The sequence below is a fragment of the Hemitrygon akajei genome, unplaced genomic scaffold (genome assembly GCF_048418815.1).
Source record: "Hemitrygon akajei unplaced genomic scaffold, sHemAka1.3 Scf000038, whole genome shotgun sequence".
In the NCBI taxonomy this organism is placed as follows: domain Eukaryota; kingdom Metazoa; phylum Chordata; class Chondrichthyes; order Myliobatiformes; family Dasyatidae; genus Hemitrygon; species Hemitrygon akajei.
The window spans coordinates 6225977-6298065 of NW_027331924.1; the positions used below are offsets into that span (position 1 = coordinate 6225977).

The 72089-nt window shown below is 44.9% G+C and overlaps 1 protein-coding gene across 1 annotated transcript; it reads right to left on the minus strand.

Annotated features, from left to right (window-relative positions):
* Positions 1–17426: 17426 nt before the first annotated feature.
* On the minus strand, positions 17427–34457 carry LOC140720206 (zinc-binding protein A33-like). The gene is made up of 6 exons (XM_073035093.1): positions 34047–34457; positions 33087–33182; positions 32443–32676; positions 30634–30656; positions 30428–30546; positions 17427–18589 (listed from the first exon to the last, which is right to left on the minus strand). The coding sequence occupies exons 1-6, from the start codon at positions 34455–34457 to the stop codon at positions 18036–18038; spliced, it is 1437 nt and encodes a 478-aa protein (XP_072891194.1). The 3' UTR covers positions 17427–18035.
* Between the last annotated feature and the right edge of the window lie 37632 nt (positions 34458–72089).

Consider the following 72089-nt stretch of genomic DNA (forward strand, 5'->3'; position numbering starts at 1 on the left):
AATAAACTTTCTGTCCAGAATTGCATAATTTCTTTGGGGATCCAGTGCTCATAACAGTGGGAACGTAAGTGTTTCAACCACGTGTTTGACTACCCTGCCATTAGGCGGCGCTGTTGAGCTCGGTGGCAGCTCATCCTGATCAGCACCCCGTCTCCCTTCATTCTGCCACTGCAAACCTTGTTCTGTGATAGGGTCGTTTTAGAACCCCTTTTCCCCTTACCCTCCTCAGTACCTTTCTCCCTCACTCCCTTTTCCCTTGTTCACATCATCCTTCAGAGAGCCCATGCTTCAGCATGTGAGGGATGTGAATGGATCAATCATTTCACACACCCTTCTGCTCTCCTCGGTACTGTGCGATACCAAGTTCCTCGGCCAGTTCCTACCCTGTCACGGAGTCAAATTCTGCGTATCCAAAGTAGGACCCAAAACACTCGAGAAAACCGGCCACAACCTCGTCACAGATATAGAAGGTTCCTTCCTTTCCACTCTCTGCAGTCATGCAAAACCTCCACTGTCACCTCTATTAGTCCAGCAGCTTCTAATGGTGCCTTCTGTAAATCACCCCGTGTCCCCTGGGCGGGTGCCTGTTCCTCCGGCAGGGCTGAAGGGAAAACTGAAGTTAGACAGAGAAGGGTTAGCTTCCCTTCCTCCGTTTCATATAAACCGTGAGTAATCCTGTCTGCTGAATGCACCGGGAAAGTTTCCGAGAATCATCTCTCATTCACCACTCCAGCACTCAATTGGGCCACGTCAAAGGGACAGAATACCGTGTCACACCCGCCCCACACCCCCGGCTCTGGTGTCTCCTGCAGTCCCTCCATTACTACAGGCGCCATTGGGGCACTGAGTGTTGAAGGTTCCACCCACTCTCGGAAAAACCTGCTGGGAGGCGGGCCACTTCCCCAATAATCCTGGTATTTGTACTGTTAGTCCCGAAGTGCAGGGACAAAGGATGGCAGACGTGGTTGTTCCTCATGGAGATCGACTGTAGTGGGTTCCCGGCACGGCCAGCATGGAGGTTGCTGTCTGTGCTGGGCCTTGATGAAAAGAGCAAGAAGCAAGCAGCTGGCAGGATGGGGGAGGAAGCAGAAAGAGCCCCTGACTGGGTATGGAGCTGGAGAGAGGGGTTGAGCTGGACAGAGGGGTTGAGCTGGAGGTCACGAACAGATGGGCAGTGACTTCAGATCCACCAGCTGGACAGTGTAGTGGTTAAGGGTTGAAACACTCTATGAAGGTTGGGCATTACCTGACCATATCTGCCCCTGGACAAAGGCTACGATTACCTCATCAGGTGACTGAAGAGAGCAACCCGGTGTGTGATACAAGCGTCTCTTCATACGCTAAATCACTCCATTCTGCATCACCATCATCGTCCGTCCTCGCACATATCACTCCTCTCCGAGCTGAGAGTTCACTTTGCAGATTTTCCATCTGTTTTAAACACTTGCGATCAGCGCAGCCTTTCCTCTCAGCTGCCGGTTTCTTCATGACATTCACAACAGCCGTAAATCCCGACCCTGACTTTTCCTTTCTCTAATTCTGTATCCGCCTGTTTATACTCCTCTTCAGTTTTCTCATTTTCTCTTGTTAACGCTTCACACTGAGCCGGAAGCTGACTCATGTGGATCAAATTCACCTGAACCTGCTCCCTCAGAATTTCTAAATCTTCCCTACACTTACACAATTCCTGTCAGTTTCAGTTTTTTCTCTCTTCACTTCAATTAGATCATCCAACAAACATCACATTACAACATTTTTAATCCCTTATAATTTCTTTAATTTATTTTCACTGACTATTTTTCACAATTCTTCCTCCACAGTCCCGGACCCTTGGCTGTCAAACTTTCCTAACCACGTATCATAATCTGACCATTTCCTTAATAATTAACCATGAAAGTAATCTCTGAAATCCTCGGATTTCCTGGGTTCTTCCTGTCCTTTCCCTTTCACACCTACTGTGTGGTTCAACTCGACACCAGGGTCCCAGACCACTTTTCTTTCTTTTCGAGTGCACCGCAGGGCACTAAAATATGTTCACCATTCATCAACTGAGATCAGTTTGGAAACTCACCAGGCAACTCGTAATTAATCACAGCTCGCACTTTATTTTTCCTGCACAAACAACAAAGTAACTATGTTGACCCCAGGCTAACAACTTAAAACATGAATTCCACTGCTCCCTCTGTACTAATACACACCCTGACCACTTCTCAAATTCACAACACTGAAACAGGGGATCCCACTGTATCCAAATGATCGATCATTTCTTCTCTCAGTCCCTTCCATGGGGGTTCTTCCTTGTGAGGGTTAGTCTCAGGAGTTATCACACCTTTGCATTTGAAACTCTTTACTTGTTTTGAAGCAAGTCTTGGTTGAAACATTTGAAACAACTCTTATCAGTTCAGAGGACGCATCTCATTCTTGTTGGCTGAAGTCCATCAGGCTGATGACTAACAGATTTCCATTGGATGCAGTCCAAGGGCTACACAACTTCATGCAAAAGGTAATTTCTTTTGTTCTCCTCTACAATGGTTCCAAACAGACAAATTGTGTCGCTCAGACTCTCAGCAGAAATATCGAGATTCCTTCTGCAGACCTGCCACGGTACATAATACACACCTTATCTCAGAGTGACTTCAGGTTCAGAGATAACGAGATTCCTTCTGCAGACCTGCCACTGTACATACTACACACCTTATGTCAGAGTGACTTCAGGTTCAGAGATAACGTGATTCCTTCTGCAGACCTGACAGTGTACATAATACACACCTTATCTCAGAGTGACTTCAGGTTCAGAGATAACGAGATTCCTTTTGCAAACCTGACAGTGTACATAATACACAGTTTATGTGAGAGTGATTTCAGGCTTACAATGGGAATCCCAGTAACTTCTTGTGTTCCGTTGATCTGATTAGGATATCCCATAGCAATCAGTTCACAAAATTGGGGTTACAAAGCAGCTTCACAAAATGGCAACCTCTATTCCTTCGACCTCATGGCAAAAACGCAGACAATTGAACACTCTACTTCCACTGTCATTGACCCATTCAAGTTCGATATTTTCTTGCATTCGTTAATTAATTCCTGACCCACAGTGGTGTATTTTGGTGCAGAGCAGTCAGGATGGGATGCTCCTCCTGTCAGATGTGGGAACTCTGGAAATCTGACAGTTTTCCAATGACTATTTGCAGGGAGTGCACCCAATCACAGCGCCTGACTGACTGGTTCAGGGAGTTGGATGTACTCAGGATCATTCGGGAGCCTAAAGATACTATCAATGAAACATCTGAAGAGATGGCCACACCCAGAGTACAAGCTTCGGATAGGAGAAGCGTGACCACCAGCAGAGGTAAGGGTCATTAGGAAGACAGTGCAGGGCTGTCCTGTGGGCGTTCTCCTCAGCAGAACACCTTGTTGGATAGTTCTGGGTGGGTGGGGAGTTGACCCATTGGGGCATGGAGGCAACAGAAAGGCCGGCAACACTGTCCACTCTGACGCTTAACAGGGAAGTGTTACTTTAGGCCTTGTGGCAGTTATCGGAGATGATAGTTAGGGGAGAGATAGGAGATTCATTTGATGTGGACAGGATTTAAATTAGAACTGACATCTGCGTCACAGATCCAAACCGTTAAACTCCAGTCCCATTAAACGTGAACATTAGCTGAGGAATACCTCCCATGTCCAGTGACCAGAGTGCAGAACTGGGTTTGATAAACAGCAGCAATGATTGCCGAGTTCGGCACCAACAGTCACTTTTGAACTTGATTCAGTAACTGTGATGGTGAAATATCCAGCCTGTAGCCTGTCGCCTGTTTAAACAGTTTCCCCAGAGTGAACTCGGTAGTGCGTCACAAGGTGGGATGACTGAGAGAATCTCTTCCCACATTGGGAGCAGGAGAATGGCCTTTCCCCAGTGTGGACTCGTCGGTGTGTCTGTAAGTCAGATGACTGACTGAATCTCTTTCCACATTCAGAACAGGCGAACAGTCTGTCCCCAGTGTGAACTCGTTGAAGCACCTTCAGTTGATATGACCGAATAAACCCTTTCCCACAGTCTGAGCAGGTGAACGGCCTCTCTCCAGTGTGACTTCGCTGATGTACCATCACTTGAGATGACCGCGTAAATGCCTTCCCACAGTCTGAACAGGTGAACGGCCTCTCTCCAGTATGAACTCGTCGGTGGGCCTGTAGCCTGGATGAGTCAGTGAATTTCTTCCCACAGTCTGAGCAGGTGAACGGCCTCTCCCCAGTATGAACTCGCCGGTGGGCCTGTAGCCTGGATGAGTCAGTGAATTTCTTCCCACAGTCTGAGCAGGTGAACGGCCTCTCCCCAGTATGAACTCGCCGGTGGGCCTGTAGCCTGGATGAGTCAGTGAATTTCTTCCCATAGTCTTAGCAGGTGAACGGCCTCTCCCCAGTGTGAACTCGCTGATGTACCTTCAGTACAGAAGACTGAGTGAATCCTTTCCCACAGACTGAGCAGGTGAACGGCCTCTCCCCAGTGTGAATTATCTGATGTACCTTCAGCACAGATGAATGAGTGAATCCTGTCCCAGACTGAGCAGGTGAACGGCCTCTCCCCAGTGTGAATTCGCTGATGATCCTTCAGTTGAGATGACCGAATAAACCCTTTCCCACAGTCTGAGCAGGTGAATGGATTCTCCCCAGTGTGAACTCGCTGATGTACCTTCAGTACAGATGAATGAGTGAATCCTGTCCCACAGACTGAGCAGGTGAACGGCCTCTCCCCAGTGTGAATTCGCTGATGATCCTTCAGTTGAGATGACCGAATAAACCCTTTCCCACAGTCTGAGCAGGTGAATGGCTTCTCCCCAGTGTGAACTGACTGGTGTCTCTGCAGTTGCGATGACTGAGTGAATCCCTTCCCACAGTCTGAGCAGGTGAATGGCTTCTCACCAGTGTGAACTCGCTGGTGTGTCAGTAGGCTGAATGACCGAGTGAATCCCATCCCACAATCAGCACAGGTGAATGACATCTTATCAGTGTGAACTCGCTGGTGAGCATGCAGGTCAGATGAGTGAGTGAAGAGTGAATCCCTTCCCACAGTTCTTTGTCAAGTCATAAGTCAAATGTCAGATGTAGTAAACCCCTTGCACAATCAATGTAGTTGAAGAACTGATCTCCAGTGAATAAATGCTGGCGTGTTCTCAGCTCCCCGGTTCCAGTGGATTTCAGTGAGTTACAACAGAAAACTTCATTTCAGACACAAAGCACTTTTCCAGCTGTGATGACATAATTCTTCATCTCCAAGGATCAACAGTGACACATTGTTAAATATCTAGTAACTCCTTAAATATCTGGGCAGAGACAGCAAACTGACAGGTTGTTCCGTTTAAAATTCCCGTACACAATTTTTGCCATTTCTAACCTGTAAAAAAGATTTACAAAAGACATCAATGAATGAAAGTCCTCATTCAGAGAAGTGTATGGTCATCCACTTTGTTAGAAGCAATGAGAGTGCAGACTGTTTTTTTCAATAGAGAGGAAATAATGTTGAAGAGTACGAGAATATAAAAGCAAGGATGTGTTGTTGAGTATTTATAAAGTGTGGCCTCACTTGGACTGTTGAGAGCAGATTCAGGCCCCTTAAGTAGAACAGATGTGCTTACATTGCAGAGCGTTCAAAGGAAGTTTACAAAAATATTTCTGTAATTATAAGGTTTGTCAGATGAAGAACATTTGATGGCTCGGGGCCTCTACTCACAGGAGTTCAGAATAATGAAGGGGCCCTCATTGAAATTATCGAACATTGAAAAGTCTCGATAGAGTGGATGTGGAGAGTATGTTTACTTGAGTGGGGGAGTCTGAGACCAGAGGACACAGCCTCAAAATCGAGCTTTGTTCTTTCAGAATGGAGATGAGGAGGAATTTCTTTAACTGGAGTGTGGTGAATCTGTGGGATTTGTTGCTATGAGTTGCTCTGGAGGCCAAGTAATTGGGTATATTTTAGGGAAGAGGGTGATGGATTCTTGATTAGTCAGTAATGAAGGGATATGGGGAGAAGGTAGGCGAGTGGGGCTGAGAGGGAAATGGATCAGCTGTAATGAAATGGTGGAGCAGACTCGATGGGCCAAACGACCTCATCCTGCTCCTGTATCTGATGAATGTTCAGAGCCAATATATTATGAGATAATTTTAGTCTCCTTTCTGAGCTCTGACAGCACACTGTTACAGCGAGGATCAACCCAAGTTGGGGGAAGAACTCACCTTCTAACTGTTCATGGTGCCGGCAACTGGTCTGTCCATCTAATTCCCCAACAGTCTTCCTTTCTGTGTGAGAATGGGACATTCAATCTGTGACTTGGCCCAGTCTGATTCCTTCCATTAGTATTATTCTCTGTCCCATATTATTCTGAGCTGCGCAGTAACTGAAATGCTCCCACACAGAGAGCCTTTGTTGCTGCACAGCTGGTATTTTGTTTGTGCCGTGCTGTTTTCAGGCTGTGTTAACATTTAACCTTCAGACAAATGGTCGGTCCATACGATGTGAGAACAATAAATTGGAGAAAACATTGGTATTATTTCAAGTTCTGGTCATGTACGACAGCACTACAAAGAGCATGTGCTGTTACACGGCAAACCCTGGAGAGTTTCAAATTACTCTGCCCCTCCGTACAGGTGATTGACGGTGGAGAGCCCATCAGAGGCAATGCCAGTGAACATGATGGGGAGGGCTGTCCTCGTTCACATTGGAGTGTGGCATATTTGTGATGAGAACGCTACAGGTCACTTGTTACCCAGGCCAAAGGTAATTGGTATCATTATGTACTCAAAGCGAATGGTACTAAACATGTTCTCACAGGTGGAAAGGTCCAGATCAAGATGGAACAAAGGTGATTTCCACAAGGACTAAAACTGATGTAAGGATTTCGTTTCCTTCTTTTTATACAGTAAACATTGACATTTTCATTGACTGGAAGGTCAGCTCCTCAGTGTTCAGTCTGAGTGATCCATCTACTCTGGACCTGAGTGAATTCAATGTCATACTTGCCTTTACAAGACGTACAAGTAGAAACAATCAGAAAAAAATGTACAATAGCCCTCTCAATTGCATTTCCAAAAATTACTCAAAAGTCCATCCTTCGATAAATATTTGCCTTTTCAATATGAAAAATATTGCTATTAAAACATCTTTATTTAACTGTACTTTCCTAATATAATCTTCCAAACCCAAACTGATTCCAGTGTTATTTGAGGCAGGGATTGCTAGGTATCTGAGTAGCCAGGGTATCAAAGGTTATGGTGAGAAGGCGGGGGGTTGGGACTGAATTGGAGAATGGATCAGCTCATGATAAAATGGCAGAGCAGACTCGATTGGCCGAATGACCGACTTCTGCTCCTTTGTCTTCTGCTCTTATTCAACCGTTCCAAATTCCCCTCTGATAAAAAGTGAAATTACCTCTTTTATCGAAAATATAATTCAAACACTCGATTACCATACATTCCACAAGTTTGCATAAATGAGACTTTAATGATATTGGTCTACAAGAAGGAGGATCAGACGGGGAGATCCAGGTTTTACAATGGGAACTAGTACAACCATTTTCCATGAGAAAAGTAGATGGCCAAACCTCCAAATACGATTCAGAAAATTAATATTTTCACAAAAGAAAATTACACACATCCCTGTTGAATCAAGAATTTCTACAAGTTCATGAAACATTTTATTCCCATTCACAACACTATACTCTGCCCCTTTCCTTATAAAACTGACAACACCACCCCCCTACCAACTAACCTGTCAAGCCAAACGACAATATAATCCTGCATAGGAATAAAATATTAAAATGTGCAGGTTTCCTGAACGGATATAACATTGGAAAGATCTGACAAATCAGACATAAACTGCTTAAAGTGTTGACCATGTAAAATCAGGCTTCTTGCATTTCACTTCAATATTTCAATCCCATTACATATCTTCACAAGTAGACTCGGATGCAGAAACTCCCACAAATCAGAGCTTCATTCACAGCTTCCCACATAACACTAGTTACACCAAGATACCTTTCTGCAGTTTTCACAATAATTTTAATTTCCTCAGCAGGATGAGATGTCTGATCAGTACAATTCACCACATTGGTTATAAACATCACAAACTTCATTTTATCCAGCAGTGAAGTATCTTTGGTGAGAGAACTGTGATGCCGGCATATATCCACTGACGTCACAGTCTGTTCTCTGAGTGGGATCACTTTATCCAGTTTACCTGCTCTGCTTGCTGTACTTGTCCTTGAACAGGCCCTTCTGCTCACTGTGTTGTTCTGAACCAATTGAACTGGTCACTTCATGCCTTACTAAACCAATCCCTTCTGCCTACACAAGGAACACATCCCTCCATCCTCCTCACATTCACGTGGTATCTAATAGCCTCTTTCACATCTGCCTCCACCACCACCCGATATTCACTCCAGATACCCACCACTATGGGAATGAAAAACAAAACTTGAATCGCAAATCTCCTTTAAACATCCTGAGTCAGGTTTTTAACGTCATTGTCTTTTCTAGTTGTTTTGTTTTTCAACAGCAGCTGTGCAGAGAAAAGATACAAAATGCACTAATTACAAAATACCTCAATAGTGCAAAAAGGACAAATGAGAATGTGTTCCCCCTTTCTCCTGAAGTGCATTCCCTCTGGCATTGGACATTTCCTCCTTAGAGAAAAAATCCCGGCTGTCCACTCTGCCTGTGCCTCTCACATTCCTGCAAACGTCTGTCAGACCTCCCTCAGCCTCTGCCACTCCAAAGAAAATTACCCGAGATTGTCCAGTCTCACTTTATCCAGGCAGCATCCTTTTAAGTCTCTTCCACTCACCATCCGAAACCTCCGCATTATTCCTGTATTCGAATACAATTCTCCAGATGTGGTTAAAGTAGAGATTTATACAACTGCAACATAACTGCCTGACAATGGATCCACTATCCGGGAGTTATGAACTCGGATTCCAAGATCTCCCTGTAGATCAACACAGTCCAATCTCGCCCCATGAATATAACAGCAACGAGATAATGCTGAGGCTTTATAAGACACGAGTCAGGCCGCACTTGGAGTATTGTCAACAGCGTTGGGCCCCACATCTCAGACAGGATGTGTTGTCATTGGAGAGAGTCCAGAGGAGGTTCAGAAAGACGATTTTGGGAATGAAGGGGTTAAAATATGAGGAGCACTTGGCAGCTTTGACCCTGTGCTCACTGGAACTCAGAAAAATGCGGGGTTATCTCATTGAAACCTACCGAATGTTGAAAGGACTGGATAAGGTGGATGTGGAGAAGGTATTTCCTGTGGTGGGGCACAGCCACAAAGTCGAGGGGCCACCTTTTGAAACAGAGTTAAGCAGCTTATTTTCTTTATTAGCCAAGGTGCATTGGATCTGTGGAATGCTCTGCCACAGACTGCGGTGGAGACCGAGTGTGTCGGTATATTCAAGGCAGAAGTTGATCGTTTCCTGATCGGTCAGGGCATCAAAGGATATGGCGGGAGGTCAGATATCTGGAATTGAGTGTGATCTGGGATCAGCCATGATGAAAAGGTTGCTGACTCAATGGGCTGAATGGCCTCATTCTGTTCCTATGCCTTATGGGCTTATGAACAGAAGCCCCCTCAATCATGATGAATCTGCTCTGCACTCTTCCAGCACAAAACATCCTTTGTACAGAATGCTAAGCGGAACTGAATGTAACTTTTCAAGAACGTTGTCAAGTCAGGCAGCATCTGTTGAGGGGAATAGAGTCGATGGTTGGGACAGAACCCCTCCCTTACGGCACTAACACAGGCCCTTCGGCCCAACCTTTCCATGCTGTCCTCCTGTCCATTTAATCTAATTTCTCTGCCTGTCTTTGACACAGAACACAGAAATCTACAGCACATTACAGGCTCTTCAGCCCACAATGTGGTACCGACCATGTAACCTACTCTAGAGACTGCCTAGGATTTCCTGATCGTATATCCCTCTATGTTTCTAAGCTCCATGAACCTATCTAAGAATCTCTTAAAATATCCTATTGTATCCACCTCCACCATCGCTGCAGGCAGTGCATTCCATGCACCCACCACTCTCTGTGTAAGAAACTTACCCCTGACATTCCCTCAGTCCCGACTTCCAAGCAGCTTAAAACTACGTCCCCTCGTGTTAGTCACTTCAAGCCTGGGAAAATGCCTCTGGCTATCCACATGGTCAAAGCCTCTCATCATCTTATACACCTCTATCAGGTCACCTCTCATCCTCCGTCACTCCAAGAAGGAAAGGCCAAGTTCACTCAATCTATTCTCATAAGACATGCTCTCCAATCCAAGAGCAACATCCTTGTAAATCTACTCTACACTCTCTATAGTATCCACATCCTTCCTGTAGTGAGGCCATCAGAACTGAACACAGGACTCCCAAGTGGGGTCCAACTAAGCCCACAGCCCTGCCGTGTTGGGGTACAATTACTTATGTACAGGTTAGGAGAAATATAGCTCCAACATTTCCTCACAGCTCTTGAACTCAATCCCACGGTTGATGAAGGTCATCACACCAGACACCTTCCTAACAATACTACCAACTTCCACACAGTGTTCAAATTTGATCTGCAGAAATGAATCTCTTCTTCTGTGTTGAACTCCATCTGCCACTTCCCAATTCTGCATCCGAGAGCATCTGCTCAGAAATAGATTGCTGAGCCTCTGGCTAGGATCATTATGTCCTCATTGTCCACGGGAATGGTACCAGAGGACTGGAGGGAGGCGAAAGTTGTCCTCTTGTTCAAAAAAGGTAGTAGGGATTGTCCGGATAATTATAGACCATTGGTGGGAAAGCTGTTGGAAAAGATTCACAAAGATAGGATATATTGGCATTTAGAGAATCATGGTCTGATCAGTGACAGTCAGCATGGCTTTCTGAAGGGCAGATCGTGTCTAACAAACCTGATGGAGTTCTTTGAGGAGGTGACCAGGTATATACATGAGGGTAGTGCAGTGGATGTGATCTACATGCATTTTAGTAAAGCATTTGATAAGGTTCCACACTGTAGGCTTATTCAGAAAGTCAGAAGGCATGGGATCCAGGGATGTTTGACCAGGTGAATTCAGAATTGGCTTGCCTGCAGAAAGCAGAGAGTTGTGGTGGACGGAGTACATTCGGATTGGAGGGTCGTGACAACTAGACAGATATATGGAGGAATTTAAGCTTAGGGAGGCAGAGTTTAAGGGCCGGCTCAACATTTGGGGCCGAAGGGTCTGAACTGAGCTGTATTGTTCTATGTTCTATCTATTTCTTGCTGGAATCTCTCTTTTAATTTATTTTTTTATTGAAGGCACGACACAGTACAGAAAACGTAATGCATTACATTTTCCTCCATTTTGCTTTTATACCTTACCCCTAAACAACACCACTACGTCATCAGTGGGGCCTTCTGGGAGTTGTAGTCATTCTCCTCGCTCGCTCCCTGTCAAAGCATGTTTCGTCAGCCACCACAGACGTCACCGAAACAGACCCACCGAGGCGCGAAGGGGAATCACACCCGTCCTTGTGGGCGCCGAGGCCGGCGACAGCGACAGAAGCGATGCGCTGATCTCCGCCATGGCGATGGAGCGGAAGAGGGGCTGATCATCGGCCGATTTTCTCCAGCCTATCGTAGCACAGACGTAACACTGACCCCTGCTGTCACTGGCTGCAGTGCCTGTCGCTCAAATGGGAACTCAGAGGGTGATTAGTTTATGTGAACGTCAGTCAGCCTTCCTGTCTTTATGAGTTTGGATTTGGATTTCTAACGGGACAGGAAGCAAATTGGGAGAAATGTGAGTTTTTATGTGATGGTGCATCAGTCTCCGAGTGACATTATTAACAGTAAAAGGGAAAAGGCCGTGGTGAGGAAGGAGGCGAATTACTGGAGGCTATATGGAGATAGTATTGGAACGGATATCAAACTTGGAATTGTTTGGGATATGATTTAGAAAATGGGGGGGGGGGGGGGGGATTTGTAGGGATCATAATATTTCCAGTGTTGATTAATGACGGCAAGATTGCTACTAAAACAGGGAAGGTTGTGTTACTGGCTGGGTCATTTGCTGAGATTCACAATCAGGACAATTTAAGTGAAGAAATTAAACAATGTAGGGATATATTTTCCGGTGAATACCCTGATGTGCTGGTTTTCAGCAGTAGCAATGATAGTATCAATGATGGAGAGATTTCTTTTTATGAATTTAAGATGTCTATTAATAATGCAGGTCAGGTGTCCCCAGGAAAGAGTGATATTTGAAATTGTAATTGTTTATGATTCTCTTTTATGAAAATATTAAATGTTTGAATTGTGCATCTACTTCCCTCATGGAAAATGGAAATAGTAATGCCTATTCTAAAACCTGGCAGATCCCTATTTGATCCTTCTAGTTAAGGGCCTATATCGTGAATGTCTCATTTATGTAAACTTATGGAATATATATAACTCAAGTGCTTGAGTTATATTTTGGAAAGAGTGGTGATAAAGTGTTTTATTGAGTGGATTTTGGAAGGGCGAAATGACATTAGATTCAGTTTTAGGTTTGGAAGATGATATTCGGAAAGCACAATTAAATAAAGATGTTGTAATAGCAGTATTTCTTGATACTGAAAAGGGAAATGATGTGGAAGAAAGGACTTTTGATTAAATTAGGAGTGAGGGGGACATTGTATAATTTTTCTGAGTTTTTTATCTGGACGGACTGTCCAAGTACCGGTCGGCATGTTATGTTTGTGTTTCTATGAGATAGAGAATGGGATCCCACAAGGCAGTATTTGTAGCCCTTCATTATTTAATATTATGATTAATGATATTTTCTCTGAGATGGGAAAATGGGATACCCTGGATAAATCACAATATACAGATGATGTAGCTTCATAGATTAGAGGTATTGATAGTAATTTACAATTAATAGGTCAAACAGTGGGCAGATTGATGAGGATTTTAAGCTTTCAGTCGTTAAAACACATTACGTGGTTTACAAACAGCATTAATAGACTTGCAGTTGATTTTAAATTATATGATCAATGTCTTGAGGAAGTGTCAGTGGTAAGATTTCTCAGTATGTGGATGGATAATAAGCTGACGTGGAAGCACCTATCAGTAAAATAATTGATATATGTAAAGGAGCTTGAAATCTCCTCAGACATCTATGTGGGTATTCTTGGGTGCAACATGAAAATCTTTGTTGACCAATTATATTTGTTTAATTTGATCTGTTCTTGATTATGTCTGTGTGGCTTATGGATCAGCTTCATCTTCAAATTAAAAATGTTTGTATGTGATACAATTACAGACTTTAAGATAGTGTTCTGGTGCGGTAATGTTGTCTCCTGTTTTGGCTTTACTGATTGCAATGGGACAAATGCCCTCAAAGTAACAAAGGTTCAAGTTGATGTCAACATACTGGATTAATTTGCGGGGGCAAGGAAATGATCATCCTGTTAAAGGTGTGCTGGAGGATGGTTGGGGACATCACAAGAAGAGTGTTTTTTGTTTTGGGTGGCTGGGTTATCACGCTGGGAATATGGGTGTATTTGATGATACAATATGTCCCACTGTAGCTTTCTCTGTAACCCCACCTTGTTTTTTCCAATGACTTCAGTTGATTTTAGGTTACACGATCGGATTCGGTTCTGCCTGAGAGTCTGTTGGTTCATCGGTATATTAATGAAAGTTATTATCATACAGTAACCATTTTCACAGAGGAATCAAAAGATAAGTTAACTGGGGATGTTGGTGTGGCTGTTTTTTGTGTGCCTGAATTGCAGGTAATGATAAAGAAATGACTTATAGTCATTTATCAGCATAAAAAGCAGAATTCTTTCCCAACAGTATAGGCTTACAGTGGGTGGAGGAAATTGGTCCTTATAATATGCTCAGAATACATTTCGGTTTTGATGATTCTTAAACAGGTCATTCTGGCAGTAGGTCAGATTGACTGTTGGAAACTTGTCAAACGGTATTTCATATATAAAGTTTGATTTATATGTCTGCACATTATGGGCCCTGAACATCACACTGTTGAGGGAAATGATGATGTTGACTGTTTAGCAACAAAAGCTGTTACATGTTAAGCTGTGGATATAGACATTACAATTAGCAAATTAGAAGCTAAAGGGTTGGTAGTGTTAAGAATTAGGGGCTTATGGCAAGACGTAGGATAATGGACATAAGGACAGACACCTTTACAGAATACATAAACCTATTGGGTTTATAGAAGAAGGGCTTAAAACAAGGGAAGGAATGATATTCACATGACTTAGAAATGTCCACACTATGCTTAATTATGCCTTGTAACTAATCGGAAAACTTCATTCTGTGTCGTGTGCATTTTGTCATTATGAAACTGTCGAAACACATACTATTTCAATGTGAAGCATACAAGGCTGAAGAAAAATCAAATGCAGTCTTCAGTACAATCTTTGCGAGGGTAGATATTTTTCAGATAAAAACTATTATATTATGGGACTGACTTTAAATCAATTCACAGTTTGAGCTGGAAAAGGCATGTAATAATTGTGTTAAACCTAAGGAAAAGACATATAGGGTAGCAAAGGTGAGTGGGATGTTGGATTATTGGGATGTTCTTAAAATCCAACAAAAGGCAACGAAAAAAGGCATAAGAATGGTCAAGACGAAATATGAGGGCAAACTGGCCAATAATATAAATCAGGATACTAAAAGTTTAGTTTTCAGTTACATGAAGAGTGAAAGGGAGATGAGAGTTGATACTGGACCACTGGAAAATGATGCTGGTGAAGTAGTAATGGGGGACAAAAAATTGGCAGATGAACTTAATGAACAATCTTCACTGTCTTTTCCGGTCAGCACCTTGTCCCACTTAACCTGTCTCATTACGGGTAGACTTTAGGACCCGGGGGAGCTCAGGACCCGCCGCCCGCAGCTGCTGCTGAATCCCCGGTGTTTCTGTTCAGTTGACGGATGCGGTGAACGAGTTAAATTAATCGATCGACAATTCTCATGTCGTGTTTATTTCACTCCATAGAACACTACAGCACAGAAAACAGGCCATTTGGCGCTTTTAGTCTGTGCGGAAACTTTATTCCGCTCGTCCCATTGACCTGAACCCAGTCCGTGTCCCATCCTTGTACCTATCCAATTTAATCTTAGAACTTAAGAGTGATCCCGCATTTAGCACGTCAGATGGCAGCTCGTTCCACACTCCCACCACTCTCTGAGTGAAGAAGTTCCTCCTAATGTTCCCCCTAAAGCTTTCCCCTTTCACCCTAAAACCATGTCCTCTCATATTTATCGTTCCTAATCTAAATGGAAAGAACCTACTCGCATTTACTGTCTTTACCCCTCATAATTTTGTAAACCTCTATCAAATCTCCCCTCATTCTTCTACGCTTCAAGGAATAAAGTCCTAACCTGTTCAATCTTTCCCTGTAACTCAACTCCTGAAGACCTGGTAACATCCTAGTAAATCTCTGCACTCTTCAAACTCTCCAACCTCTCCATGGATACCTCATGTCTGAACTTTCTGAACTAACCTCCCATGTGGGACCTAGTCAAAGGCCTTACTAAAGTTCATGTAGACAACATCCACAGCCTTTCCTTCATCTACTTTCTTGGTCACCTCCTCGAAAAACTCTACAACATTCATTAAACACGACCTACCATGCACAAAGCCATACTGACTATCCTTAATCAGCCCTTGGATGTCCAAATATTTGTAAATCCGATCTCTCTGAACGTCTTACAATAATTTACATACTACTGATGTCAGGCTCACTGGCCTGTAGTTACCTGGTTTACTACTGGAGCCTTTTTTAAACAACGGAATAACATGAGCTACCCTCCAATCCTCCGGCACTGCACCCGTGGCTGAGGACATTTTAAATATTTCTGTCAGGGCCCCTGCAATTTCTACACTAGTCTCTCTCACGTTCCGAGGAAATATCAAGTCAGGCCCGGGGAATTTATCTACCTTTATGCGCTGTAAGGCAACAAGCACCTCCTCCTCTTTATCTACAAATGTTCCCTGACACTACTGCTTGTTTCCCTTCCTTCCATATACACTATGCCAGTTTCCTGAGTAAATACTGATGCAAAAAAACTGTTTAAGATCTCCCCCATCTCGTGAGGCTCCACACATAGACGACCACTCTGATCTTCTAGGGGACCAATTTTGTCCCTTACTATCCTTTCACTCTTAATATTCTTGTAGAAACCCTTCAGGTTTTCCTTCACATTATCTGCCAAAGCCACCTCATGTCTTTTTTTTTCTTCATGATTTCCTTCTTTAGAATTTTCTTACATTTTCTATACACTTCAAGTAACTCATTTGCTCTTTGTTGCCTCTACCTGCTATACACTTCTCTCTTTTTCTTAACCAGATCGCCAATATCCGTTGAAAACCAAGGTTCCCTATGCCTGTTAACTTTGTCTTTAATCCTCGCAGGAAAATGCAAACTCTGCACCCTCAAAATTTCACATTTGGAGGCCTTCCACTTACTGAACACATCCTTGTCAGGAAAAAAAAACAAATTATCCCAATCCACTCTTCCTAGATCTTTTGTCATTTCCACAAAATTAGCCCTTCTGCTATTTAGAACCTCAACTCGAGGACCAGGCCTATCCTTATCCATAATTAACTTGAAACTGATGACATTATGGTCACTGGACCCAAAATGTTCGCCTACACATACTTCTGTCACCTGACTGTCTGGTTCCCTAATAGGAGATCAAGTATTGCATCCTCTCTCGTAGGTACCTCTATATATTGATTTAGAAAACTTTCCTGAAACCATTTGACAAACTCCAAGCCATCGAGCCCTATTACAGTTTGGGTGTCCCAGTCAAGTTAAAATCCCCTACTTCCTGTTTATAACATCGGTCTACTATCTTTATACAGATTTGCTCCTCCAATTCTCTCTGACTATTGGGCGTTCTATAATACACCCCTATTAGTGTGGTCACACCTTTCCCGTTCCTCAGCTCCACTCATATGACCTCTGTAGACAAGCCCTCCGGGCTGTCCTGTCTATGCACAGCTGTGATATTTTCCCTGACTAGTAATGTCACTCCTCCCCCTTTAATCCCTCCCCCTCTATCACGTCTGAAACAACGAATATTTCTATCATGTATAAACCTTAGGTGAGAGGTTATCTTTTTGTATTAATGTATTAAAAATAAATTATAAATTCTACCAATGGAACCTCTTACTAAAGGATTCATATTCAAAATAGTATCCAACAAATCAGATTCTTGCATATATGGAAAGTTAGCTAAACATTTTTGTAAAAATGTCTAACCTGAAGATATTGCAGTAAGTGTGTATGAGAGAATATTTGCTAATTAACTCTACAAAGTCATCAATCGACCATCACAAAATAAAAATAAATAAATCTGCAAAAAAACAGATCCCCTTAATCACTAAAGATTAAACAAGTTTGGGAGAGAGAACTTAATATGATCTTTATTAATGAAGATTGTCAGTTCTTCTTTGATATGTGCCAATGAGTGTTTAATTCAATTTAAAATTGTTCACTGTTACTATTTAACAAAGGAGAGACTATCCAAAATATTTCCTAACATAAACAATTATTGCGATAGGTGTAAAACTGAAGTAGCCACTTTTTCACATATGTTCTGGTCATGTTCTTCATTATTTTCTTTTGGAAATCTTTGTTTTCTACAATTTCAAAAGTTCTGAAAATTAATTTACAACCTCATGTATAAACCTTTTATTTCTGTCTACACACGCAGTCCTCCTCCACCTCACTGTCTGCTCTAACACTCTGGTTCCCCTCCCTCTGCAAATCTAGGTTAAGTTCCCTGGAGCAGCACTAGCAAATCTACCCGCAAGAATGTTAGTTCCCTCCAGTTCAGGGGCAAACCGTCCCGTCGGAACAGGCCCCACCTTCCCGGGAACAAAGCCCAATTGTCCAGAAACATGAAGCCCTCCCTCCTGCACCATCTCCTTAGCCACGTATTTAGCTGCACTCTCCGCACATTTATATTTACAGGGACTTTACTCCTGACGCCGGTCCCGGGATCCGACCCGTTTACAGACCCGGAGCGGAACCGGAGCAGATTCTCAGCCACTGGTTTCGATTCCCAGTCCGGAAGAAAGGATAACGTTTCCCCGTGAATTTATTCCCAGTGAAGGTGTGGAGATGGGACTTGGTCTTCGCGTTGTAAAATGAAACTGTCCCGGACTCGTAACTGAGATAAACTCCCACCCTCCCGGGGATGGGACCGGCAGGGAGACGGGACTCGGGGGAAGGGAGACCACGGTCCACGTCACAATCCCGATGTAACACGTCATAATACCGCCCGATGATCCAGAATCCAGTCTCCGGACTCAGTCTGAACCGTCCCTTCCTCTCCACAGACTCTGCGGCGACTCCCAGCCACCAGAGCCGAATCCCCGTCACCTCCACCTCCCAGTAATGACTCCCCGATGTAAATCCCTCCGATCCCAGCACACAAGCCCGGTTTGTGAATCTCTTCCCGGTGTCAGGGAGATCCCTCCGGGTCCCGGACCGTCTCACACTCTTCCGATCCTCAGACACCTCGAGCCGCGGACTCGCCGTTTCCACATCCAGGGTGACAGAGACTGGGGGGAGAAGCAGAGAATTAGAGAGTCCCCGGGGATCGGGGGGAGACTCGGGCAGCGCGGCCCCGGGGATCAGGGGGAGACTCGAGCAGCGCGCCCCCGGGGATCAGGGGGAGACTCGAGCAGCACGGCCCCGGGGATCGGGGTGAGACTCGGGCAGCGCGGCCCCGGGGATCGGGGGGCGACTCGGGCAGCGCGGCCCCGGGGATCGGTGGGAGACTCGGGATGCGCGACCCCGGGAATCGGGGGGAGACTCGAGCAGCGCGGCCCTGGGGATGGGGGGGGGGGGGAGACACGGGTAGCGCGGCCCCCAGGAATCGGGGGAAAGGCCTCTGTGGCCTTTGATTTGACCTGACAAAAGCGGGTGGACAACTGCCTCCCCAAGGGTTTTCCGCTGGACAGGGGAAACATCCTCCCACACTCCTGCCTGTCGACCCCTGAAAGAATTTTGTATTTCCATGAGATGTCCTCTCATTCTTCGAAACTGGGAACAGAGAACATAGAGCAGTACAGCACAGGAACAGGCCCTTCATAGAATGTTCACATTCATTTGTGAGTGTGAAGTGGGGCAGTGTGATGGTTTGAGACAGTAAAGGAGGTGATAATGGGAACCAGTAGGGGAGAGATGAATGGCAGATTGAACCAGGAGGGGGAGGGGTGGAAAGCCCCTGGGTGAACTGTGTGTGTAGACGTAATGAGAAGCTAGAGGGGGCAAAGATGGCAGATGAGGATGACTTTGTCCCCTTTCCCACAACCCCATCCGCAGCAGCCCCTCATTAGGACAGGGGATGAATTTGCAGGAACCCTTAAGCAACACAGGTCTTGATGAAGTGTTTCAGTCTGAACTGTCGACTGTTTACTCTTTTCCATAGAAACTTCCCGGCCTGCTGTTCCCCCAACAATTTGTGTGTGTTACTCTGCTTTAAATATACTCAATTATTTGGCCTCCACAGCTGCCTGTGGCAGATTCACTATCCTGTGGATAAAGGAATTCTCGACCCACCCACATCCTCCCAACATCAACTCTCTCCAGACAGGTGTCAGAGAGATCTGGCGAGACCCTTCATCAGGACCTGTGTAGCTTGGATTACCAGCATCTGCAGATTTTCTCCTGTTTAATTTTTAAAGCAGAAGTTAATAAGCAAACTTCTTGATCAGTCAGAGTCTCAAAAGTTACGGGGAGGAGGCAGGAGAATAGGGTTGAGTGGAATAATAAATCAGCTATTCTTCTAAACTCCCATGAGTACAGGCCCAGAACCATCAAACACTACTGATATGTTAACTCTTTCATTCCCGGAATCATTCTTGTGAATCTTCTGGACCCCCTCCAATGCCAGCACATGTTTTCCAATAGAAGGGACCCAAAACTGCTCACAATACTCCAAGTGTGGTCTGACCAATGCCTTATAAAACCTCGGAATTACATCCTTGCTCTTGTACTCTAATCCTCTCGAAGTGAAAGCAAACATTGAGTTTGCCAATCTTACCACTGACACAAACTGCAAGTTAACCTTCGGGAAATCCTGCACAAGGACACCCATGTCCCTTTGCACCTCTGATTTTTTGAATTTTCGCCCTGTTTACAGAATTGTCTATGCTTTATTCCTTCAACCAAAGTCATACCTCCCTAAGTTTGTACCTGCCAAACTCTACCTGTGCTACAAGATCCTTATTCCATATACTGGTGGATTCAAATAAGACCATAAGACAAAGCAGCAGAAGCCAGCCATTCGGCCCTTCGAATCTGCTCCGCCATTTTACCATGAGCTGATCCATTCTCCCATTTATTCCCACTCCCCCACCTTCTCACCATGACCTTTGATGCCCTGGCTACTCACATACCTATCAATCTCTGTCTTAAATACACCCAATGACTTGGCTTCCACTGCCGCAAGAAATTCACAGATTCACCACCCTCTGGCTAAAAAAATTTCTTCGCATCTCCGTTCTGAATGGGCACCCTTTAATCCTTAAGTCCTGCTCTCTCGTACTAGACTCCCCCACCATGGGCAACAACTTTGCCACATCCACTCTGTCCATGCCTTTTAACATTCAAAATGTTTCTGTGAACTTCCCCCTCATTCTTCTAACCTCCAAGGAGTACAATCCAAGAGCAGTCAAATGTTCCTCATATGTTAACCCTCGCAATCCCGGAATCATTCTAGTGAATCTTCTCTGAACCGTCTCCAATGTCCGAACCTCCTTTTTTAAATAAGGAGCCGAAAACTGCACACAGTATTCCAAGTGAAGTCTTACCATTGCCTTATCGAGCCTCAACACCACATCCCTGCTCCTATACTCTATTCCTCTAGAAATGAATGCCAACATTGCATTCGCCTTCTTCACCACCGACTCAACCTGGAGGTTAACCTTAAGGGTATCCTGCACGAGCACTCCCAAGTCCCATTGCATTTCAGAACGTTGAATTCTCTCTCCATTTAAATAATAGTCTGCCCATTTATTTCTTCTGCCAAAGTGCATGACTATATACTTTTCAACATTGTATTTCATTTGCCACTTCTTTGACCATTCTTCTAATCTATCCAAGACTCTCTGCAGACTCTCTGTTTCCTCAGCACTACCGGCCCCTCCAACTATCTTTGTATCATCGGCAAACTTAGCCACAAAGCCATCTATTCCATAATCCAAATTGTTGATATACAACGTAAAAATAAGCAGCCCCAACACGGACCACTGTGGAACACCACTGGTAACTGGCAGACAACCAGAATGGGATCCTTTATTCCCACTCTCTGTTTCCTGCCAATCAACCAACGCTCTATCCACATATATAACTTTCCCGTAATTCCATGGGCTCTTATCTTGTTTAGCAGCCTCATGTGTGGCACTTTGTCAAAGGCCTTCTGAAAATCCAAATACACAACATCCACAGCATCTCCCTTGTCTAGCCTACTTGTAATTACCTCAAAAAATATCAATGGGTTTGTCAGGCAGGATTTTCCTTTAAGGAAACCATGCTGAGTTTGGCCTATCTTGTCATATGCCTCCAGGTACTCGGTAACCTCATCCTTGACAATTGACTCCAGAAACTTCCCAACCACCGATGTCAAGCTAACAGGTCTATAATTCACGTTTTGCTTCATTGCCCCTTTCTTAAATACCAGAGTGGCATTTGCAATCTTCCACTCCTCCGGAACCATGCCAGAATCTATTGACTTTTGAATGATCATTGCTAATGCCTCCGCGATCTCCACAGCTACTTCCTTCAAAACACAAGGGTGCATTACATCTGGTCCTGGAGATTTATCTACCCTTAGACTATTCAGCTTCCTGAGTACTTTCTCTGTCGTAATTGTGACTGCACACACTTCTCTTCCCTGACACCCTTGAGTGTCCGGTATACTGCTGATATCTTCCTCAGTGAGGACTGATGCAAATACTCGTTCAGTTCCTCTGCCATCTCCTTATCTCCCATTACAATTTCTCCAGCATCATTTTCTATTGGTCCAATATCCACTCTCACCTGTTTTTTTACTCTTTATATACTTGAAAAAGCTTTTAGTATCTTCTTTGATATTATTTGCCAGCTTCTTTTTATAGTTCATCTTTTCCCTCTTAATGGCCCTCTTAGTTTCCTTTTGTAAGGTTTTAAAAACTTCCCAATCCTCTGTCTTCCCACTAATTTTTGATCCTTGAATGTCCTCTCCTTTGCTTTTACTTTGGCTTTGACTTCTCTTGTCAGCCACGGTTGCAACCTTTTTCCATTCGAAAATTTCTTCTTTTTTGGAATATATCTGACTTGTACCTTCCTCACTTCTCGCATAAACTCCAGCCACTGCTGCTCTGCCGTCTTCCCGCTAGAGTCCCTTTCCAGTCAAATTTGGCCAGTTCCTCTCTCGTGCCACTGTAATTTCCTTTACTCCACTGCAATACCGTCACATCGGATTTCGGCTTCTCTTTCTCAAATTTCACAGTGAACTCAATCATGTTACGATCACTGCCTCCTAACGGTTCCTTCACCTCAATCTCTCTAATCACCTCTGGGTCATTACACAATATCCAATCCAGTACCTCTGATCCCCTAGTGGGCTCAACAACAAGCTGTTCTGAAAAGCCATCTCGTAGACGTTCTACAAATTCTCTGTCTTGAGATCCAGTGTCGACCTGATTTTCCCAATCCACTCGCATGTTAAAATCCCCCACAATTATCATAACACTGCCCTTCTGGAAAGCCTTTTCTATTTCCTGTTGTAATTTGTAGTCCACCTCACTGCAGCTGTTAGGAGGCCTGTAGATAACAGCCATCAGGGTCCTTTTACCCCTGCTATTTCTTAGCTCAACCGAGAAAGATTCTACACCTTCTGATGCTATGTCACCTCTTTCTAATGATTTAATATAATTTCTTACCAATAAAGCCATGCCACCCCCTCTGCCTACCTGCCTATCCTTCCGATACACCATGTATCCTTGGACGTTCAGCTCTCAGAGACATGCATCCTTTAGCCACGTCTCAGTGATGGCCACAAAATTATACCTGCCAATCTGTAGCTGTACGACAAGATCATCCATCTTATTCCTTATGCTGTGTGTATTTAAGTTTAACACCTTAAGTCCAGTATTTGGTACTTTTTGTTTTGATTGCACTGCAACTCATCCCAGTGGCTGCAAATTTGCCCCATCACCTGCCTGTCCTTCCTGACATCTTCACTGCTCACTATCTTAGATTTATTTCTGTTTTCCCCCTCCTCCACTCTATCAGTCCGGTTTCCCATCCCCCTGCCAAATTAGTTTAAACCCTCCCTAACAGCTCTATTAAACATTCCCGCTATGGTTCAGGTGTAACCCGTCCTTTTCGAACAGGCAATACTTCCCCCTAAAGAGATCCCAATGATCTAAGAATCTGAAGCCCTGCCCCCGCACCAGTCTCTCAGCCACGCATCCATCTGCCTGATCCTACTATTCTTGCCCTCGCTAGCACGTGGCACAGGTAGCAATCCTGAGATTACTACCCTCGAGGTCCTGCTTCTCAGCTTCATTCCTAACTCCCAGAAATCTCTCTTCAGGACCTCCTCCCTTTTCCTCTCTATGTCATTGGTACCAACATGTACCAAGACAGCTGGCTGCTCGCCCTCTCCCTTCAGAATATTCCAGACCCGATTCGAGACATCCCGTACCCTGGCACCTGGGAGGCAGCACACCATGCGGGTATCTCTACCAGGCTCACAGAATCTCCTGTTTGTTCACCTGACTGTGGAATCCCCTATGACTACCGCATTCCTCTTCTCCCTCCTTCCCTCCTGCACAACAGCGCCTGGCTCAATGCCAGAGACCCGGTCACCGTGGCCGTCCCCTGTCAGGTCATCCCCCTCAACAGCATCCAAAACGATATACTTGTTGCTGAGGGGGGCAGTCACAGGGGTGCTCTCCACTATCCGGGCATTTCCCTTCCCTCTCCTGACAGTCACCCAGTTTCCTGACCCCTGTAGCCTAGGGATGACTACCTCCCTGTAGCTCCTGTCTATCACCTTTTCATTTTCTCTAATAAGCAGTAGGCCATCAAGCTGCAGCTCCAGATCCCTAACACGGTCTCCGAGGAGCTGAATCTCGGTTCACCTGGTGCAGATGTGGCTATCAGGGAGGCCGGAGGTCTCCCAGGATTCCCACATCTGGCACCCTGAACAAAGCACTAACCCTGCAGACATGCTACCTAATTCTACAGGAATGAAACAAAGAAAGATAGGTGTACTCACCCACTTACTTCGCCAAGCACACAAACTTTTTAAACCGTTAGCTAATGTGCCCTGCTGTTCCCCCGTCCGTCCGGGCCGATTTGCCAAGGGGAGAAAAAGAGTCGGTGCCTCGCTCTCGCCTCTTCCCGTTACCACCTAAGCACGTTGAGCCAAAGCCCTACACTCTGCTGCCACCCACTCCGCTGCCCGCTGTATAGGGTGGTCATCTTTTTAAACTCTCCGCGCTGTCCTGCGCAGTCTCGCCGTTCTTGTAAGCAAAGTTTTTTTTAAAAACTGTCTTCCTTCAGAATTTAGCTCCCACGCCGCCCTTCTTGTCCCAATCTAAAAAAAAACACCTTCAGTCCTGTATTCATCAGCCTATTCCACACTGTCCACATGAAATTCAGCAAGGCCTTTGATGTCGATGATAGACCACACTTGGAGTATTGTCTGCATTTCCGGTTCCCGAATATGGGGAGGGTGTCATTACACTGGACAGGAGGCTTCAGGAGGATGTTACCAGGACTGGGGGCTTGAGTTAAAAGCAGAGAGTGGATAAGCTTGGGCTATTCAGCTGTAGTGTAGGATGTTCAGGTATGACCCCTTATCAAAGTACATAATTCATAAGGAGCTTAAATAATGTTTCTTTTTCCAAGAAATGGGAGTACAGAACCAGAGGCCTCAGATTGAAAGTGAGACGGGAAATTTTTCTGAGTGGTCTATCGGGTTACATTCTCATAGAGAGGGAGGTTGGTAAATGGAATTTGCCCTCAGACGCTGTAGAAACAGGTAAAAATAAAATATTTTAAAATAAATTTGGGCAGGTACACAGATGGAAAATGGTTAGAGGGATGGGGGGGGGCAAACACATACAAATGGACATGCTCAAGAAGACATCTTAGTCTTGCAGATTGATGAAGTGGGCCGTGCGTTCAACGCCCGTCAAACCCTCCCAGATCATCCTCCTGAGGAATCTCACCCCGGAGTCTGTCTGTGAAGTGTTGATGTGACGTCATGTCAGAGGGCAGCTCAGTGCCACAGAACAGACAGACTGGGTAAGGACGGCAGATTTCAATCCTAAATGGGAATTTGTGCCTATTTCTGTGGCCGTGTGTCACACTCTGATAGTATATCGTGTGTGTGTGTGTGTGTGTGTGTGTGTGTGTGTGTGTGTGTGTGTGTGTGTGTGTGTGTGTGTGTGTGTGTGTGTGTGTGTGTGTGTGTGTGTTGATTGTGGTAAATATCTGTGTGGTGTGTATACACATTGAAGGAGAGTGTGCACATTGAAGAATTTGTATGTACAGTGTGTCATCACAAGCCTGGTGTGTGTTGACAATGTGTCACACGTGTTTGAGTTGTTTATTTGAATAAATGACTGTCTCTGAAGAGACTGGATTCCAGGTTACTGAGGGAAAAACAACGTAGATTGCTGAGACTCTGACTACAATCTGCCAGTCCTTCCTGTGTATGTGTCTGAGGGAGCTTTGCCAGGCCGGTTATGCTGTGCGTGCTTCTCCCGAGATGAAATCTTGACCCATGTCAATGCTTGTTGGTGTCTCCGAGCTCATTTTCACAATGCTTCAATGTAGTGGTCTGATCACCATAAGACATAGGAGCAGAATTAGGCCATTTACCTATCGAGTCTGCTCCATCATTCAATCATGGCTGATCCTTTTTTCCCTCCTCAGCCCCACTACCGGGCCTTCTCCCCGTAACCTTTGATGCTGTGTCCAATCTAGAACCTATCAAGCTCTGCCTTAAATACACACAACGTTCCACAAATTCACCAGCCGTTGGCTCATATTTCTTCGCATCTGTTTTAAATAGACCCCGCTCTATCTTGAGGCTGTGCCCTCTTGTGCTAAACTCCACCACCATGGGAAACATCCTTTCCACATCTACTCTGTCTAGGACTTTCAACATTCGAAAGGTTTCAATGAGATCCCCCCCTCATCTTTCTAAATTCCAGCGAGTACAGACACAGAGATATCAAACGTTCCTCGTATGAGCACCCTTGCATTCCTGAAATCATCCTCATGAAATGAACCTTCTGCAATGCCAGCACATCTTTTCTGAGATGAGGAGCCCAAAATTGTTCACAATACTCAAGGTGAGGCTTCACCACTGCCTTATAAAGCCTCAGCATCACATCCCTGCTCTTGAATTGAATGTTATCCAAACCCCTTAAATTGAATGCTAACATTGGATTTGCCTTCCTCACCACTGACTCTACCTGCAAGTTAACCTTTAGTGTGTTCTGCAGAATGACTGCTCAGTCCATTTTTATCTTAGTTTTTTGAGTTTTCTCCCCATTTGAAAAAAAAATCTGCACATTATATCATTTGCCACTTTCTTTCCCATTCTCCTCATTCAAGTCCTTGTGCAGCCTAACTGTTTCATCAACACTACCGGCCCCTCCACCAATCTTCGTATCATATGCAAACTTGGAAACAAAACCATCTATTCTAGGACAAGAGGGTATAACTTCAGGATTGAAGGACGTCCTTTTAGAACTGAGATGCGGAGAAATTACTTTAGTCAGTGTGTGGAAAATCTGTGGAATTTGTTGCCACAAGTGGCTGTTAAGGCTAAGTCATATTTAAGGCCGAGATAGATAGGTTCTTGATTAGCCAGGGCATCAAAGGGTACTGTGTGAAAGCAGGGGAGTGGGGATGACCAGAAGAATTGGATCAGCCCATGACTGAATGGTGGAGCAGACTCGAAGGGCCGAATGACCTATTTCTGCTCCTATATCTCATGGACTATTCCATCAGCTAGATCTTGATATACAGCATAAAATGAAGGTGTCCTAACACTGACCCCTGTGGAACACGAGTCACTGGCAGCCAACCAGAAAAGGATCCCTTCACTCTCATTCGCTGTTTCCTACCAATCAGACAATGTTCTAGCCATGCCTGTAATTTTTCTGTAATAACATGGCCTCTTAACCTGGTTATCACCTTCATGTGTGGCTCCTTGTCAAAGGCCTTCCGAGATTCCAAATATACAACATCCACTGCATCCCCTTTATCTATCCTGCTTGCAATCTCCTCAAAGAATCCCAACAGGTTTGTCAGGCAGGATATTCCCTTAATAAATCCAGGCTGACTTGTCCTATCTTGTCCAGTGTCACCAAGTATTCCATAACCTCATACTTAACAATTGTCCCCAATTTGTTCCCAACCACAGAGGTGAGGCTCACTGGTGTATAATTTCCTTTCTGCTGTCTTCCTCCTTACTTAAAGGGCAAAGTGACATTTACCATTTTCCAGTCCTCTGGCACCATGCCAGGGTCCAATGATTTTTGAAAGATCATTTGAAATGCCTCCACAATGTCTACCACAACCTCTTTCAGAACACTAGGGTGCAGTTCATGTGGTCCGGGTGACTTATGTACCTTTAGGTCTTTCAGCTTTTTGAGCACCTTCTCTCTTGTAACAGTAACTACACTCACTTCTCTTCCCTCGCACTCTTCAACACCGGGTACAGTGCTAGTGTCTTCCACTGTGAAGACTGGTGCAAAATATTTGGTTTATCTGCCATCTCTCTATCCCGCGTTATTATATATCCGGCCTCATTTTCTAGCGGTCCTATATCCACTCTCATCTCTGTTTTATCTTTTTACAATACTTGAAAAACAATTTGATATTGTTTGCTAACTTGTTTTACAAAGACAGGTGTGTAAAAAGGGCCTGAAGGATCATTGGAGACCAGAGTCACCCCGACCACAAACTGTACCAGTTGCTACCATCCGGGATACGGTACCGCAGCATAAAAGCAAGGAGCAACAGGCTCCGGGACAGCTTCTTCTACCAGGCCATCAGACTGATTAACTCGTGTGGACATAACTGTATTTCTATGTTATATGAACCAGCCTGTTGTACATATTATTCATCATGATTTACTATAAATTGCGCATTGCACATTTAGATGGAGACGTAATGTAAAGATTTTTAATCCTCATGTATATGAAGGATGTAAGTAATAAAGTCAATTCAATTCAAATCAATTTCTTGTTCATTTTTCCCCTCCCAATCATTCTTTTAATTCCTCCCTTTAGATATTTAAAAGCTTCCCAATCCTCTGTCTTCCTACTAATTTTTGTTTAGTTGTATCCGCTCTCTTTTGCCTTTACATTAACTTGTCTTCCCTTGTCAGCCACGGTTTTACTATTTTGCCATTTGAGTATTTATTTATTTTTGGAATACATCTATCCTTCACCTTCCTCATTTTCCAACAAACTGACACCATTTCTGCTCTGCTCTCATCCCTGCCAGCATCTCCTTCCAATTTGCTTTGGTCACCTCCTCTCTCAGACCACTGTAATTTCTTTCACTTATCTGAAATACTACAATGTCAGACTTTACTTTCTCCTTATCAGATTTCAAGTTGAACTCAGTCATGTTGTGAGCACTGCCTCCTAAGGGTTCTTTTAACTACTCACCTCTGGTTCAATACATAACACCCAATCCAGTGGAGCTGTTCCCTGAGTAGGCTCAACGACAAACTGCTCCAGAGAGCCATCACATTGCATTTAACAAACTCACTCTCTTGAGATCCTTTACCAACCTGATTTTCCCAATTGACCTGCATGTTGAAATCTCCCATGATTGTCATAACATTATCCTTTTCATCAACCTTTTCTATTTCCAGTTGTAATCTGTGGGCCCCAACCGACTGACTGTTGGGAGGCCTGTATATGACTGCTGTCAGAATTATTTTTACTTTTGCAGTTCCTTACCTCAACCCACAAGATTCAACATCTTCCAATCCTATATCACATCTTGCTGCTGATTTACCAGCAGAGCCACACCACCCCATCAGCCTTCCTTCCTTGCTCGATACATTGTGTAACCTTGGACATTCAGCTCCCAACTACAAACATCCTTCAGCCACATTTCCGTGATGGCCACAACATCATACCTGACAATCTGTAATCGAGCAACAAGATCATCCACCTTATTTCTCATAATCCATGCATTGAGATATAACACTTTGTGTACTGTATCTGCTACCCTTTTTAATTCTGCATCCCTAATGCACTGATACTCACCCTGCTGGCTGCAATTTTGCCCTCGCATCTGTCCGCCCTATCTGGCAGTCTGACTGCACGCTATATTTGCATTTTAACCATCAGTCCTATCCCTTCACTCCACTTCCAACCCCCCACCCCACCAAATTAGTTCAGACCCTCCCCAACAGCTCCATCAAACCTCTCTGTGAGAATATTGTTCTCCCTCGGGTCGAGGTGCGACCCATCCCTTTTGAGCAGGTCATTCCTCCACCAGAACAGATCCCAATGATCCAAGAACCTGAAATCCTGTCCCCAGCACCATCTTCTCAGCCATGTTTATCTGTCAAATTATCCTGTTTCTACCCTCACCAGCACATGACACAGGCAGCAATCCAGAAATTACAACCCTGGGGTGCTGCTTCTGAGCTTCCTACCAAGCTCTCCAAATCCTATTTTCAGGACCTCTTTGTTTTTACTTCCAATGTCATTGTCACAAATTTACCAAGATATCTGGCTCTTTTCCCTCCCTCTCTAAAATGCTGCGGACACGATTCGAGGCATCCCTGACCCTGGCACCTGGGAGGCAACATACCATTCGGGTGCCCCGTTCACATCAATAGATTCTCCTGTCTGTTTCCCTGGTGATTCAGTCCCCTATCACAACCACTCCCCTCTTCTGCCTCTAACAACAGTGAGAGATGCTGATCCGGAAGGGTGAAGACCTGTGTCAGTCAGAGTCTGCACTCACAGGGCACATGAAGGACTTGTGTATTTTCCTGACAATCCCGGTCACCACACTGATACCTGCTTTTATTCCCTACAATATTATCGTCAGTATTAAATTCCCAGTTCCTCTGGTAGATCCAAACTCATGTCCTGGTGTGTTAGCCTGCGATTGCGACACAGTGCTTCATTTGACAGTCCCGTGTATTGGTTGTATTGTGACCCTGTGCTGGTGTGTTCAGGGGTCTGACATCTCCAGCTGACCATGTGACAGTGATGCCTCCCAGTCGGTGGGGTTGATGTGAAATAAACCAGTTCCCCTTCAGCCCAGTATTACAGACAATCTTTGCCTCAAATTGGAACTAAATTGAGCTTCATAAACAAGGAAGAATGAATCTTTATAAGTTTTACCTCGATTAATAGCATCAAGCGTTTCTCTCAGCACTGTTTTCAACAAATAGGGGTGATCGAATTTTTCAACCGATAGGGTCTCATCTGTCACTGACAATTCCTGGACATCGTCATTAATCCTGTAAATATTAAACTGCTGGTTATAAATTGCTATTCTGAACTATTTTACAAATCCATTCAGGGTTTCAGTGAAGAGCATGTCCTACCTTCTGTTCCGACGAGCTTCCTCCTGAAATAAATAAAACACAAATCTGATTAGACTTGGACTTACTGTCCACATCCTGAATTTCATCCAAATCATTACAAGGTGTTGAAAATTCCCACTCCTGCAATCACTCTCACACACGGACAATACAGAACCACGGGGTAAATTACAAGGAAAGTTTCTGAATGTCAGACCATTACTGAGAGGATGAAACTTACAGGGAAGACAGGACAGTCTGTGCATTATTATCTGGATATGACGTCAGTGTGATAGGATGGAGGAATTTAAGATCAGTGATGTATGTGATTGTATGCGGGTGGAGGAAGTACCTCTATTTATGGGGAGACTTGTGGGGAGATGTAATTCCAGATGGATTTTTACAAATTCCACAAGAAATTTAGTGAGGAGGATGTGGAACTCAGTGCCACAGTAGTGGTTGAAATAGAATGGCAGAGACTGACTGTAATGGGGAGGCTGGATAAGCACGTGAGAGACCAGGGAGTTCGGGGCACTGTTGCTGGGTGCGGTGAGTAGGTGGCAGGAGGATTGTGAAGCCGGGAACTTGAGAGGAGAAAATCGGCCGAATGGCCTGGTTATGTTTTGAACGATTGAACGTTCATTTGAATGTTATCTGTAAAAGTAAAGAGACAATAATAGTTTCCCTAATCTGCTGGAAACCAGATATAGAAGATAAGTCTGATGTGTGGGTCAAATTCTTTGTTCTCACTGATTGACAGAGAGACCCTCACACCCACTGCACCAGACACACTCACAGCCTGTGACTGGAAATGGGTGTTAATGAGAGTTTTAGAGGATATTTAATGCAGAATTAAGGACACAGTCAGCAGCTCTGTGTTATGATCAGAGTAAATAATTTCATAGAAATTTGCATTCTCTCCTGGGATGTACAGAAGTTGTGGAAGTTCAGTTTTGGGACAATAGACAATAGATGCAGGTGTAGGCCATTCGGCCCTTCTAGCCAGCACCGCCATTCACTGTGATCATGGCTGATCGTACACAATCGGTACCCCGTTCCTGCCCTCTCCCCACATCCCTTGACCCTGCTATCTATAAGAGTTCTATCTAACTCTCTCTTGAAAGCATCCAGAGACTTGGCCTCCACTGCCTTCTGGGGCAGAGCATTCCACATATCCACCACTCTCTGGGTGAAAAAGTTTTTCCGCATCTCTGTTCTAAATGGCCTACCCCTTATTCTTAAACTGTGGCCTCTAGTTCTGGACTCACTCATCATCGGGAACATGCTTCCTGCCTCCAGCGTGTCCAATCCCTTAATAATCTTATTATTATGGGACAACAACAACCCTGAATAGTTGCATCAATTGTCTGGTGAGAAACAGTTTACTGCCATTTGTAAATGCTGTGTGTAGGAGCAACACGTCTGTTTTCTGTCTGCATTGTATTCTGTGTTACGTGTTTATTACAATAACCAGTCATGTGAGTGGGGACGTGGTAAAAGCGAAGGGAATAAGTTACGTATCCGTACTTTGTTCTGGGCAGTTTTGAGCTGGGGACGGGCGGATGTCATTCTGTTCTTGACCGCTGTGTTGCAGCTTACTTTACAATGAATTACCCTGAAGTTTCATCGCTTCAAGATTGTATTTTGTTAATGAAGGACTGAAAGCGTATCTTGGACATTTTGAGATGTCATTATTGGAGTGATTGGAGGGCGCATCATGCAAGTAAAACAAATTGATTTGTTAGAATTGGCCGCTGTGCTGTGTTTATTTCAAATATACCACTGTTCATTTAGTGCCCTTTGACAGAAACAAATTGAAATAGAATCCCTCACCTTGAGAAATATCACACTGTCTTTTTGATCCATCTGTTCCTTTAACTTTGCGATTTCCTCCTGAATAATCCTTATATTCTCTTGAAGAGCTACAAGATTTTTCTCCATTGAGTTGAGAATCCTCTTCTCTTCTTCCCTGAGATCCCTGAGTAAACGCTGCTCTTTCTCAGTGATAATCTGGCGCAGTTCAGCAAACTGGGATGTGACGTGGGACTGAAGGCTGTGTGACTGTTCCTGCCGAAGGAAAGGTGAAGATTAATATACTGCATTGCTGTGCTCTGTTTCCTTTTGTCGTTAAGTTCGGTCAATTAGAGTCCATGCTACTTCTGAGAGCATTCCCGTAAACTCCATTCCCTCATGTTTTCCTGAAACCTATTCTCACTTATTGACCCATAAACTCCCATGTGATTCACGCACACACTCCCCACCTTCACAGGGTTAATTATAATTAGCCATTCATCCAGCATGTCCTTGGGATGTATCGGAGTCTCTCGTGGTCACAGGGAGAGCATGCAAACTCCACACAGACAGCAGCAGAGGTCAGGATCGAACCCAGGTCACTGGAGCTGTGACACTCTGCTATTCTGCATTGAATGGAGCAAAACTCGACAGTAATATCAGAAATTCCGCTCAGGAAGCCTCACCCGAACTCCAGAAATCTTCTCTTTCTGTTGCTGCTCCTTTTCCTGGAAGTCTGATTTCTTTTTTGTGAGAGAGTCTAAGGAAGATTTTAGCTGATCCTGGAAGTCAGAGAGTGAAGGAAATAGAAACAAAGATGCATCAAAAGAAACAGGTGATCAAACCCGATTATCACACAAAATGCCAGAGGAACTCAGTGAGTCAGGCAGCATTTATTCGGGGGAAATAAACAGTCGGTGTTTCGGGATGAGACCCTTCATTGGGACTGGGAAGGAATGGGACAGAAGCCAGAATAAAAAGGTGGGGATGAGAACCAGTTGACAGGTGACAGGTGAGACAACGTGATGTGGTAAACTATGTATACCTGTCTGGACACGCCCCTCTGCTGACTGCTCCTGTGGCTCCTCCCACAGACCCCTGTATAAAGGTGATTGGAGGCACTGCTCCTCCCTCAGTCTCCAGGATGCTGTGTCGTTATCTTTGCTGCTAATAGAAGCCTATCGTTCGCTTCCTGTCTCCGAGAGTTATTGATGGTGCATCAGGTGATGAAGTGAGAAGCTGAGAGGGGACAGGTGGAAGAGGTAAAGAGCTGGAAAAGAAGGATACGAGGGGACAATCGACCATGGAAGAAACGGGAGGAACTGGGCTGTTTGCGGCCCTGAATGGTGACGAGGGAGGAGGTTAGGAGTGAGGTGTAGCACTTGTCCCGCTTGCAGGTGTCAATGCCAAGAGGGAGATCAGTGGGGAGGAGCGAGTGGATCAGGGCGATACAGTACGTAGAGTGCGATCCGAATAGAGAGCGGAGAGTTGCGGGGTGAGGAGGTGGGCTGTGGGACGGAGAGATGCTAGAATCCCGTTGGAGATGGCGGAAGTTGCAAAGAATTAAGTGTTAGTTATGGAGGCTCGTGTGATGGTATGTAGGAGAAAGGAAATGTGTTAAGTGTTAAATTAACGTTAGTTTTTACCTTATAGTTTTTAACAGCGTCTTTAATCAGCAAGAAGCGGTGCTGTCTGTGTTCCTGCGCAGCAGCACAGACCAGACAGATCAGCGTCTTGTCCGTTTCACAAAACAGCTTCAGTTCTTCCTCATGTTCCTCGCAGTGACGTTTACTTTCCTTCCCTTTCGGATTCAGGTTTAGATTTCGAAATTGTTCAGCCAGATTTGCTAAGGCCCGATTCACCCTGAGGGTGCGGTCAGCAAACTCCTCTCTACATTCCGGGCAGGAGATTCTCTCCTCCCTTTCCCAATACTGTGTGATACAAGAGCGACAGAAGTTGTGTCCGCACTCCAGTGATACCGGATCGGTGAAGAAATCCAGGCAGATGGGACAAATTGTCTCCTCGCTCAAACTCTCGACCTGTCCTTTCGAAGCCATGTTAACTCCCAGCACTCCCTGATTCAGAATGCTTTCACTTTCCGGGAGCTGCTGAACCCCTGCAGTACCGCGATTGTCCACTACGCGCGCTGCAGACACAGGGAATCAAACAACACACACACAATGCTGGTGGAACACAGCAGGCCAGGCAGCATCTGTAGGGAGAAGCACTGTCGACGGTTCGGGCCGAGCCCCTTCATCAGGACAGCTGGTGTGGTATACTGCGTCCGGTGCTTCTGGTGTGGCCTTTTATATATTGGTGAGACCCGACGCAGACTGGGAGACCTTTTCGCTGAACACCAGAGAAAGCAGGATCTCCCAGTGGCCACACATTTTAATTCCACGTCCCATTCCCATTCTGATATGTCTATCCATGGACTCCTCTACTGTCAAGATGAAGCCACATTCAGGTTGGAGCAACAACACCTGGGTAGCCTCCAACCTGATGGCATGAACATTGACTTCTCTCACTTCCGTTAATGCCCCTCCTCCCCTTCTTACCCCATCCCTGACATATTTAGTTGTTTGTTTTTTTATCTCTCTCTCTCTCTCTCCCCATCACTGCCTGTTCTCCATCTCCCTCTGGTGATCCCCTCCCCCTTTCTTTCTCCCTGGGCCACCTGTCCCATGATCCTTTCCCTTCTCCAGCTCTGTATCCCTCTTGCCAATCACCTTTCCAGCTTCGGTCTTCTCCTATCATTTCACATTTTCCCCTTCCCCTCCTACTTTCAAATCTCTTACTATCTCTCCTTTCAGTTAGTCCTGACGAAGGGTCTCGGCCCGAAACATCGACAGCGCTTCTCCCTATAGATGCTGCCTGGCCTGCTGTGTTCCACCAGCATTTTGTGTGTGTTGTTTGAATTTCCAGCATCAGCAGATTTCCTCGTGTTTGCTCAGGGAATCAACATGGTTTTGCTGGATGTGTTCAGTGGAAATTCTGACCATTTCTATGTTTAGTGTGGGATCAACAACACATTAAACAGACAACAGATAAGAAAACGCGGCCATGGTCTGTCTAAGCCTGGCTTCGAGCGGAGGAGGGTTGGCCGTATGGCCAGCAACCCCATCTCTTAAAAACCCGGTGCGACAAAAACGTCAGCTGAATCTCCAAAGGCCTCATCCCTGCGGTCGGAATGACCTTCCCCTGGAAGACGATTGAAGACCTGCGCTGAAAGGAGAAGCCATGTGTCCCCCGGGAGTGGTTCACTACTACAATAACTGTGAGGCTTCCTCAGCCAACCCGGCCACTCCCTGTCCAGTGTAAAGGATCCCAGTAGTTCCAATGGTGTCCCTGTAGTCTGGAATGTGTCAGTCGGCAGCATTCCTGTACGAGACGGATTCCCAAACATTTTTATGCCAAGGACCAATACCAGTAACCGTGGTCCCCAGGTTAGGAACCCCTGCTCTCCGGACATCTCGATGTGATGGCAGGCCAACAAGTTTCGAGCGTCTTTCCCCGAGTTGATGATCTTCCAGCAGCATTCGCTGTCCGTTTTCCTGCGCATCCTGGGAACAGCCCGAGGATCAGTGAGCCTTCTATCACGCAGCTGCTGTGGCACAGGCCCTTGCATCTTTCTCCACAGATCTTCGCCAGCCCACAGTCCGCAAAGAGGTGAGTGACCGTCTCGTCTCCACTGCAGTAATCTCGGGGCAGCGCGCTGTGGGAGTGATCTCCGGGCATGCAGCAAGGATCAGACTGGGAGGGCCCCTCTCGTCTCCACTGCAGTAATCTCGGGGCAGCGCGCTGTGGGAGTGATCTCCGGGCATGCAGCAAGGATCAGACTGGGAGGGACCCTTTCGCCGCCAGACAGGCGAGGTCTTGCTGCCTGTTGGTGAGATCTGGTGATGAGGCATTCTGCCAGATGGTCTGGACTGTCTGCACAGGGAACCACTCCACTGTGTCCATCCAGTCCTTCTCCTGCAGTCACTGCAGGACATTCCGTGCTGACCACTGTCTGGTGTTCTTGTGGACAAAGCAGCTGGTCTGAAAGAACTGTCACCAATTTCATGAACACAAGGTTCACATGGAGAAGCTTCCTGATTGAGACAGACACAGTCTCACAGGGTATTTACAGGGTAGGGGCAGGAATGATGTTTCTCCTGGCTGGGCAGTGGAACCAGGGATCACAGACTCAAAATCCGAGGTCACCTCAGCAGGACTGAGATGAGGAGAAATTTCCCCACCCACAGTGCAGTGGATATTTGGAGTTTTCTCCACAGGTTTTCTAAATTCAACCGACATATTTAGGGGCTCGGCGATGTTGGGAACGTTGCAGGAAAGTGGTGCTGAGGGCAAAGATCAGCCATGTTCTGAGTGAGGGACAGAACAGCGCAACGGACCGAATGGCAACGTCTGTTCCTGTTTCTTATTTTCTAAATCACGAGGTTACCTTTGCGCCTTGTTCTTCCTTGGCCTTCAGCCTGTCAGATTGCACAGGGGAGCGGTGAGAGCTCCGGAGATCCATCAGCAGCCGCTGCGGTTATTTTATGTTCTTGTTCTTTATCATTATTTTTGTATTTGCATTTGCACAGATCAGCACTCTGGCTGATCTTTCACTGCCTGCTTCTGTTGTGGTTACTATTCTATATTTTTTCTAAGTATGTCCGCAGGAAAATGCTTCTCGGGGTTGTATGTGGTGACTTATCTGGACTCTGAAAATAAAATTTATTTTGAAATTTGAGTTTCGGGAAACTTGCTTTAATTCTGAGAACAAACTGTGACTGACATCTCCAGCTCCCAGCAGCAGCCCGTCCTCAGACACACTCACGGCCAATCAGCGATCACCGTTGGGAGAAGGATGCTCTCATTGGCTGAGGGGAGTCAGTGGGCGGGACGCTGAGCGCCCGGCCCAGCCGCAGTTTGCAACCGGGACCCAGTGAGGTCGGAGACCGGAGCTGCGCCTCGGGTTTCGGCTGCACCACCGGCGGGTCGTGAATCCTTTCGAAGTCAGAGCTGAAGAGACCGGCGGAGATTCCGTGAGATGTTTCAGCGACACGGAGGGCGCCCGGCCTTTCCCCGCCGAGGATCGGGGCCTGTTGTCTGGAGTTGTCTCCCAGACCAGTCCCTTCCTTCTGGGAGACGGGAGCTGCCCCGCAGCGGCTGCCGATGGATCTCCGGAGCTCTCACCGCTCCCCTGTGCAATCCGAACGGCTGAAAACCAAGGGAGAACAAGGCGCAAAGGTAAACTCGTGCTTTAGAAAATAAGTAACAGGAGCATGCCTGGCCACTCGGCCCGTTGCGCCTATTCCACCCTTTCCTCAGAGTAGTCCTTTTTAAATCTTTTTATTGATTTTAAACAAACACAAAAATGAAACATGAATACAAAGAGCTTGAGAGTACATAATTAATAGGTGAAGGTATAAATACAAATAGATGATAATAACCTCCCAAACTCATAGTGGTTACAAAAAATGGAGAAAATAAGAAATCCTCCCCCCCAAAAAATGAAAAAAATCCTAACCGACATGGGCCATTGCATTATATCAATTATACACAGTAGCGTCAATAACTCCGCACCTCCATCCAAATAATTAAGGACAATAAAAGTAAGGTTTAGGAAAAGTCAGTTTAGCTTATATGAAAATGTTGAATAAATGGTCTCCAAGTTTCTTCATATTTAACTGAAGGGTCAAAGACAACACTTGTAATTTTTTCTAAACTCGAACAAGAAATATTTTGAGAAAATCACTGAAATATAGTTGGAGGATTAATTTCTTTCCAGTTCAATAGGATAGATCTTCTAGCCATTAACGTAACAAATGCAATCATCTGCCGGGCTGAGGGGGGATAAACGACTATTATCCACCATTGGCAAACCGAAAATTGCAGTAATAGGATGTGGTTGCAATTTGATATTCAGAACTGTTGAAATAATACCAAAAATATCTTTCCAATAATTTTGCAAACAGGGGCAAGACCGGAACATGTGGGTCAATGAAGCGACTTCAGAATGACATCTGTCACTGGTTGGATTAACATAAGAATAAAATCGAGCGAGTTTATCCTTGGACATGTGAGTCCTATGAACAACCTTAAATTGTATTAAGCATGTTTAGCACAAATAGAAGAAGAATTGACTAATTGTAAAATTTTCTCCCACTGCTCTGTGGGTATAAGACAGTGAAGTTCTTTTTCCCATTCCTTCTTTATTATTTCTGATATTCCTGGCTGTATTTTCATGATCATATGATAAATTATGGCTACTTAACCCTTCTGGCAAGGATTCAGAGCTAGAATTTTTTCTGTAATGTCCATTGGACATAATTTCAGAAAATACTAACATTCAAGAAATTTCTAACTTGCAAGTATCTAAAAAAAAGTGAGTTTTCGGCTGGATAGCTGTTCAAAGGGCATAAAACTGTTATCTAAAAATAGATCACAAAAACATGTTATACCTTTTGTTTTCCATAACACAAAGGCTTGGTCCATAAAAGAGGGCTGGAAAAAGAAGTTAGATATAATAGGGCTTGATTATTCAAGCCAAAGAATTTACGAAATTGAAACCATATTCTTAATGTATGTTTAACTATAGGATTAGTTATTTGGTTATTCGGTTTCGATAAAGCAAACGGAAGTGAAGATCTTAAAATAGAAAACAATAAGAAGTCTTGTACAGATTTACACTCCAAATTTACCCATTGTGGGCAAGGTACTATGACCGATTCTTGTGTCCAAAATATTAAATATTGAGTATTAACTGCCCAATAGTAAAATCTCAGGTTTGGCAAGGCCAAACCACCTTCCTTCTTAGGCTTCTGTAAATATTTTTTACTTAATCTAGGGTTTTTATTCTGCCACACATATGAGGATATTTTGGAGTCAGTAATATCACAAAAAGATTTAAAAATAAAAATTGGTAATGCTTGGAATAAATATAAAAATTTGGGTAATACTATCATCTTGATAGTATTAATTCGACCAACCAATGACAGAGATAATGGGGACCACCTGGTAACAAGTTGCTTCATTTGTTCAATTAAAGGTAAAAAATTAACTTTAAATAAACCCTTATGTTTCGTGGTAATTTTAATACCCAAATACCCCCGGTAAGTAAAATGATCTGTGACAACTTTAAATGGTAAGTGTTTATAAATTGGAACTTGCATATTTAATGGAAATAATTCACTCTTATTAAAAATCAGTTTGTAGCCAGAAAAGCTACTAAACTGAGCAAGCAAGGATGAAATAGCAGGAATAGATCTCTCAGGGTCAGATATGTATAGTAACAAATCATCAGCATATAATGATAACTTATAAGTCCCTTACCCACCTAATATAAAAATTCTGCAATGTATTAAATAAATATAACCATTCAACTCTATCGAACACTTTTTCAGCATTTAAGGAAATGACATTCTGGTATTTTAGATGAAGAAGTATAAATTGTATTAATTAAGTTTCTAATATTAAAAGATGAATAACAGGTTTTAATAAATCCGGTCTGATCTTCAGAGATAATTTGAGGTAATACATTTTCTAATCTAGTGGCCAAAAGTTTGGTAAAAATCTTAGAATCCGTATTCAGCAAGGATATTGGCCGATAGGATGCACATTCAGTGGGGTCTTTATCTTTTTAAAGAAATGGAGAAATAGAGGCATCATAAAAAGATTGTGGTTATTTACCTACAGTTAACGCATCTTTAAAAATTTTACAAAGCCGAGGAGGGAGTATAGAAGAAAAGGATTTTAAAAATTCAGGAGTATAACCGTCCGGACCAGGGGCTTTACCTGAATTCATTGAAAAAGAGAGTGGGTTCCCCTTTCCAGACCCTGACCGGGGACTTGTGCCACTCCTCAGGGTTATATATGGAACCTCTCGGGCAGGGACAGGGAGTGGGTTCCCCTTTCCAGACCCTGCCCGGGGACATGTGCCACTCCTCAGGATTATATATGGAACCTCTCGGACAGGGACAGGGAGTGGGTTCCCCTTTCCAGACCCCGCCCGGGGACTTGTGCCACTCCTCAGGGTTATATATGGATCCTCTCAGACAGGGACAGGGAGTGGGTTCCCCTTTCCAGACCCTGCCCGGGGACTTGTGCCACTCCTCAGGGTGACATATGGAACCTCTCGGACAGGGACAGGGAGTGGGTTCCCCTTTCCAGACCCTGCCCGGGGACTTGCGTGCACTCCTCTGGGTTATATATGGAACCTCTCTGGCAGTGACAGGGTGTGGGTTCCCCTTTCCCAGGCAGATGCCTGAAGGTGACCGGGAGTCACCAGAGGGGCTGATGTAATACAAGCCATGGCACGGTGGGTCGCTGAGGTAAGGGAACCCATTTGAATGACAGCCCGACCGCATGCGGATTTTGGTGAATTTACCCGATAACGACAGAAAAAAGGAGAATCCCTTGCGTACTTTATCGCTCGTTTTAAGGATACGTGAGAGTCCAATGCCGGCAAACCCCTGGACAGATCAGTATGTCCAGCTGGCAGTGCAGACTTTTCTAAACTGTCTCAGACCCAAGCCTGCCCACTCCTTTAAGTTAACTAATCTCAATTCGCTGTGTCAGACCTGGCCCCAGGTGACATAAATTCTGATGAATAGGGAGCGCAATTGACTCTTTAAAGGGACTGGGGGAAAGTGAGAGTGTGCACAGAGAACCAGTAGTGAGGAGATGGAGTTCGGGTCCCGACGAAGAACCCAGAACGGGTAGCAGGATCGTGTGGACGTTGCAGATGAAGAGGACATTTGGCTAAGGACAGAAACGGGGTTTGTAGAAAGAAGGCCAGAGAAGGCCAGACAAGAATAATAAGAGGCAGGAAGACCACATTTACTTTGCAGAATCCCTTTGGTCCCGGATAGGGCAGGCCAGAGGGGACGGATCACAGTGACGCTCGACAGAGTACCACATTTACTCTCCACAATCCCTTTGGTCCCCAACAGGGCAGGCCAGAGGGGACGGATCACAGTGATACTCGACAGAGTACCACATTTACTCTCCACAATCCCTTTGGACACGGATAGGGCAGGCCAGAGGGGACGGATCACAGTGATACTCGACAGAGTACCACATTTACTCTCCACAGTCCCTTTGGACCCGGATAGGGCAGGCCAGAGGGGACGGATCACAGTGATGCTCGACAGAGTACCACATTTACTCTCCACAATCCCTTTGGTCCCGGATAGGGCAGGCCAGAGGGGACAGATCACAGTGATGCTCGACAGAGTACCACATTTACTCTCCACAATCCCTTTGGTCCCAGATAGGGCAGGCCAGAGGGGACAGATCACAGTGATGCTCGACAGAGTACCACATTTACTCTCCACAATCCCTTTGGTCCCGGATAGGGCAGGCCAGATGGGACAGATCACAGTGATACTCGACAGAGTACCACATTTACTCTCCACAATCCCTTTGGTCCCGGATAGGACAGGCCAGTAGGGACGGATCACAGTGATACTCGACAGAGTACCACATTTACTCTCCACAATCCCTTTGGTCCCGGATAGGGCAGGCCAGAGGGGACGGATAACAGTGATACTCGACAGAGTACCACATTTACTCTCCACAATCCCTTTGGTCCCGGGTAGGGCAGGCCAGTAGGGACGGATCACAGTGATACTCGACAGAGTACCACATTTACTCTCCACAATCCCTTTGGTCCCGTATAGGGCAGGCCAGAGGGGACGGATCACAGTGATACTCGACAGAGTACCACATTTACTCTCCACAATCCCTTTGGTCCCGGATAGGGCAGGCCAGAGGGGACGGATCACAGTGATACTCGACAGAGTACCACATTTATTCTCCACAATCCCTTTGGTCCCGGATAGGATAGGCCAGAGGGGACAGATCACAGTGATGCTCGACAGAGTACCACATTTACTCTCCACAATCCCTTTGGTCCCGTATAGGGCAGGCCAGAGGGGACAGATCACAGTGATACTCGACAGAGTACCACATTTACTCTCCACAATCCCTTTGGTCCCGTATAGGGCAGGCCAGAGGGGACGGATCACAGTGATACTCGACAGAGTACCACATTTACGCTCCACAATCCCTTTGGTCCCGGATAGGGCAGGCCGGAGCGGACAGATCACAGTGACGCTCGACAGAGTACCACATTTACTCTCCACAATCCGTTTGGTCCCGGATAGGGTAGGCCAGAGGGGACGGTTCACAGCGATACTCGACAGAGTACCACATTTACTCTCCACAATCCCTTTGGTCCCGGATAGGGTAGGCCAGAGGGGACAGATCACAGTGATACTCGACATAGTACCACATTTACTCTCCACAATCCCTTTGGTCCCGGATAGGGCAGGCCAGAGGGGACGGATCACAGTGATACTCAACAGAGTACCACATTTACTCTCCACAATCCCTTTGGTCCCGGATAGGGCAGGCCAGAGGGGACGGTTCACAGCGATACTTGACAGAGTACCACATTTACTCTCCACAATTCCTTTGGTCCCGGATAGGGCAGGCCAGAGGGGACGGTGATACAGGCGGCTGTGATCAGGCTCACCACACAGGCAGGCTCTTTTCTCACTGCTGTAATCAGGTAGAAGGTACAAGAGCCTCAGGGCTCATCCCACCAGAGTCAGGAACAGTTACTACCCCTCAGCCATCAGGCTGTGGAACAACACAGGATAACTGCACTCACCTGCTGTCCATAGAGATGCTCCCACAACAAATCATCGTACTGGAACTGTCTCAAAATGAGTGAAATAAGAGGTGGTTTGACTGAGACAGATCGCATTCCTGTCTCAGAATTAGAGAAATACTATCTCAAAGGATATTTACAGCGGAAGGGCTGGAATGATGTTTCCCATAAGGTGTGGAATCAGTGCTCATAGACTCAAAATCCGAGGACAACTCAGCAGGTCTGAGATGAGGAGAAATTTCCTCACCCAGAGTGCAGTGAATCATTGCAATTATCTCCACAAGGTTTCTAAATTGAATAGACATATCCTGGGGCTCAGCGGTGATGGAAAGTTGCAGGAAAGTGGTACTGAGGTCAAAAGTCAAGCATGTTCTGAGTGAAGGGCAGAAGAGTCGGAAGGGGCCGATTGGCCACGCCTTCTCTATTTCTGATTTTCTGAAACACGAGTCTACCTTTGCGCCTCACTGTTTCTCGTCCCGTCAGATTGAACAGGGAGAGCTGAGAGCACCGGACATCTATCGGCAGCCGCTGCGGTTATTTCATGTTCTCATTGTTTATTTGCATTGGCGAAGTTTGTTGTCTTCTGCACTCTGGTTGATCTTTCAGTGATCCAGATATAGTTACCATTCTGTAGCTTTGCTCTGTATGTTTGTAGGAGTTGTATGTGGCGACTTGTATGTACTCTGATAATAAAATTTACTTTGAACTTTGAGCCTCGGGGAACTTGCTTTGTTTCTGAGAACGAAGTGTGATTGACATCTCCAGCTGCGCGATAGCAGCCCCTCCTCGGATACACTCACAGCCAATCAGAGAACACTACTGGGAGAATCTTGCCTCCATTGGCTGAGGTGTGTCAGTGGGCGGACCGAAGTTTGGAATCGGGAACGAGTGGATCTGGTGAGAGACCCGAGATTGGGAGCAGCTCCCCGGGTAAAGGCTGCAACAGTGGCCGGAGTTTTGAATCCTTCCGATGGTGGAGGTGAAGAGACGGGCGGAGATTCCGTGAGATGTTTCAGCCACACAGAGGGTGCCTGGTCTTTCCCCGCCGTGCATCGGGGCCTGTTGTCCGGAGTTTCCTCCCAGACCTGTCTCCTGCTGCTGGGATACGGGAGCTGGCCCGCAGCGGCTGCCAATTGAACTCCGGTGCTGTGAGCGCTCCCCTGTGCAAAAGGACAGGCTGAAGGTCAAGGGAGAACCAGGCGCAAAGGCAAACTCGGACTTTAGAAAAAGGAAACAGGAGCAGGCCATTCGGCCCTTTGTGTCTGTTCTGCCTTTCACTCAGAACATGCCTGATCTTTGACCTCCGCGCCACTTTCGCGCAACGTTCCCAGCATCGCAGAGCCCCAAAATTTGTCCTTCGAATTTAGAAACCTTGTGGAGAAAACTCCAAAGATTCGCTGCCCTCTGGGTGAGGACATTTCTCCTCATCTCAGTCCTGCTGAGGTGAACTCGGATTCTGTGAACCCCATTCCTCACCACAGCCAAAGGAAACATCATTCCTGCCTCTACCCTGTCAATACCCTGTGAGACTGTGTCTGTCTCAGTCAGACGGCCTTTTATTTCTCTAATTTTGATACGGGCCCAGTCAGTATAATCTCTCCGAGGACACTACCTCACCTCCTAAATCAATCTGGGAAATCTCTTCATTCCCTTCATCCCACAGGCTGACTCCGGGAGGGAGACCAGACCTGTGTACAGTGTTCCATGTACGCTCTCACCAGGACCCCATATACCTTCAGAGGAGATCTTTATTCTTGTATTCAAACCTTCCTTCCCATTCAATGCTCTTCATTTAATATCGAACTCAAACAGTGAACAGACACAACACAGCCTCAGCCATGAATTTAAAGGGCAGGTGTTGCAACAGTTTGAGCTTCATACCGGGGGCCACGGAGCAAGCAGGGTGTCACAAAGGGAGGAATGTGGGAGTGTTGTATGTCTGAGCCCAGCTGTGTGTGTTTGTGTATCAGAATCAGGTTTAATATCACCCGCGTATGTGGTGAAATTTGTTGTTTTGTGTCTGCAGTACATTGCAATATTTAGTAATAAAAGCTATAGGTTACAATTAGAATGTGTAAAATTATATTTAAAAAGTAGTGCAAAACGAGAGGGACAATACTGAGGAAGTGTTCATGGGTTCTTTGTCCATTCAGAAATCTGATGGTGGAGGGGAAGAAGCTGTTCCTGAACCGGTGAGTGTGTCTTCAGGGTCCTGTACATCCTCCTTGATGGTAGCAATGAGACGAAGGCATGCCCTGGGTGATGGGATCCTTAATGATGGATGCCACCTTTTTGTGGCATCATCTTTTGAATGTGTCCTGGATGCTGTGGAGTCCAGTGCCCATGAAGGAGCTGGCTGAGTTTACAACTTTCTGCAGCATTTTCCGATCCTGTGCAGTGGCCTCTCCACACCAGGCAGTGATGCAACCAGTTAGAATGCTCTCCACAGTACATCTGTAGAAATTTGCAAGTGTCTTGAGTGACAGACCGATTCCCCTCAATCTCCGAATGAAATATAGCCGATGTTGTGCCTTCAGTGTAACTGCATCACTATGTTGGGCCCAGGATAGTTCCTCAGAGATGTTGACAGGCAGGAAATGGAAACTGCTCACCCTTTTCACTTCTGATGCCACGATGAGGACTGGTGTGTGTTCCCTCGACTTCCCCTTCCTGAATCCACAATCAATTCCTTTGTCTTCATGATGTTGAGTGCAAGGTTGTTGCTGCGACACCACTCAACTTGCTGATCTATCTCACTCCTGTACTCCTCCTCGTCACCGTCTGAAATTCCAGCAACAATAGTTGTGTCATCGGCAAGTTTATAGATGAGCCTAGCCACATAGACCTGGGTGTAGAGAGAGTAGAGCAGTGGGCTGAGCACGCATCGTTGAGGTGTGCCAGTGTTGATTGTCAGCAAGGAGGAGATGTTATTTCTGATCCACACAGACTGGGGTCTCCTGGTGAGGATCCAGTTGCAGAAGGAGGTACAGAGGCCCAGGTTTTGGAGCTTGTTGATTACAGTTGAGGGTCTGATTGTGTTGAACGCTGAGCTGTAATCAGCAGCCTGACTTGTGTATTGCTATTGTCCAGGTGATCTAAGGCTGAGTGTGAGCCAGTGAGAATTGTTGAGAGATTGTGGCGATTGGCAAATTGCAGTGGGTCCCTGCACACAGACAGGAGTTGATTGACCATGACCAACCCCTCAAAGCACTTCATCACAGCAGTAAGCGTCACTGGGCGATAGTCGTTGAGGCAGGTCACCCTGGTATTTTTGGGCACTGGTATAATTGTCGACGTTTTTAAATGTGTGTGTGCCTATGTGTGTTGGCACGCTTGAGCAGAAAGACAGAGTATTTGAGGCTTTCCAGTTCGATGCAGGAATATTTCCAGTAATTGGTGTGCCTCGAAAGACGGGTCACAGTGTTGTGCCGACCATTCAGATCAGAACAAAATAATTTACCCAGCAGACTGAGCTCACAACCCCACTCTTGTGTTTCAGAGTTATTTACAAATTGAAATGTACAATTTAAAATGTGCAAAGTAAATTTATTATCAAAGTATAGACATGTCACCATGTATAATCCTAGGATTTGATTATATTATAAATTCCATAAACTCAAGAACCATTATAAGATGAATGAAAGATCGGCCCCAAAAGGACAAACAAAACAACCATGTGCAAAAGACAACAAAATTCAAATACAAAAGAAATAAAACTAATAAATAACTCAGAAATAAACTTCAAGAACATGAGATGAAGAGCTGTTGATTGTGTCCATTGGTTGTGGGAATATCAAAGTTTAAGGATCTGGTCTCAATTTAGAAAATCTTTTGGTTTAGCGAATTTTTCATTATCATCTCCCATTCTCCTTGATTATTTTTTTTATCCCTTCCATGACTGACAAAGTCTTTAAGGATCCGGATGAACTCGGTATTAAGCATTTTTGGGACTTGTTTATCTCAGGATCTCTTGCATCATTTGACCAATTGTCAAATAAATTTGCACTCCCAAAATCACATTTTTACAGATACCTTCAAATTAGAGATTTTCTACGTTTCCAATTAGCTACTTTTCCTATAGGTCCTGATAAAAATTTACTGGATGATCTTTTAAATTTAAAACCTTTTGTTAATGGTTCTATTACCGGTATCTATAACTTGTTGATTGATTCTAGACAAGACTTTTTAGATAAAATAATAAAAGCTTGGGAGGATGACCTAAGTTGTCAGATTTCTGATGATAGATGGAATAAAATTCTTAAACGGGTTAATAAATCATCGTCATTCTCTTCTACAATTTAAAGTGGGTCATAGAGCTTACATTTCTAAACAGAAGCTCTCCAGTTTTTACCCGAATGTTTCTTCACTTTGTAATAAATGGAACTCTGCTGATGCCTCTTTAATTCATATGTTTTGGTTTTGCCCTACAATTGAAAAGTTTTGGCGGAAAGTATTTCATACCTTCTCCCAACTTTTTAGGGTACAATTTGATGCAAATCTCCTTACTGCCTTGTTTGATATGATTGCAAATGAAGATATAACTTTAAGTACTCCTAACCTACAGGTTTTAGTTTTTACCTCTCTTTTAGCAAGAAGAGCAATCTTGCTTAAATGGAAGGAGTCTACCCCTCCTACACATCTTCAATAGCTACGTGATATTATGTCGTATTTAAATTTAGGAAAGATCCGCTGCTCAATCTTAAATTTGAAACAATCTTTTTATGATATTTGGGGACCTTTCCTAAATTACTTTTCCAATTTATAAATATTTATAAATATACTTTTATGTATATTTTTATCTTCTCTTCTTAAGTGAATATGTTTTTTTGCTAATTATCCATTGTCATCCATCAGCTTTTTTCTTTGGTAGTTAGTAGGGGATTGACTTTTTATATAAAAAAAATCTTTTATCATGTATGACTTATCTTTAATTTTTTGATTACAGAGTGGTATACCTTTATGTGCTATGCTACAACATTTTGATCAATTTTATTACAATATATGATTGTACGCAAGTTATGTTGAGATGTATCTATGTGTAGCACTCTGTAAATCTTTTTTTCTTCTGAATAAAAATATTGTAAAAATAAAGAAACACACACACACACACACACACACACACGCGTATAATGACAGATATCAACAAAAACAGACAGACACACTTACACTCACACACACAGGCCCACACATACACAAACACGCACGTGCGCAGACATACAGCTATGTACACATCGAGATAAACCACTGTCGCGCAGACACACACGCACATACGTACACGCGCCAAATCGAGACAAACATACACTGTGCTACACATTAACACACACACAGATAAACTCAGTGACACAGACAACAGAGAAACAGAGACACAGAAACCAAACCGAACAAACAAACATGATTAGACCGGCAGCAAAAACAGATGCAGATGCACACAACACCCTGACTCACACAAACTCACACAGAGACACACCTATACTCACACAAAGGCAGACCTAGACACCGAAAGTCATCGACGCGCACACACACGGACTGCTGAACATATACAGAGACCCACACACATGCACACATAATCCGACACAAACACACGAACACACACAGACATACACGCACACGGAGACACACAGACACATGAGATACAGAGACAGGCACACTCACACCGTCATATACACACAAGCACCATTGACAGAAGCATACACACCCACATAGACACAGTAACACGCAAACACATGCACACCGACACAAAACCGCACACAGACAGCCACACACAGACACCCACACATATATATACGCTGTCAAAGGGATAAACACATAGACACACACCCACGGTTGTACACACATCGACAGTGAAATTTTCTTCTCCGCCTCGTTAGCTCTCTGTAATGATCTTTGGCCGTTGAGAGGTTTTATATGCAGTATTCAACGCACCCCACCCCCCACCCCAGCTTAGACTGCTGAGGTTGCAACCCATTAAGCGCGGTTAGGATTGGGCCCTGGTTAAGTTGATGGATAGTGTTTTTTCATCACCACATACAGACATTTTCTTAGAGAGTTTCTCGGTAGAATCCCCCAGACACAAAATGTATCATGGGTTTATATTTTGGAGGAGAATGGCATTTTGTTTCTGACAAACGGTTCCTTTAAAGGACATATTTACAATGGAATCACATTCCATTGATACACCTCCATCGGTTCAACAACTTTTTTTGGGACAAACAAATTAACACAAATGTTTAAGTATTCTGAGAAGAGAGAACACAAATGTCCGGTTACTGTTGTGAGGGCTGATGCACCGACTGGCGGGAATGTAGGGAGACGGGTGATCTGTAGTAGTTAGGATGTGGTGTCATGGTTGGCACAAAAACTCTGGGCCGAAAGCTCTCTTCCTGTGCTTTACCTTTCCCCGTTTTAGGTATACTGGATGAATGTCACTCCCAATTTACAGCCCTTAGTAACGTCACATTATCCACTGTTTGCCGTTTCACAATTATTTCACTGAATTTACCACTATCGGTCACCGTGGGGATTGCACATGTCTGACGTAATCCGTTTGGAGATAATTTAATAATCTTTCTTTCTAAATCTGTTGAAGTCTGTCCCTGTGGAGTCGCTAAATGGTAATAAAACTCTCGGCTTGTGCTGCCTTGACATTTCATTCCGAGAAATCGCCGGCAGCACGGGGGACGAATCACTGGAAAAAAATGTCTTCAATGTGGGATAGTTACAGGAGTGTGCAGAAAATATTGTACGTGTTCATTACCGTCATTGGAGTTCCTGGTGAGTGTGCACACTTCATGTTTGGTATTTCTGTGTATTAACCTGTTTCCAATCAGTTTTCCAGCTTCCAACTTGATGACTATTGCACCTATATCCGTCAGAAATCTCAATCCTGTCAATTCGTCATCTGATTTTTCATATTTAATAAGCAACGAAACAGAACTTCTGTCTCTCCTCCGCCACAATCGATCGACTTGGACAGTTTTTGTGTCTTTAATGACACCTTTTCCAGAATAGTCCCAGCGCAGCTCTCTGACTGGAAAGGTTTTAATGTGAATCCGTCCAGATTTATACCTCTGCAGGAGAAAGGCACTTTCCTCCGAAGATGGGACTGCGAGGGTTTTACATCGTGAAGTTGACTGTCTCTGAGATATTGATCAGACTGAACAACTGGTCCTGTGTTTTATGTCTCACTGCTGAGTCTGTCATCGTCGGATCCCACTGTCTGCTGGTCAATAATTGGGTCTTATTAACTGAATCAGTATCCTCGGACACACTGCAGTGTGTTATAGAATTGCTGCGTTGTAGAATTAAACCAATAACGGAGCCACTCAGCCTCTGTTTACTAAGTTAACCTCACATTCCTTCTGAGACCCGTCGTAAATTGGGGCATCGTTTCGTCCTGAAGAAGGGCCCGACACGGTCAGTGTTTGTTCAATTCCATAAAAGCTCTTGAGCTGCCGTGACCATCCAGTGCTTTGTGTGCGTTGCTCCCTCCTCAGCCGCACCAGATGCCGAGTTCCTCGCGGCCTGCTCAGTCACGGCTCAGTCAGAGAAACCGGCCCCCATCAGAGATGGAATCAGGATTAGCATCGATCGCTGTCGTTCATGCAGCTGGTTTTTCACTGAAGGTTAGTCACAGATCGCGTTATTTGCACAGTGAATAAAAGAGTTCAGAGATAGTGTGAGGCGTGTCCAATGTTAGATTAGCAGCTGTTTACACATTCTTCCACTTCTGAACTTTAGCCGAAACACGGTGATTGTGTTCAGTAATGCCGAGTGTCTGTTCTCTTCCCTCTTCTCCCTCCCTGTCTCTCTCTCTCTCTCACTCTCTCCAGTGAATGTAGTGGCTATTGTGATCCTGTCCCGGGGAAAGTGCGGCCTCGCTACCTGCACCACTCGCTACCTGGTGGCCATGGCAGCGGCCGATCTACTGACCATTATCTTCGAGATCATTCTGTATCGAATGAAAAAATATTACTTTATGTCCAGTTTTCTGAGCATCACCCCTGTGTGCAGTGTTACCGAGGTGAACCTGTTCTGTCTGGTTCACCGTCACTTTCACCTTTGACCGATTTGTCGCCATTTGCTGCCAGAAGCTGAAAACAAAATATTGCACCGGGAAAACTGCGGCTGTGGTTCTAACAGCAACCGGTGTACTGTTCTGTCTGAAAAACATTCCCCGTTACTTCATCTGGGAACCCAAATTGTACATAGATAATGTACCGTGGTTCTGTGAACGTAAGGGCCATATTATCACTAGTCCCGGCTGGGTAGCACGGTCTTGGCTGGAGACTGTTTTAACTCCGTTCCTTCCTTTCGTTGCGATACTACTGCTCAACGCTCTGACAGTCAGGCACATTTTAGTGGCCAGTCGGGTGCGTAAGGGGCTGAAGGGTCAGAGCAAGGGGGAGAACCGCAGTGACCCGGAGATGGAGAGCAGGAGGAGGTCTGTGATTTTACTCTTCACCCTCTCCGGCAGCTTCATCCTCCTGTGGATGACACTGGTTGTAAATTTCATTTATTATCAGGTGAAAGCTCTTGGTTTCAATTTCACTGATTCCGAACGGATATTTCATGAGGTCGGCGTTTCGCTGAGGAATTTCAGCTTGTGCACGAACACATTTATTTACGTGGTGACTCAGTCGAAATTCAGGGAGCAGGTGATCAGCGCGGTGAAATTCCCGATCACCTCGGTGGTTCAATTCATTAATAAAGTCGCGTCCTGAGCGCAACCCAGATGCAGCTTCAATGTATCCAGTCCGGGCTCCAGATCTTCTCATCCACCGTCTAAACTAAGTTGTTATTCCCTGTCGGTCGTCCTGTTGACAGGCACATTGCAAGCAGGAGTGCTGTGGACCGCCAGAAAATGGAGGGAGATTGGAAAGTGCTTGCAAGGGGGAGACGTCAGAGATTGGCCGAGTGGAGTGCTTGCGTGGGGGCGGGGTAAAGAGAGACTGGGAGATCGTGAAAGATTGTGTGTGTGTGTGTGTATACTTCAGACAGAGTAACACCTCGGTTGTTCAATTCATTAATAAAGTCGCGCATTGAGAGAAACCAGATGCAGCTTCAATGTATCCGGTCCGGGCTCCAGATCTTCTCATACGAAGAAGCTGGATGAACTCAGCGGGTCGGGCAGCATCCGTGGAAACGAGCAGTCAACGTTTCGGGCCAAGACCTTCGTCAGGTCTGAAGAAGGAGGGAGCAGGGGCCCTATAAAGAAGGTGGGGGAGGATGGAAGGTTCCAGGTGAAAAAGTAGAAGGAAGATCATGGGGTGGAGGAGGGGGAGGGGTTAGGCAGGAGAAGTTAAGAAGGAATGTAAAGGGAAAACACAATTGGTTGTAGAAGAAGGCAGAAAATGAAAGAGCTGATAGTCTACTAGAAGAGGAGGCAGAGTTAAAGTGGGATGGTGGAAGGGAGAGGGAGGGAATTACCAGAAGTTGGAGAATTCGATGTTCATACCAAGGGGCTGGAATCTACCCAGACGGTATATGAGGTGTTGCTCGTCCAACCTGAGTTTGGCCTCATGGTGGCAGTAGAGGAGGCCGTGTATGGACATATCCGAATGGGAATGGGAAGCAGAGTTGAAGTGGGTAACAACCGGGAGATCCTGTCTGTTGTGGCGGACGGAGCGGAGGTGCTCGATGAAGCGGTCCCCCAATCTGCTTCGGCTCTCCTCTACATCGGCGAGACCTGCCGCAGATCGTCCGCCACAACAGACAGGCTCCTGTACCTCGGCGGGACCCGACATCTCCTCTGTACCTACTTAGAAGCATCTTAAAACTGTGCCCTCTCGTGCTAGCCATTTCAGCTATGGCAAAATGCCTCCGACTATCCACAGGATCAATGCCTCTCATCATCTTGTACACCTCTCTCAAGTCACCTCTCATCTTCCGTCGCTCCAAGGAGAAAAGGCCGAGCTCACTCAACCTGTTTTCATAATCCATGATCCCCAATCCAGGCAACATTCTTGTAAATTTCTTCTGCACCATTTCAATGGTTTCCACGTCCTTCCTGTAGTGAGGCGACCAGAACGGAACACAGTAGTCCAAGTGGGGTCTGACCAGGGTCCTATATAGCTGCAACATTACCTCTCGGCTCCTAAATTCAATTCCACAATTGATGAAGGCCAATACACCATCCGCCTTCTTAACCACACAGTCAAGCTGCGTAGCTTCTCTGAGTGCCCTATGGACTCGGACCCAAGATCCCTCTGTACCAAGTGTCTTACCATGAATACTATTATTCTGCCGTCATATTTGTCCTACCAAAATGAACCACCTCACACTTATCTGGTTTGAACTCCATCTGCCAGTTATCAGCTCAGTTTTTTATCCTATCAATATCCCGTTGGAACCTCTGATAGCCCTCCACACTGTTCACAACACACCCAACATTTCTGCCATCTGAAAATTTATTCAACCATTCTCCACTTCGTCATCCAGGTCATTTAAAAAGATCACAAAAAGTAGGGGTCCCATACGGATCCCTGAGGCACACCACTGGTCACCGGCCTCCATGCAAAATATCATCCGCCTACAACCACTCTTTGCTTTCTGTGGGCAAGCCAGTTCCGGATCCACACAGCATTGCCCCTTTGGATCCCATGCCTCCATACTTTCTCAATAAGCCTTGCATGGGGTACCTGATCAAATGCTTTGCTAAAATCCATATACGCAACATCTGCGGCTCTACCTTCATCAATGTATTTAGTCACATCCTCAAAAAAATTCAGTCAGGCTCGTAAGACACGTCCTGTCTTTGACAAAGCCATGCTGACTATTGCTAACCGTAGTACACGTCTCCAAATGTTCATAAATCCTGCCTCTCAGGATCTTCTTCATCAGGGTAGCAAATACAGGAGTGAGACTCACTGACCTATAATTTCGAGGGCTATCCCTATTCCCTTTCTTGAATAAGGAATCAACATCCGCAACCCTCCAATCCCCCAGAAAACTCTCCCGTCCTCATTGATGATGCAAAGCCCATCGCCAGAGGCTCAGCAAACTCATCCGTCGATTCCCACGTTAACCTGGGGTCCATCCCGTCCGGTCCCGGTAACTTATCCAACTTGATGCTTTCCAATTGCTCCAGCACATCCTCTTTCTTAATATCTGCATTCTCAAGCTTTTCTGTCCCTGCAGGTCACCCCACAATCACCGAGATCCTTTTCCATAGTGAATACTGAAGCAAATTATTCATTAAATACTTCCGCTAATTCCTCCGGTTCCATACACACTTGTTTCTTTCTATTATTACACTTAACTGGTCCTATTCTCTCACGTCTTATCCTCTTCCTCTTCACATACTTGTAGAATGCCTTGAGGTTTTCCTTAATCCTGTCCGCCAAGCCTTTCTCATGGCTCCTTCTGGCTCTCCTAATTTCATTCTTTAACTCCTTCCTGCTGGCCTATAATCTTCCAGATTCATATCATTACCTAGTTTTTGAACCTTTACTTCTTGACGGGATTTACAGCAGCTTTTGTGCACCACAGTTCTGTACCCTACCATCCTTTCCTAGTCTGATTGGAACGTATCTACGCAGAATCCCACGCAAATATCCACTGAACATTTCCCACATTTCTTTGGTAGGTTGGCCTGAGAACATCTGTTTCAAATTTATGCTTCCAAGTTACTCTCTGATAGCCTCTCTGTTCCCCGTACTCCAATTAAACATTCCCCTAACTTGTCTGTTCCTATCTCTCTCCAATTCTATGGTAAAAGAGATCGAATTGCGTTCAGTATCTCCAAAATACTTTCCCAATGAGAGACCTGACACCTGACAAGGTTCTCTTCCCAATACCAGATCAAGTGCAGCCTCTCCTCTTGTAGACTTATCTAAATACATGTTTTGTTAAGAAACATTCCTGAATACACCTAACAAACTCCACCCTATCTAAACTCCTCACTCTATTGAGATGCCAATCAATATTTGGGAAATTAAAATCTCCCACTACAACAACCCTGTTATTATTGCTCCTTTCAAGAATCTGTCTTCCTATCTGCTCCTCGATACTCCTGTTACTATTCTGCGGTCCATAAAAAAACACCTAGTTGAGTTATTGACAGGTTCCTGTTCCTAGTCTCCACACAGAGACAATCTGTAGACAACCCATCCACGCCTTCCTCCTTTTCTGCAGCCATGACACTATCCCTGATCAAAAGTGCCACGCCCCCATGTCTTTTGCCTCCCACCCTATCCTTTCTGAAACGTCTAAAGCCTGGCACTTGGAGTAGCCATTCCTGCCCCTGCACCATCCAATTCTCTGTAATGGCCACAACATCATAGCTCCAAGTGCTGATCCACGCTCTAAGCTCATCCGCTTTATTCATGATACTCCTCGCATGAAAATGGACTCATCCCAAACCACCGGACTGAGCGCGTCCCTTCTCTATCAACTGCCTCTAATACTGCCTCCAAACTTTCTCTATTTGTGAGCCTGCCTCCCTTTTCTCCTTAGTTAGCCTAAGCAAACTTTCCCGCCGGGTCATTGGATTCAAGTGCAAAGCGTCCTTTTTGTACAGGTCACACTGCCTCAGAAGAGGTCCCAATGATCGAGAATGCTGAATCCCTACCTCCTGCTCCAATCCCTCAGCCACGCATTTACCCTCCATCTCATTCTATTACCGTACTTACTGTCACGTGGCACAGACAGTGATCGCGAGATTACTAACTTTGAGGTCCTGTTTCTCAACGTCATGCCCAATTCCTTGTAGTCCTTTTTTCAGGACCTCCTCCCCTTTTCCTAGCTATGTCTTTGGAACCAATATCTACCACGACCTCTGGCTGTTCTCCTTCGCATTTCAAGATATCGTGAACGTGCTCAGAAATATCCCGGACCCTGGCACCTGGGAGGCAAACTACCATCCGCGTTTCTTTCCTTTGTCCACAGAATCACCTATCAGAACCCCTAACTAATGACTTCCCTATCGCTGCCGCCATCCTCTTCATTTCGCTCCCCATCTGAGCCACTGGGTCAGACACTGTGCCAGAGTTGCTTCCCCCAGGTACGCCATCACACCCTCCCCCCCAACAGTGCTCAAGCAGGAATATTTAGTGTTGAGGTTGACAGCCACTGGGGTACTCTCTGTTACCGGCTTCTTGCCCTCCTCTCTGTTAACTGTTACCCACTTCTCTGTCTCCCGTGGCCCCGGTGTGACCACCTGCCTGTAACTCCTCTCTATCACATGCTCACTCTCCCTGACCAGACTAAGGTCATTGAGCTGCAGCTCCAGTTCCCTGACGCGGTCTCTAAGGAGTTGCAGCTCGATACACCTGGTGCAGGTGTTTTTTACTGGAATGTAAGAACAGGGATGCAACATTCATGCTCCACAAGCACTCCGCAGACCACACTTACAGTATTGCGCGCAGTTTTGGGCTCCTTATTTTAAAAATGATATAATGACATTTGAGAGGGTTTAGAGAATATTCACGAGAAGGATTACAGGAATGAACGGGTTAACGTATGAGGAACGTCTGGCAGCTCTAGGCCCGTTTTCGCTGGAGTTCAGGAGAATAAGGAGGGATCTCATAGAAACATTCCAAATGTTAAAAGGCCTGAACAGATTAGATATGGCTAAGTTATTTCCCATGATAAGGGAGTCTAGGAAAAGAGGGCACGACTTCATTATTGTAGGACGTCCATTTAGACCAGACATGCGGAGAAATTACTTTAGTCAGAGGGTGGTAAATCTGCCGAATCTTTTTGCCACGAGCAAGTCATTCGGTACATTGAAGGCAGAGATAGATAGGTGTTTGATTAGCCAGAGAATTAAAGGTTTTGGGGAGAAGCAGGGGAGTGTGAACAACTGGAAGAATTGGATCACGAATTGGACTGAAGCACGAGGGATGATTTTTCCCCTGCCCCCATAATCACAACCTAACCTAACCGTGACATGCTCTTCATTTCCTCAGTCAATCAAAAAGCCGAGATACCAAGAAGATGAGAGGGATCCAGTTAGTTAAGCTGGAACCAGAAAAAACAAGTCGCTCTAATCTCTCCGTGACAGGGTGGAGTGACTCTGAATCTCCAGTAAACCCTGTTGATTTAAACCAGGCGACCCACCAATCCCAAATGCAGAATAAAGATTGCAGTAAATTTCAAGTAGGGAGGTTACATCTTACTGTGAGACGAAACCTTATAACTCGGCCTCAAACCATTTTACGACCCAAATTGTTAAAATAAAATCAAATAAAGAGGTCGGAAACACCTTAAACTCGGGATTGAATGGTTTCCATTATCTTTGCCCATGGGAGTACAACAAGCCTGGCCTAATCAACCCTGCTGGGTCGCCCTGGTGAGAGTGTCGAGTGATTAAAGTCCTGAATTACCCATCGACCCCAGTTTACATTACTGATGACGCGTTCTAGTGTTCACCCGCTTAATTAAGCCGACCTCGGCTGGACTGGGTTAATGAAAGGCGTGGTCCAGATTAAAATTGTTTCACAACCCGATCTGGCAGAGTCCCATATTCTGCCCGACCGTAAACTCCACAACCCTGTCTCCCCCAGCCTCACATATACATCCCCAACATTACCGCTCACCCAAATCCTCAGGTCTAAGGGCCAACAACCCAAGTATCCCGGACTGCAGCCCGACTAACCCTGGCCTTAGGCCCACGAACATGTTCAATTAACACCAGGTCTCATCCACCCCGCGCTTGGGATCTTGGGATCCAAAGCAATATCTCGTTGAAAGTGTCTATACAGGTCGATGTGGTGGTTACGAAGGCTTATGAGGTTCGTGCTTTTATTAGACGAGAAACTGAGTTCAAAAGTCAGGAAATTATGCTCCACCTCGACAAAACTCTGGTTCTGCCACATCTGGAGTATTGGATACAGTTCTGATCACCCCACTATAGCAATGATGTTGAAGTTTTGGGGAGGGTGCAGAAGAGATTTTCCAGGATGCTGCCCGGTTCAGAGAACATGTGCTACTACCAGAGTCCGGATAAACTTGATTTGATTCTTCTGGAGCGTTGGACGCTGAGGAGAGATTCGATGGAAGTTCATATGATTATGAGAGGCATAGATAGAGTCGACCAAATGTATCCATTTCCCAGGGTTGAAATGACTAACACCAGGGGAAATACATTGCAGGTGAGACGGGGTAGGTTCAAGGAGAATGTGAAGGCTGTGTACGTATTTGGAGATGCGCACAGATTCGGGAATGTCAGCAGAACCAGAGTTGTGATGAATATCAAAATTGCACAATTTATACATACGTTGATAATAAATATACTTTAAACTTTGAACTTTGCTCTTGTCATGTGCTTGACGATGGAGGAGGCCATTTTGGAAGACTGGACTTGCAGCCCTCCATTTTGAGATCACTTTGAACTGATTCTTGCTCTGGGATAATATGATCTGGTCTTGGGTAGCACCTGATAAGGATGTGTGCGCTCTTGCGGATGCTTTTAGATTCGAATTGTGGGCAGATATGGGGTGCGCATGGATATATAGGTGTCGGCCTGTTTGGGGGGGTGTCGGAGGATGAGAGGTTTCGAACAGTAATGAAGCTTCTGCAACTCTCTTGGTTGTTGGCTGAAACCAGTTTCAGTGTGGGTCCTGGCGCTGGTCACAACTTCCATTATCGTGTCAGTAGCTTCCACTCGGTTCACCAGTGAGCTATGCAAGTCCCTGGTGGAGACAGAGGAACACCAGCGCACACGGATGTTGGAGTGTTCTTCATTGCCGTTTCTGTGACTGTTCTGTTTGGTCAGCCCGGGTTGTTAGCCCTGAGCGAAACTCTCAACAAATATTTAGTTGGAAAGCTATTGGAAGTTATTCTGACCCGGATATATACGTACTTGGAGAGCCAGGGCCTGATTAGGGATAGTCAATATAGCTTTGTGCGTGATGCTTCCATGTCTAATCAATCTTACAGAGTCTTCAGAGGTGCTTACTAAGAAATCTGATGGAAGAAAGTCAGTGGATGTGGTCTACAGGTAATTTAGCAAGGCCATTGCCGAGGTCCCGCTTCGGACTTGGTTCAGAAGGTTGAGTCGCTGGGCATTCGGAATGAGGTAGTGAATTGGAGGAGGCAGAGTGTGGAAACAGTCGGTTGCCTCTCTGACTGGAAGCCTGTGACTAGTGGAGTGGCGCAGGGATGTTGTTGTTTGTCATCCATATCAGCAATCTGAATGTTAATGTGATGAACCGGATCAAATCTGTGGATGTCATCCAGATTGTGTTGTATTGTAGACAATCTGAAAAGCTATCAAAGTTTGCCGGGGGATTTGGACCAGATGGAAAAATGGGCTGAAACATTGCGGATGAATTTTAATGCAGACCAGTGTGAGATGTTACACTTGGCGTGGACAAATCAGGTGATCAGTCGAGCATCGGGGAATGCGGTAGAAGAGAGGGATCTAGGAATACAGATTCATAATGACTTGAACGTGGCTTCACAGGTAGATAGGGTCGTACAGAGAGCTTTTGGCACATCGGCATTCAGAAATGAAAGTATTGCGTACAGAAGACGGTATGGTATGTTGAAACTGTATAAGATGCTGGCGAGGCCGCATTCGTGTAGCTTTTGCTACAAACCTACAGGGAAAATATGAATCTGATTGAAAGAGTGCAGAGAGAATTTTCAGGAATGTTGCTGGGAATTGAGCAACTGAGTTGTAGGGAAAGGTTGAATAGGTAAGGAATTTATTCCCTGACGTTTAGGATGGGAGATTTCAGACTGATATACCCCTTCAACCTGATCAAATGTTTTTAACAAGGACTCTCCGAGTTCTCCCCGCTTCACAATTTAGTCCGTGATATCGCTGTATCGCGGACAAACAATGTCATACCAAAGAGTGCCCCGAACCAGGATATTCACATCCCCCTGGTATCCTGAATGGTCTCTTTCGGAGAAGCCAAGTGTTCTCAGTCGCCACCACGTCTGAACAAACATTCAGCACTGTCTGCTTGCTGGCCAACAAGCAAGCAAAAACAGACAAACACATTCAGATCCAATCCCACACGGACACCCATAGGGACCTACACGCAGACACACACCAACAGTCAACAACACACACAGACTCACAGATTCAGACCTACATAGATCCACACGCAAACGCACACACACATGCATCCGCCTACACAAAAACGCACATACATACAGAGAAACGCACACGCACAGGAACTGAGACAGACTCAGGGAAACGCACGCAAATTGACGTGCACACCATCTCTCTCACACACACACACGTTTCAGTCGCCGATGTAGAGGAGATCCGACACAGATTGGGGGGACAGCTTCATCGAGCACCTCCGTTCCGTCCGCCACAACAGACAGGATCTCCCTGTTGCCACCCACTTCAACTCTGCTTCACATTCCCATTCGGATATGTCCATGCACGGTCTCCTCTACTGCCACCATGAGGCCAAACTCAGGTTGGAGGAGCAACACCTTATATACCTGCTGGGTAGTTTCCAACCCCTTGGTATGAACATCGAATTCTCCAACTTCCGGTAATTCCTCCCTCTCCCTTCCACCATCCCACTTTCACTCTGCCTCCTCTTCTAGCTGCCTATCACCTCTCTCATGATTCTGCCTTCTTCTACTACCCATACTGTTTTCCCCTTACATTCCTTCTTCTCTTCTCCTGCCTAACCCCTCCCTGCTTCCCCTCCCCACCCCTTGAACTTTCTTCTGGTTTTTCACCTGGCACCTTCCACACTCCCCCCATCTTCTTTATCGGGGCCTCTGGCCCCTCCTTCTTTAGTGTTGACGAAAGGTCTTGGCGCGAAACGTTGACTGTTCGTTTCAACGGATGCTGTCCGATCTGCTGAGTTCATCCAGCTTGTTCGTATTAGAAGATCTGGAGCCCGGACTGGATACATTGAAGCTGCATCTGGGTTGCGCTCAATGGGCAACTTTATTAATGAATTGAACCACCGAGGTGTTACTCTCTCTCTCAAGTACACACACACATACACATAAACAGCAGACAACCGCACACACACACCTCAGGTGTTTATCTGGGTATTCTTGGGGTGCAACATGAAAATCTGTGTTGAATTTCTTTCTTTAGAGCTGCTCCTGATAAAGGTTGTATGGCGTAAGGATCCGCTTCATTTTAGACTTGTTTGGATGTGTTACACGCACAACCTCTCAGATTGTGTTGTGGTGCCATAAGGTGGTCCCCTGTTTCGGATTTATCGGCTGGAACGGGACGATGACGCTTCCGGATGCGGTGGCTCAAGTTGATGTGAACGCACTGGATTGATTCGAGGGGCAAAGAAATGATCATCCTGTTAAATGTGTGGAAACGTCACAGGGAGAGAGGGTTTAGTATTGGGTGGATATGTTCTTCTCTCGCTAGGGATATATGTTTGCTGGATGATGCAGTAAGTTCCACTGTAGCGTTCCCGGTAACGCCACCCTGTTATTTTTTTTCAATGACTTTAGTTAATTTAATAAATTCCAAGGATTCTGTTATGACTGGGAGTCTTTGGGGTCATCAGTACTTAAAAGAAAATTATTATGATATGATAGAACATTTTTACAGGTGTTTCTAAAATAATTTTACTGGGAACGTTGGTGTGGCTGTTTTTGTGCCTGAATTGCAGAGAACGATAAAGAAACGACGTACTGATCATTTTCCAGTTTGTACATCAGAATTAGTTGCCGTCATTTTAGGCTTAAAGTGTGTGGGTGAAACTTGTCCTTGCAAATTTGTAATTTGATCAGATTCCTTTTCGGTGTTGATGAGTCTTTAAGATGGTCATTCTAGCAGTCGGTAGGGTTTACTGTTGGAAGCTCAGCCAACATAATTGCATATGCGATGTGCTGGATTAACAGATCGGTTTCCCTCGGGTCCCTGCACAGAGACATGTTGCCAGCAATCAATGGGCTGATTGTTCTGCTACAAAAGCTGTGTTTGTCTGTACGCAGATTTGGGGGTGCACGCGGATTAGAGAGCAGCATTGGATTTGCGGGTTGCCTTCCGATTTGGTGGTGAAGGCTGATTTACGGGTGCATACAGATTTGAGGGTGTGCACGGATTTGAGGATGCACATGGATTTGAGGGTGTGCACGAACTTGAGCGTGGTCACGGATTTGAGAGTGGGCACGGATTTGAGGCTGTGCACGGATTTGAGGATGAGCACGGATTTGAGGCTACACACGGATTTGAGGGTGGGCATAGATTTTGAGGTGTCGGCAGATGTGGACGTTCTAAATGAACTCCCTAATGCGTTGGAAGTCAACTGCAGCAATGTCGATGTCACTGATGTCGAATTTTCCATCTGTAAATTTAAGAAAGCTTTTCTTAATGCAGGTCAGATGTCGGCAGGAAAGAATGATGTGTGTTGCTGTATGATCAGTCACATGCCCTGACAACGCTCTTGTGATAATATTTCAATGTATGTTTTAATCGTATTTGGAAGTTAGGGCAACTTCCTTTCTGATGGAATCTGGCAGTTCTAGTGCCGACTCTGAAACCTGGGAGCTCCCCGTCTGAGTCTTCTGGTCAGAGGCTAAATCGTTCATAAATCATTGATGTAAACTCATGGAATTTATGGTGATAGAGCGTTTGGATTATATTCTGGAAGAGAGGTGATACAGCTTTGTATCAGAGTGCATTTCGGAAGTGTAGAAAACATCCGATTCAGTTTTATGTTTGGAAGATGAGAATAGGAAAGTACTGTTAAATAAAGATGTTGTAATAACAGTATGTTTTGATATTGAAAAGGCAGATGATATGTTCTGGAATGAAGGACTTTTGATTAAATTACGGAAATTAGGAGTGAAGGCGAGATTGTATGTTTTTCAGACTTATTTATTTCGGCAGTCGATGCAGGTGAGGGTGGGAAACTCATATTCGAACCCTACATGGCAGTATTGCAGTCCTTTAATATTATGATTAATGATATTCTGTCTGAGATAGGTACTGGGGTGGGTAAATCACAGTATGTAGATGATGCAGCTTTATAGATTAGCGGTAAGAAAATCTATTTTGCTGCATTTAGGTTGTAATTAGCAATTAATCGGTTGAAACATCAGGTAAATCGCTCCGGATTGAAGACGTCAGTAGCTCATACACACATCGGATGAATAGGCCTGCACTTGATTTGGATTCTATGCTCAGACTCTTGAAGCCGCGTTGTGGCAAGATTTCCGGTTTTGGGAAATGAACCTGGTCAGGCGTCAGACCTCTCGGTGGGAGAGGATTTTGGAGGTAGCGACTACAACTCTATCTCCTTCACCATGGCGTCTGAAGAGGGATAGGAGCAGACAATTTGGGAAAACATTTCACTGGGGTAAGGGGAAATACGATGCTAATGGACAGGAACGTGGAAACATAAATTGGGAGCAGATGTTCTCAGGTAAATGCATTGCAGAAATATGGCAATTGTCCCGGGAATATTTGTATGGCATTCTGCATAGGTATGTTCCATTGAGGCGAGGAAAGGGTGGCAGGGTAAAAGAACTATGCTGTACAAAGGATGTAGAAAATCTCGTTATGAAGAAAAGCTAACAAAAGTTTCAAGAAAATTGGTACTGTTGTAGCTCTAGAAAATGACAAGAGCGAGCAGGAGCCATGAGAAGGCCTTGGCGAGCGGGATTAAGGAAAACCACAAGGCTTTCTACAATAATGATGATGAGCCGTGTGAGAATAGGACCAATCGGGTACAATTGTGGAAACATGTGCATGGAGCGGAAGGAGGTAGCGGATGTATTTAATGAATACTTTGCTTCAGTATTCACCAGTGAATGGGACCTGATTGGACTGAAAGGCTTGAGTTTATAGTCATTAAGAAAGAGGATGTTCTGGAGCTTTTGAAAGTTAGATAGTTCGCCGGGACCGAATGAAATGCACCCTTGACTACTGAGGGGAGGGAAGGGATTGATGCTGGAGTGGTGATAGGTAGGTCAAATAGAGAGAAGTAGTTGCACCCAAGGTCACGGCACCAGAAACTGAGTGACGGTCAGGAAGGAGAGTGCAGCGCACCCTTGTGGCCATCCCCCTGAACAACAGGTATATCACTTTACACACCGGTGGGCTGGGGGAATGACCTCACAAAGGAAAGTCACAACAGCGCATCCCTGTGGCCATCCCCTGAACAACAGGTATATCACTTTACACACCGGTGGGCTGGGGGAATGACCTCACAAAGGAAAGTCACAGCTGTTGGGTCTCTGGCGCTTGGTATGGCTCTGAGGCTCAGATGGGAACGGGGTAGAGTAACAAGGTTCTGCAAAGGAAGTTCAGAAAGTGAGGTGCAAAGTAAAGAGACAGCTCATACTGGGCTGTGATCTCAGGACTGCCATCTGTGCCAGGAATAGGAAGGATAAACTGTTTAACACGTGGCGAAGGAGTTGGTGCCAGAGGGAGGGCATTAAATATTTGGATCGGTTGAGCCCACAGGGATTGCAGTGTGCACAGAGTGTGAGTGTGTTGGTGGAGAGAGGACATCGTTGATGGAGGGTGAATGAGCACACAAACACATGCATTGCAGTGTGAGGGAGAGGAGTCAGGAAGGAAAAGGGGAATGAGGAGGATGGAGTTAGGGTTCCATTACAAAGCCCCAGAGTCACAAAACCATCCTCCTCTGGAATTGGTCCCATTCCCTACCCCTGGATGGGGGTGAGCATTGAGTTGCCTTGCCAACGAGAAAATTAATCTTTCTTCTGCTCCTGGTTAACACACTTCTTTAATACATTTACGTTGATCTTGAACATTGAAACGTACTGTTTGTAAAACATGTACTGATGTGAAATGGTCTCAGTGACGGTCCGAGAGTGGAAAACGAACCGGTGTTCAGCCCCACTGCTCCGTGCCGGACAAGATCCCCCATCGGAGTCTGTCCCATCTGTCTGAGCTTGACACGTCTCACTCTAAAGTTTCCTATTTCTGTCCCTGTCCCAGTGTCTTTTATTTTCCTTCTCAACCGCATTCCCTGTCTTCTCCCCATGACCTTCGACGCCTTTAGGAATCCAGTACTGGTCAGTCTCTGATTATGTAAACACTGTGATCCGGCCTCTGAGCGGTCCATGGCAATGAATTCCACAGCTCCCTCATGTCTCCCTCCCTGGAGTGAAGTTGCTGGAGTTTCAGCAGGTGGGATGACCGAGTAAATCTCTGAGCTCACTCAGGACAGAAGTGTGGCCTCGACTTATTGTGAACTCGCTAGAGCCTCTCAGGGTGGGTTAACTGAATGAAACTCTCCCCACACTCTGAACAGGTGTACAGCTGCTTTCGTTGCGTGAAATGTCTGGTGTTTCAGTTGCTCAGCTAACTGAATAAATCTTTTCCCACACTAGGAGCAGGAGAACGATTTCTCCCCAGTGTGAACGCACTGGCGTTTCTGCAAATCGGATGTCTGGATGAGTCCTTTTGCAAACAAGGATCAGGTGAACAGCCTGTGTGAGCCTGCTTTCTGGTATTTTGTCTCACCTTTACAATCTGAGACTGAGTCGGGAAAAGATACCGGTGCTGTGGGAGACATTCTGCTTGGTTCCTTTGCTCAATAAGGCGACTCCATCTGAACTTAATGACGACAGACTAATTGCCCTCACATCTCATGTGATGATGGTGATGGAGAGGCTGGTCCTGACTTTCCCTGGACGCTCTGGAGTTTGTCTACCAATCTCATGAGGATGTGGATACATAATATACCTGTTGCAGCGAGCTCACTCCCATTGGCGTTGTGAGAATCTCTTTTTTTAAATTTCGCTAGTGCCTTCAATACAATCCAGTCACGTCTTCAGTGCAACAACCTGCAAAGGATGGGCGTAGACAAACTCACTGACTCCTGGATTACTGCCTTCCTGACAGACAGACCCCAGTTTGCACTGCCGGTGGTTCTCTGCCGGAAGTGGTGATGAGTGGTACTGGAGACCCACAAAGAACTGTCCTGTCCACGTTTCTGCTCACACTATTATCTCACCTCCCTTCACATTCTTACTCCTTCCCTTCCCTTCCAGTCCTGAAGAAGGGTCTCGGTCTGAAACGCCGACTGTTCTCTCCTCTGCATAGTTGCTGCCGGCCCCTCTGATTTTCCTCCAGCATTTTCCGTCTGTTGCTTTGGATTTTCCGCCTCTGCAAATTTTCTCCTGATTGCTCACATGTGCATGCGCGGAGGTCGGAGGCCGTCGCGGATATCGCTCTTGCGCTCAGTTGACGAGGGGTTCACAAGGATCGGCCGCAGGTAGGAGGGTCTCCGGTCGGGAAGTAATCTCCGGCGTCTGAAACGCGATTGAAGGGCTATTACTGTGCGCTCCTGCCACACAGGTCCTGCACCCCAGGACAGCCCGGGTCAGTTCCCTCTTTCTCAGCCCCACGATCCGTACCCGGGTCCCGGGGAGTTTTCAGCTCATGAGCGCGCCATTTCTGCAGCGCTTGCGCATCGGATGCTGGATCTTTCGGTGGCTGATAGACCGGTTTCTCCTTCGTGGGGCATTCTGGGTAAAGAGGCAGCCATGGGTGACGCTGCCAGCGCTGTCCCGGTACAGTCGGAGGAAATGTGAGTGAATGTATCTCCCAAACACTGCCGAGATCCAGCTATATAAATGCAAGGATTAGTAACTCGGAACAAAAATATATTTCCTAGTTAATCTTGGATGAAAAGTCTACCTACCAATCAGTAAAAATATCATTTAGTGCTGTATGGCAAAACAAAATCCTTCTGTCAGATTTAGTTCTGTCTGGGTAAAGAAGGATATAAAACAGCTTTTTAAAAAAATATCTCTTTATTGCTTTTACGGAATAAAAAGAAAAAACACAATATATATGTCATAAGTTGAAAATATAACAAAGTTGAAGAGAAAAAAATGAAAAACAAAAGAGAGAAAATATATTAAAAAAAAAGACGTAACCATCCCCCCGTAAGAAAAAAAAGCAGTCAATTCAGTTCATTACTTACATCATCTTGAACATTGTTCTCCAGGAACTTGTAGAAAATGTTCCATATTTCTCGAAATTTGTCAAGTTTGTTTTTTGTAATGTAGCTTATCTTTTCTAGAGCAAGATAAGAAATCATTACTTTCAACCACTGTCAGAATCCACTGGTTGATGGTTTCTTCCGTGAATAGGCTATGCAGCGTTTAGCTGCCAAAAAACAAATGTTAAGCGGAGACCTCACATTTTTGGATGTTACGAAGTCCTTTGGATATTCAGAATGCATAATTTTTCACCTTTTTCCCAATAATCTGACTGATCAAATCCAGCACCTTCTTTCAGAAACAGATTATCCGGGGGCACTCCCACATACAATGAAACAAAGACCCTTTTGATCGTTACATTTAATGCAAGTGTCTGGAATATTGGGGTTAAAATGATGCAATCTGACTGGAGTAATGTACTGTCTGGTTATCCATTTATATTGTAATAATTTAGCATGAGTGTTGACTGATTGGATTTGAGCTAAGGAACAAGCTTCTGACCATTCTCTTTGAGATAGATTCGCATTCAAATCAATTCTCCATGCTTGAAGTTTGTTGTTCGATGACTCTTTGCATTTGCTTGCAAATAAATTGTATAGTACAGAAACATGTCCTCTAGCTTCAGATAAGTTCAGAGTAATGTCTTCTAGGGTAGATAAAGGAGGGAGTTTCAAACTGTTGCCTTATCTGGACATAATAAAACTTCACAACTGAAGGTATTTAAAAAAGTGTTTTGTTGGAATTCCATCTGTGGCCTTGAGTTCTTCAAATGACATAAATGTATCGCCCTTATAAAGATCAGACACATTTACTATGCCTCGGGTCGACTAAGTTTTAAAACCAGCGTCTGCTCTGCCGGGCCTAAAGCCATCATTATCAAAGATGGGGGTAAATTGGGATAACTGTGATGTCTCTCCAAATATGCAACAACATCATGCCAGATCATCATTGTATATTTTAAAAAAGGATTTTAGTTTGTTTAATCAGTTTTTTCTTATCTGCTGAATACAAATAAAGATCTAGAGGGATATTGATCGACTGGGATTCCATTGAGACCCAAGTAGGGGGGTGATCCTTAACAAAGTAGCACATTCCTGCTCTAATTTGTGCTGCCCAAATATACCATATAAGATTTGGTAGCTATAGGCCGCCTGTATCATACGGCAAATATAATAGGGACAGCCTGAGTCTTGGACGTCTATTGTTCCAGATAAAGTTAGAAAAAACTTTCTTTAATAAATAAAAGAAAGATGATGCAGGGGAAAGTGGGATAGATTGAAAAAGGCACAGGAACTTCGGTAAAATTGACATTTTTAGAATGTTTATGCATCCATTCAGACCATTTTGACCAATCCAATCAGACCATGCAATTTTGACCATCTATTTATAATTTGAATGAATGCGTCTGTGAGAGGATTATAATTAGTTGAGATAATTTAATCAATAGTAGGAGTGATTTTAATACCCAAATAAGTAAAACCCTGTACTGACACCATGAATGAAGATTGAAATGAGGGATTGAGTCTCTCATCTTTATCCATGAATAATATTACAGATTTATTGTTGTTTATTTTGTAGCCTGCAAAAGTACCAAAAGTACTTATCAGGTCAGTGACGGCAGGTAATGTTTGTTTCAAGTTAGAACAAAACAAAATTACGTCATCCGCGTACTGGGCTATGCGATGTTCTATATCTCCTATAGTTATTCCTCCTATTATAGCCTCTTTTCGAATTGCCATAGCAAGCGGCTCAATGGCCAGGGTAAACAGGAGGGGAGATGGGGACAGCCCGGTCTTGTTTCCCTTTGGAGTTTGAAAGGTGCCGAAAAAAGCCCATTGGTAAAAATTTCAGCCTGTGGGTTAGAATAAAGAAGCTGTATCCATCGTAAAAATTTCCCCCCATACCGAATCTCTCTAAAACTTTAAACAAATATTGCCATTCCACTCTGTCAAAAGCTTTCTCGGCATCCAGTGACAGAATAGCACTATCAGAGCTTTCAAACTTCTCGTAGAATATATTAAGCGCTCTTCGGATGTTGTGGAAGCCCTGTCTTCCCTTAACAAAACCATTTTGGTCAGGGTGGACCATCTTTGGCAAGAGTGGTTCCAGCCTCCTAGCTAATACCTTACAAGGAATTTTGAGATCATTATTCAGAAGTGAAATTGGTCTATAAGATCCACATAGGGACGGTGATTTTCCAGGTTTTAGTAGTAGTGTAATTACTGCCTTATTAAGAGAGGGGGGGAAGGGATCCAGTATCAAATGACTCCTGATACATATCAAGCAGAGGTGGTATTAATTTAGTTTTGAAGATTTTATATATTTCAAACGGAATGCCATCAGACCCAGGACTTTTCCCTCCCTTCATATTAGTTATGACTTCAGACAATTCTTTATCCTCTAAGTTCTACTCCAGCGAGGTCAAGGACGTTTCACCCAGGGGTGTAAATTCTAGCAAATCTGGAAATTCCTTTTGTATTTGTGGAGTTGAATCCGAATATTCTGATGTATACAAATTTTGGTAAAATCTCAAAAAGATATTAGTTATTTCTTTTGGGTCAGCAGTTGTCACCCCCTCATCTGATTGTAGGGAGTTTATTGTCCTTTCTGTTTGATACGCCAGGCCAAGAGTTTACTAGCCTTTTCACCCTACTCATAATAGGATTGCTTCAATCTCAGCAAACTTTTTGTTGCCTTATCAATGGACAATACATGATATCTAGCTCTCAGTGTGTTAAGTTCTGCAAATAGCTGCTGAGAGGGATTTTGAAAAAAATCAGATTCAGTCTCTTTTATTCTTTTCTCGAGTTGTTCTATTTCAAATCTAAAATATTTCTCCTCAAAGCTGGTGAAGCTAATCATCTGACCTCTAAGAAAAGCTTTAAAGGCTTCCCATCTTATAGCCGCAGATGTCTGGTCCGTATTAATTCCAAAATAGTAGTCTATCTGTTCCCCAATAAACTTTATAAATTATGGATCCCTAAGCCATATATTTTGAAGCCGCCACCTTGGGGAGTAATGTGGAGCGTTAGGCTGGTTCCAAGTAAATGAAACTGGAGCATGATCCGAAATTAATATGCTGTCATACCAGCAGCTTGAATTTGTAGATATCAAGGCAGCTGAAACTAAGTAATAATCAATTCTGGAAAAGGTCTGGCAAGTGCTAGAATAGCAAGAAAAAGCTAGTTTATCTGGGTACTTCCTTCTCCACACATCAACTAAATTAAAGTCTTTAACACATTGCAATAAATCTTTTCTTGTTTGATTGTGAGAGGTATCTTTCCCCTTAGATCTGTCTAGTTCAGGTTGAAGTGCACAATTAAAATCACCACCTATAATTAGGTAGCCCGGCAGAGCAGCTAATGATAAAAACAGATGTCTGAAAAAAGCTGGATTGTCATCATTTGTCCCATACACATTGACCAAATTGAACCTGGTTGAGAAAATTTCACATTGAATAATAAGGTATCTGCCAGATTGATCTTCAATAACATTAACAAGGTGAAAAGGCACCAACTTATGTATAAGGGTAATTACCCCCCTTGAGTGTGAGTTAAAAGATGCTGAAAAAACCTGTCCCGGCCATCTCTTCCTTACTCCACCTATATCTTCAGGTGTTAAATCGGACTCCTGCAGAAAAACTATTTTGGCTTTTAACTGTCTTATCCTACTCATTACTTGCTTTAACTTGACAACTTTATTTAATCCTCTTACATTCCAAGAGGTAAACTGAAGTCCTCAGGACGTAGACTATTAGTTATAATGTTGAGCTGAATTGATTTAGAATGACTGCTAACTGGGATAACAACGTGACAAAAAAGAAAATAATAGATTAAAAACCGTGAAAAGTAAATTTTAAAAAATGTGAACATAACTGGGTGTATTTCCCAAACTGAAGTACACCCACCCACCCCATAATGAAAGCTTCCTGACGGCCCCGAGAGAGGGCCTAATTATGGAACTCAACTGGTCCTCCCATGTTATCAATTTGAAGAACGGCATAGCCAACAACCAGGTCAGAGCCCCCACGTTATCAGTAGTGGAAAATCTTACAACTATATTAGACCAAGAGACTTTATCAGATTTAACCTAATCGTAGTTACATTGCCACTGCAGAAGGTGAGAACCGATGCAAATTCATTAGCCTAAATAATGTATTGATAAACACACCGCTAACATTCGTTAGCTTTCATTTATGTCCCTTAGGCACTATGAACATGCCTATTTAAGCAAAAAGTTAAAGAGAAACCTGCTGTATTGTCTTATCTGTCCGCAGCCTCCAAATTATAGTTCAACTCCTGCACAAATGTCTCCGCTGCCGGTGCATTGTCAAAGGTGTCGCGTTTTCGTTTATGAGTTACCAGCAGTGGAGCAGGATAAATCAAACCATATCGTAAGTCCGAGATCGAGAACGAGGCCAACTCTTTCTTCACCGAATCGAATACACGCCTTCGGTTAAGTAATTCGGCAGAGACGTCGGGGAAAAAACCTGATTCTTTGATTATCGAAAAGTACAGATTATTTCAGTCTGGCCGCTTTCATAACCCTAATTTTATTGGCGTAGTTTAAAAACTTCATTATCACTACCCTGGGTCGCTTGACCGACTTTGCTTTAGTTTCGTTTGCCCTGCCTATTCTGTGTGCTCTCTCAATTAGCAAGGCCCAGGGAGGTTTTCAGCACCCAGGACCTCGGAAATCCATTTTTCCAAAAAATAGACCATATCCCACCCTTCCGCCCTCTCTGGAAGTCCCACCAAGCGAAGGTTCGAACGGCGGCTACGGTTTTCCAAATCGTCCAGTTTGAGCACTAACGCCTCCTAAGCTGCTTTCAAAGTAGTATTGAGTACGTAAAGAGGCGATATCGTCCTGATTGGTGTTAATTCTCTCTCCGGGTTCTGAAATGGAAGCTTTCAAATCCGCTTGTATTCCTTGTATTGCGCTCGGTAGCCCTTCAAATCTCGACACAAAGTCATTACTTGAATGGCGTTTAGGATTTGGCTTTGACCTGTTAAAGCCTCCTCCTCGCCGGTATTGTCGGTGGTCTGCACCGCATAACTACAACAGGGGCCCAATTTCGGAGACTTCTGCGAATGCTTTATTGCCTTCGGTGGCATTTTGGCTTTCCTTCGATTTCCAATCAGATATT

What these genes read in the sequence shown, in the direction of transcription:
- LOC140720206 (XM_073035093.1), bottom strand. Translation starts at nt 34,457, where the DNA reads ATGGCTTCGAAAGGACAGGTCGAGAGTTTGAGCGAGGAGACAATTTGT. An exon ending in ACGCTGTTAAAAACTATAAG is followed by an intron (nt 33,183 to 34,046) that starts GTAAAAACTAAC and finishes TCTGACTTCCAG; the next exon opens with GATCAGCTAAAATCTTCCTT. An exon ending in ACAGTGTGATATTTCTCAAG is followed by an intron (nt 30,657 to 32,442) that starts GTGAGGGATTCT and finishes TATTTATTTCAG; the next exon opens with GAGGAAGCTCGTCGGAACAG.